We start from the raw sequence: 72,089 nt of genomic DNA on the forward strand, positions 1-72,089 counted from the left end.
GCGCTCCTTGGAAACTCTACAGGGCAGTTATACTCTGCCCTATAGGGTCACTATGAGTTGGAATCGACTCGACGGCACTGAGTTTGGTTTTTGGTTTTATTAAACTTTGTGCCGGAAATCCTACCTACAGCAATAATGCCAGAAAAAGAAATGAAAGGTATCCAAAATGGAAAGGAAGAGGTCAAACTGTCCCTACTAGCAGATGATATGATCCTATACATACAGAACCAGAAAGATTTCACAAGAAAACTGCTGGAACTAATAGAAAGATTCAGCAGAGTAGCGGGATGCAAGATCAACCTAGAAAAATCATTTGGATTCCTATATACCAACAAAGAGAAATTTGAAGCAGAAATCAGGAAAAAAATACCACTTACAATAGCCCCTAAAGAGATGAAATACTTGGGAATGAATCTAACCAGGGACATAAAAGACCGATACAAAGAAAACTACAAAGAACTACTCCAAGAAACCAAAAGAGACAAAAATGGAAAAACATACCATGCTCATGGATAGGAAGACTCAACATTGTGAAAATGTCAACTCTACTCAAAGCATTCTACAGATATAATGCAATCCCAATCCAAAGACCAACAGCATTCTTCAACGAGATGGATAAAGTAATCACTAACTTTGTATGGAAAAGAAAGAGACCTCAAATAATTAAAGCATTGTTGGAAAGGAAGAACAAAGTTGGGGGATCTCACACTACCTGATCTCAGAACATACTATTCATCCACGGTAGTCCAAACAGCCTGGCATATGTACAAAGACAGACATATAGACCAATGGAACAGAATTGACAACTCAGACATAAATCCATCTAGTGATGGTGAGCTGATCGTTGACAAAGTACCAAAGTGTGTTGCACAGGAAAAAAGACAGTCTTTTTTACAAATGGTGCCAGCAAAACTGTACATCCATCTGTAAAAAATAAAACAGGACCCCTACCTCACACCATACACAAAAACGCACTCAAAAAGGATCAAATACCTAAATATAAAACCTAAAACGATAAAGGTCATGGAAGGAAAAATAGGAACAATGCTAGAGCCATCTATTAGGGCCTCTTGCCCATGCATCTGTCCACAAATCAACAAATTTGTCGGGGACAGGCCCTAATACATAGCATAAACTGAATACAGCCCATAACTAATCCAAAAAACAAATAAAAATAACAAATGTTAGAGAGGTTTCAGGGAGGTTGGAACTCTTATGCACTCACTGTAGGTGGGAATGTAAAATGGTACAAAAACTTTGGAAAATGATGTGGCACCTCCTAAAAAAGCTTGAAATAGACATAGCATAAAAAAAACAAAATTAGACATAGCATACTATCCAGCAATCCCACTCCTAGGAATATATCCTAGAGACATAAGAGCTGTCACACGAATAGACATGCACACCCACGTTCGTTGCAGCATTATTCACGACAGCAAAATGATGGAAACAACTTAAGTGCCCATCAACAAATGAATGGACAAATTATGATACATATACACAATGGAATACTACACAATGATACAGAGCAATGATGAATCCGTGAAACATCGCACAACATGGATGAACCTGGAGGACATTATGCTGAGTGAAATAAGTCAATCACAAAAGTGTATGAGACCACTATTATAAAAACTCATGAAAAGGTTTACACACAGAAAAAAGCCATCTTTGATGGTGACCAGGGAGGGGAGGAGTATGTGTGTGGAGAATCACTAAGTAGATAGTAGACAAGTGTTAACTTTAGTGAATGGAAAGATGACACACAATATAGGGGAAAGCAGCACAGCTTGATGTAAGCAAAGTCATAGAAGCTTCCTAGACACATCCAAACACCTTGAGGGACCAAATTACTGGGGAGGAGGGCTGGTGACCATGGTCTTGAAGGACATCTAGTTCCATTGGCGTAATATAGTTCATAAAGAAAATGTTCTACAGTAGAGCATCCTGGACAGAGAAGGAGAAAAATGTAGAGTGAAATTCAAATTCCCAAAAAGAGACCCGGCTTACTGGTCTGACAAAACTGGGGGAACCCCAAGACTATGGTCCCTGGACACCTTGTTCATTCAGAAGTGAAGCCACTCCCGAAGTCTACATTTCAGCCGAAGATCAGACACACACGTGAAGAACGCCTGGGAGGTACATGCTTCTTAGTTCAATCAAGTATACTAGATCAAATGGGGATCACCTGCCCAAAAACAAGTCGAGAAGGCAGGAAGGGACAGGAAAACTGGACGAACGGACGTGAGGAACCCAGGGTGGAAAGGAGAAGAATGCTGACACATTGCAGGGATTGCAAAATTGTCACAAAATAATTGTCTATAAATTTTTGAATGAGAAACTAATTAATGATGTAAACGTTCACCTGATTCCTGATTTGTGATTAGAAGTTCATTAGGAAAATAGAGTACTCAACTTGCCCTAATCTTAGTGGTATTAATAGCTAACTGAGTTGTGTTGATGAGTGATGAAAGGAGACTAATTCCAGTTTCCTGCCCATGCTGAATCAAGCATTACCAACTTCAAATGACTGAATCTGCTTTAACTTTTACGTACTCTATTTTTTTTTGTTCTCCCTTTAGGAAACAGTGATCTTAAGACATTATCAAGTTACACAAAATACTCAGGTAAAAACGGTGTTAGAGAAGAAATCAGTAGTGATTTTCTAATTGTCCTCATTCCTTTAAGTAAAAAGTCAAAAGTATTTTATTGAGACATTACACTTCCAGTTACCAAGAAAACAAAACAGCAATTTTCTATTAATCTTTTTATTTTGAGATAGTTGTAAATTAGCTTGCAGTTCTAAGAAATAATACAGACTTCGGACAGAATGAGAGAAAAGGGTAGAACAAAATTTGATTTCCTAAAAAAGGCAAGACTGAATCATCGAGAGGCGGGGCCATGATGGCGGACTAGGTAGACGCTACCTCGGATCCCTCTTGCAACAAAGACTCGGAAAAACAAGTGAATCGATCACATACATAACAATCTACAAACCCTGAACAACAAACACAGATTTAGAGACGGAGAACGAACAAACACAGGGAGTCAGCGACTTTTTTCAGAGCCTGGAGCCAGCGTCCCAGTCAGTGATGGCTCGGAGACAGCAGTCGATATCAAACCACATAAAGAAGCAGACCATGATAGCTTCTACAACCCCCCAAACAAAAGAATCAAAATCTTTCCCAAATGAAGATACAATCCTGGAATTATCAGATACAGAATACAAAAAACTAATTTACAGAATGCTTCAAGACATCAGAAATGAAATAAGGCAAACTGCAGAAAAAGCCAAGGAACACACTGATAAAACTGTTGAAGAACTCAAAAAGATTATTCAAGAACATAGTGGAAAAATTAATAAGTTGCAAGAATCCATAGAGAGCATGTAGAAATCCAAAAGATTAACAATAAAATTACAGAACTAGACAACACAATAGGAAATCAGAGGAGCAGACTCTAGCGATTAGAATGCAGACTGGGAAATCTGGAGGACGAAGGAATTAACACCAACATAGCTGAAAAAAAATCAGATAAAAGAATTGAAACAAATGAAGAAACCCTAAGAATCACGTGGGACTCTATCAAGAAGGATAACTTGCGGGTGATTGGAGTCCCAGAACAGGGAGGGAGGACAGAAAACACAGAGAAAATAGTTGAAGATCTGCTGACAGAAAACTTCCCTGACATCATGAAAGACGAAAGGATATCTATCCAGGATGCTCAGCAAACCCCATTTAGGATTGATCCAAAAAGAAAAACACCAAGACATATTATCATCAAACTTGCCAAAACCAAAGATAAAGAGAAAATTTTAAAAGCAGCCAGGGAGAAAAGAAAGGTCTCCTTCAAGGGAGAAACAATAGGAATAAATTCAGACTACTCAGCAGAAACCATGCAGGCAAGAAGGCAGTGGGATGACATATACAGAGCACTAAAGGAGAAAAACTGCCAGCCAAGGATCAAATATCCAGCAAAACTCTCTCTGAAATATGAAGGCAAAATTAAGATATTTACAAATAAACACAAGCTTAGAGAATTTGCAAAAACCAAACCAAAGCTACAAGAAATACTAAAGGATATTGTTTGGTCAGAAAACCAATAATATCAGATACCAGCACAACACAAGGTCACAAAACAGAACATCCTGATATCAACTCAAATAGGGAAATCACAAAAACAAATTAAGATGAATTAAAAAAAAATGCTCATAACAGGGAATCATTGAAGTCAAAGTGTAAAAGATCACAATAATCAAAAAGAGGGACTAAATACAGGTGGCATAGAACTGCCATATGGAGAGTGATACAAGGCAATATAGAACAATACAAGTTAGCTTTTTACTTAGAAAAATAGGGGTAAATATTAAGGTAACCACAAAGAGGTATAACAACTCCATAACTCAAGATAAAAGCCAAGAAAAACGTAATGACTCAACAAACATAAAGTCAAACACTACGAAAATGAGGATCTCACAATTTACTAAGGAAAAAGTCTCAGCACAAAAAAGTAACTGGAAAAATGAAATGGTCAACAACACACATAAAAAGGCATCAAAATGACAACACTAAACGCTTATTTATCTACAATTACGCTGAATGTAAATGGACTAAATGCACCAATAAAGAGACAGAGGGTCTCGGACTGGATAAAGAAACTCGATCCGTCTATATGCCGCCTACGAGAGACACACCTTAGACTTAGAGACACAAACAAACTAAAACTCAAAGGATGGAAAAAATATATCAAGCAAAAAATAAGCAAAAAAGAAGAGTAGTAGCAATATTAACTTCTGACAAAATAGACTTTAGACTTAAATCCACCACAAAGGATAAAGAAGGACACTACATAATGATAAAAGGGACAATTGATCAGGAAGACATAACCATATTAAATATTTATGCACCCAATGACAGGGCTGCAAGATACATAAATCAAATTTTAACAGAACTGAAAAGTGAGATAGACACCTCCACAATTATAGTAGGAGACTTCAACACACCACTTTCGGAGAAGGACAGGACATCCAGTAAGAGGCTCAGTAGAGACACGGAAGACCTAATTACAACAATCAACCAACTTGACCTCATTGACTTATACAGAACTCTCCACCCAACTGCTGCAAAGTATACTTTTTTTCTAGCGCACATGGAACATTCTCTAGAATAGACCACGTATTAGGTCATAAAACAAACCTTTGCAGAGTCCAAAACATCGAAATATTACAAAGCATCTTCTCAGACCACAAGGCAATAAAACTAGAAATCAATAACAGAAAAACTAGGGACAAGAAATCAAATACTTGGAAACTGAACAATACCCCCCTGAAAAAAGACTGGGTTATAGAAGACATCAAGGAGGGAAAAAGGAAATTCATAGAATGCAACGAGAATGAAAATACTTCCCATCAAAACTTCTGGGACACAGCAAAAGCAGTGCTCAGAGGCCAATTTATATCGATAAATGCACACATACAAAAAGAAGAAAGAGCCAAAATCAGAGAACTGTCCCTACAACTTGAACAAATAGAAAGTGAGCAACAAAAGAATCCATCAGGCACCAGAAGAAAACAAATAATAAAAATTAGAGCTGAACTAAATGAATTAGAGAACAGAAAAACAATTGAAAGAATTAACAAAGCCAAAAGCTGGTTCTTTGAAAAAATTAACAAAATTGATAAACCATTGGCTAGACTGACTAAAGAAATACAGGAAAGGAAACAAATAACCCGAATAAGAAACGAGAAGGACCACATCACAACAGACCCAACTGAAATTAAAAGAATCATATCAGATTATTACGAAAAATTGTACTCTAACAAATTTGCAAACCTAGAAGCAATGGATGAATTCCTGGAAAAACACTACGTACCTAAACTAACACATTCAGAAGTAGAACAAGTAAATAGACCCATAAGAAAAAATGAGATTGAAACGGTAATCAAAAAACTCCCAACCAAAAAAAGCCCTGGCCTGGACGGCTTCACGGCAGAGTTCTACCAAACTTTCAGAGAAGAGTTAACACCACTACTACTAAAGGTATTTCAAAGCATAGAAAATGATGGAATACTACCCAACTCATTCTATGAAGCCACCATCTCCCTGATACCAAAACCAGGTAAAGACATTACAAAAAAAGAAAATTATAGACCTATATCCCTCATGAACATAGATGCAAAAATCCTCAACAAAATTCAAGCCAATAGAATTCAACAACATATCAAAAAAATAATTCACCACGATCAAGTGGGATTTATGACAGGTATGCAAGGCTGGTTTAATATTAGAAAAACCATTAATGTAATCCACCACATAATTAAAACAAAAGACAAAAACCACACGATCTTATCAATTGATGCAGAAAAGGCATTTGATAAAGTCCAACACTCATTCATGATAAAAACTCTTACCAAAATAGGAATTGAAGGAAAATTCCTCAACATAATGAAGGGCATCTATGCAAAGCCAACAGCCAACATCACTCTAAATGGAGAGAACCTGAAAGCATTTCCCTTGAGAACGGGAACCAGACAAGGATGCCCTTTATCACCGCTCTTATTCAACATCGTGCTAGAAGTCCTAGCCAGGGCAATTAGGCTAGACGAAGAAATAAAAAGTATCCGGATTGGCAAGGAAGAAGTAAAGTTATCACTATTTGCAGATGACATGATTATATACACAGAAAACCCTAAGGAATCCTCCAGAAAACTACTGAAACTAATAGAAGAGTTTGGCAGAGTCTCAGGTTATAAGATAAACATACAAAAATCACTTGGATTCCTCTACAACAACAAAAAGAACATCGAAGAGGAAATAACCAAATCAATACCAGTCACAGTAGCCCCCAAGAAGATAAAATACTTAGGAATAAATCTTACCAAGGATGTAAAAGACCTATACAAAGAAAACTACAAAGCTCTACTACAAGAAATTCAAAAGGACATACTTAAGTGGAAAAACATACCTTGCTCATGGATAGGAAGACTTCACATAGTAAAAATGTCTATTCTACCAAAAGCCATCTATACATACAATGCACTTCTGATCCAAATTCCAATGTCATATTTTAAGGGGACAGAGAAACAAATCACCAACTTCATATGGAAGGGAAAGAAGCCCCGGATAAGCAAAGCATTACTGAAAAAGAAGAAGAAAGTGGGAGGCCTCACTCTACCTGATTTTAGAACCTATTACACAGCCACAGTAGTCAAAACAGCCTGGTATTGGTACAACAACAGGCACATAGACCAGTGGAACAGAATTGAGAACCCAGATATAAATCCATCCACATATGAAAAAAAAAAATGGGCAGCTGATATTTGACAAAGGCCCAGTGTCAGTTAATTGGGGAAAAGATAGTCTTTTTAACAAATGGTGCTGGCATAACTGGATATCCATTTGCAAAAAAATGAAACAGGACCCATACCTCACACCATGCACAAAAACTAACTCCAAGTGGATCAAAGACCTAAACATAAAGACTAAAACGATAAAGATCATGGAAGAAAAAATAGGGACAAAGTTAGGAGCCCTAATACAAAGCATAAACAGAATACAAAAGATTACCAAAAATGACGAAGAGAAACCAGATAACTGGGAGCTCCTAAAAATCAAACACCTATGCTCATCTAAAGACTTCACCAAAAGAGTAAAAAGACCACCTACAGACTGGGAAAGAATTTTCAGCAATGACATCTCCCACCAGTGCCTGATCTCTAAAATCTATATGATTCTGTTAAAACTCAACCACAAAAAGACAAACAACCCAATCAAGAAGTGGGCAAAGGATATGAACACGCACTTCACTAAAGAAGATATTCAGGCAGCTAACAGATACATGAGATAATGCTCTAGATCATTAGCCATTAGAGAAATGCAAATTAAAACTACGATGAGATTCCATCTCACTCCAACAAGGCTGGCATTAATCCAAAAAACACAAAATAATAAATGTTGGAGAGGCTGCGGAGAGATTGGAACTCTCATACACTGCTGGTGGGAATGTCAAATGGTACAACCACTTTGGAAACCTATCTGGTGTTATCTTAAACACTTAGAAATAGAACTACCGTACAACCTAGAAATCCCACTTCTCGGAATATACCCTAGAGAAATAAGAGCCTTCACACAAACAGATATATGCACACCCATGTTTATTGCAGCTCTGTTTACAACGGCAAAAAGTTGGAAGCAACCAAGGTGTCCATCAATGGATGAATGCGTAAATAAATTGTGGTATATTCACACAATGGAATACTACGCATCGATAAAGAACAGTGAAGAATCTGTGAAACATTTCATAACGTGGAGGAACCTGGAAGGCATTATGCTGAGCGAAATTAGTCAGAGGCAAAAGGACAAATATTGTATAAGACCACTATTATAAGATCTTGAGAAATAGTATAAACTGAGAAGAACACATACTTTTGTGGTTACGAGGGGGGGAGGGAGGGAGGAAGGGAGGGAGAGGGTTTTTTACTGGTGAATTAGTAGATAAGAACTGCTTTATGTGAAGGGAAGGACAACACTCAATACATGCAAGGTCAGCTAATTGGACTGGACCAAAAGCAAAGAAATTTCCGGGATAAAATGAATGCTTCAAAGGTCAGTGGAGCAAGGGCGGGGGTTTGGGGACCATGGTTTAAGGGGACTTCTAAGTCCATTGGCAAAATAATTCTATTATGAAAACATTCTGCATCCCACTTTGAAATGTGGCGTCTGGGGTCTTAAATGCTAACAAGCGGCCATCTAAGATGCAGCAATTGGTCTCAACCCACCTGGAGCAAAGGAGAATGAAGAACACCAAGGTCACACGATAACTAATAGCCCAAGAGACAGAAAGGGCCATAGGAACCAGAAACTTACATCATCCTGAGACCAGAAGAGCTAGATGGTGCCCGGCCACAACCGGTGCCTGCCCTGACAGGGAGCACAACAGAGAACCCCTGAGGGAGCAGGAGATCAGTGGGATGCAGACCCCAAATTCTCATAAAAAGACCAGACTTAATGGTATGACTGAGACTAGAGGAATCCCGGCGGTCATGGTCCCCAAACCTTTTGTTGGCACAGGACAGGAACCATTCCCGAAGGCAACTCATCAGACATGAAAGGGACTGGACAGTGGGTAGGAGAGAGATGCTGATGAAGAGTGAGCTAATTATATCAGGCGGACACTTGAGACTGTGTTGGCATCTCCTGTCTGGAGGGGGGATGGGAGGATAGAGAGAGTTGGAAGCTGACAAAAATGTCACGAAAGGAGAGACGGGAAGGGCTGACTCAGGGGGAGAGCAAGTGGGTGTACGGAGTAAGATGTATATAAACTTATATGTGACCGTCTGACTTGATTTGTAAACGTTCACTTGAACCTCAATAAAATTTAATTAAAAAAAAAAATACAATCGTCAAATGACCAGCAATTATGCTCTTGGGCATTTATGCTATGGAAATAAAAACTTATGTTCACATACACACACACAAAAAAGGCAAGACTTACTGGACCAACAGAAACTAGATGAAGCCCCGAGACTATCGTCCTAAGATACCCCATGAACTTGGAACTGAAGCCACTCTCAGAGGTCACCTTTCAGTCAAATAATTCATTGGTTTATAAAATAAACAATATCGCCTGTGAGTTATGTGCTCCCTTAAGCAATCAACTATATGACACCAAACAGTCAACAGTTATCCAAAAGCAAAGATAAGAAGGTAGGGAGAGGCAGAGAAGCTGGATCAATGGAAACAGAACAAACAGAATGAAAATAATGAGAATGCTAACAGGTTGTGAAAAGCAATGTGACAGAGCAATTTGTATAAAAATTGTTAAATGGGAACCAAATTTGCTGCATAAATGTTCACCTAAAACAGAATAAAATATTGAAAGAAAAAAAGAAAGAATACTGTGAGAGCCCAGTTTCCCCAAAGGTAACACCTTACAAAAATAGAGGACAATATCACCACCAGGACATGGACATGAATACAATCAAGAATGTTAAATAGGCGCCTCATATGTATGCAAAAGCTGTGCAATGACTAAGGAACACCAAAGAACTGATGCCTTAGAATTATAGTGTTGGCAAAGAACATTGAATATACTATGGACTGTCAGAAGAACGGACAAGTCTGTCTCAGAAGTACGGTCAGATTTCTCCTGAGCAGCAAGGATGGTGAGGCTTCATCTCCTGTACTTTGGGCATGTTATCAGGAGGGATCATTCCCTGGGGAAGGACATAATGTTTGATAAAGTAGAGGGCCAGCAAAAATGAGGAAGACTCTCAAAACACTAATTTTATAAACTGGTGTTTGTGTACTTTGCAGAATTGTACCGTATCATACATTTTCTTAAAATACAAATACCTATACAGTTAAAAAAAAAAGAAAAAGGAAAAAAGAGTGTTAAATAGGAACGGGAAAGTGGACTTCCTTGCCTTGTTCCTGATCTGGGGGAAAAGGTTCAGTCTTCTACCATTAAATATAATGCTAGCTGTAGGAGTTTTTTTGCAAATATTCTTTAACAAGTTGATGAAGCTACCTCTCTAGCTTGGTTCTACTGTGGTTAGAGAAAACACTCTGTGTGATTTCAATTACTTGGAACTTGTTGAGGTTTGCTTTGTTGTTGCTGTTACGTGCGTCAAGTTGGTTCCAACTCATAGCGACTCTATGCACAACAGAACGAAATACTGCCTGGTCCTGAGCCATCCTTACAATTGTTATCCTTGAGCCCATTGTTGCAGCCACTGTGTCAATCCACCTCGTTGAGGGTCTTCCTTTTTCCGCTGACCCTGTACTCTGCCAAGCATGATGTCCTTCTCCAGGGACTCATCCCTCCTGACAACATGTCCAAAGTATGTAAGACGCAGTCTCGCCATCCTTGCTTCTAAGGGGCATTCTGGTTGTACTTCTTCCAAGACAGATTTGTTCGTTCTTTTGGCAGTCCATGGTATATTCAATATTCTTCGCCAACACCAAAATTGAAAGGCGTCAATTCTTCTTTGGTCTTCCTTATTCATTGTCTGGCTTTCACATGCATATGATGTGATTGAAAAAACCATGGCTTGGGTCAGGCACACCTTAGTCTTCAGGGTGATATCTTTGCTCTTCAACACTCTGACGAGGTCCTTTGCAGCAGATTTACCCAATGCAATGCCTCGTTTGATTTCTTGACTGCAGCTTCCATGGCTGTTGATTGTGGATCCAAGTAAAACGAAATCCTTGACAACTTCAATCTTTTCCCTCTTTATCATGATGTTGCTCGTTGGTCCAGTTGTGAGGATTTTTGTTTTCTTTATGTTGAGGTGTAATCCATACTGAAGGCTGTGGTCTTTGATCTTCATTAGTAAGTGCTTCAAGTCCTCTTCCCTTTCAGCAAGCGAGGTTGTGTCATCTGCATAATGCAGGTTGTTACTGAGTCTTCCTCCAATCCTGATGCCCCGTTCTTCTTCATATAGTCCAGCTTCTCAGATTATTTGTTCAGCATACAGATTGAGTAAGTGTGGTGAATGAATATAACCCCGATGCACAACTTCCCTGACTTTAAACCAATCAGTATCCCCTTGTTCTGTCCGAACAACTGCCTCTTGATCTATGTAAAGGTTCCTCGTGAGCACAATTAAGTGTTCTGGAATTCCCATTCTTTGCAGCGTTATCCATAGTTTGGTATGATCTACACAGTCAAATGCCTTTGCATAGTCAATAAAACACAGGTGAACATCCTTCTGGTATTCTCTGCTTTCAGCCAGGGTCCACCTGACATCAGCAATGGTACCACGTCCTCTTCTGAAACCGGCCTGAATTTCTGGCAGTTCCCTGTCGATATACTGCTGCAGCCGTTTTTGAATGATCTTCAGCAAAATTTTGCTTGTGTGTGGTATTAATGATATTGTTCTATAATTTCCACATTCGGCTGGATCACCTTTCTTGGGAATAGGCATCAATATGCATCTCTTCCAGTCAGAAGAGGATTCCTATGAGTTTACTGAAAATTCAAATGAAAGCACGCAGCCTTTTTGAAAACCTGAAGGAATAGCAAGGAGAAAACCACTGCAAGTTCTTTAATGCCTTCAAGGGCTAGTTTCAATGCTTCAAATGCCGATTTGTTTTATGTAAACTGCATATAACTAGAGGAGAAGGAAGCGTCGATGTCAAAGCTACTGCAAAATTCAAGGACAAGCCAGAGAAGATGGAAGAGTAAGGAGAGCTGTCAAAAATTTTACAGTGAAAGGGTTAGCTCGAGATTTTCCTAAACGAAATCAGGGGATTCAGTTGTTTGAAAACATGGACCCAAATGCTGATGGGTTTGCTAAAGTCAATAGATTCACGAAGCAGGGAGATGTTTCTGCAAAATATATGAAGAAAAACAGAAAAGGACAATACAGAAAGCTCTCAGTAATTTCCTGACTAGAATCGCCATCCCCGTTACCAAGGAGAATCCAGATGATCTAGAACTTTCCACAAGTGGAGTTATTACCGAAACCGATAAAATGCAAACATCATCTGACTCTTCTTCACGGTTCAGCTAAATTTTTTTTTTTTTAACTTTTATTAAGCTTCAAGTGAACGTTACAAATCAAGTCTGACTGTCACATATAAGTTTATATACACCTTACTCCGTACTCCCACTTGCTCTCCCCCTAATGAGTCAGCCCTTCCAGTTTCTCCTTTCGTGACAATTTTGCCAGCTTCCAACTCTCTCTATCCTCCCATCCCCCCTCCAGACAGGAGATGCCAACACAGTCCCAAGTGTCCACCTGATATAAATAGCTCACTCTTCATCAGCATCTCTCTCCTACCCATTGTCCAGTCCCTTTCATGTCTGATGAGTTGTCTTCGGGAATGGTTCCTGTCCTGGGCCAACAGAAGGTTTGGGGACCATGACCGCCGGGATTCCTCTAGTCTCAATCAGACCATTAAGTATGTTCTTTTTATGAGAATTTGGGGTCTGCATCCCACTGATCTCCTGCTCCCTCAGGGGTTCTCTGTTGTGCTCCCTGTCAGGGCAGGCACCGGTTGTGGCCGGGCACCAACTAGTTCTTCTGGTCTCAGGATGATGTAAGTCACTGGTTCATGTGGCCCTTTCTGTCTCTTGGGCTCATAGTTATCGTGTGACCTTGGTGTTCTTCATTCTCCTTTGGTCCAGGTGGGTTGAGACCCATTGATGCATCTTAGATGGCCGCTTGTTAGCATTTAAGACCCCAGACGCCACATTTCAAAGTGGGATGCAGAATGTTTTCAAAATAGAATTATTTTGCCAATTGACTTAGAAGTCCTCTTAAACCATGGTCCCCAAACCCCCTCCCTTGCTCCGCTGACCTTTGAAGCATTCAGTTTATCCGGAAATTTCTTTGCTTTTGGTCCAGCCCAGTTGAGCTGACCTTCCATATATTGAATATTGTCCTTCCCGTCACCTAAAGCGGTTCTTATCTACTAAATAATCAGTAAAAAACCCTCTCCCACCCTTCCTCCCTCCCCACCTCATAACCACAAAAGTATGTGTTCTTCTCAGTTTATGCTATTTCTCAAGATCTTATAATAGTGGTCTTATACAATATTTGTCCTTTTGCCTCTGACTAATTTCACTCAGCATAATGCGTTCCAGGTTCCTCCATGTTATGAAATGTTTCAGAGATTCTTCACTGTTCTTTATCGATGCGTAGTATTCCATTGTGTGAATATACCACAATTTATTTATCCATTCATCCGTTGATGGACACCTTGGTTGCTTCCAGCTTTTTCCTATTGTAAACAGATCAGCTAAATTTTTATGATTTATGTATTTCTGCATATATGTAGTAAAATATATCTATAATTTAAAAAAATTTTTATCATGCTGTAAGTGAAAGTTTACAAACCAAGTCATTCTCTCATACAAACACTTATGTACACCTTGCTATACACTCCTAGTTGCTCTCCCTCTAGTGAGACAGCACACTCCTTCCCTCCACTCTCTATTTTCGTGTCCATTCGGCCAACTTCTTACCCCGTCTGCCCTCTCATCTCCCCTCTGGACAGGAGCTGCCCACATAGTCTCATGTGTCTACTTGATCCAAGAAGCTCACTCTTCACCAGTATCATTTTCTATCCCATAGTCCAGCCCAATCCCTGTCTGAAGAGTTGGCTTTGAGAAGATTCCTGTCTTGGGCTAAGAGAAGGTCTGGGGGCCATGACCTCTGTGGTTCTTCTAGTGTCAGTGAGACCATTAAGTTTGGTCTTTTTATGACAATTTGAGGTCTGCATCCCCACTGCTTTCCTGCTCCCTCAGCGGTTCTCTGTTGTGTTCCCTGTCAGGGCAGTCATTGGTTGTAGCCTGGCACCATCTAGTTCTGGTCTCAGGCTGATGTAGTCTCCGGTTTATGTGGCCCTCTCTGTCTCTTGGGCTCATAATTACCTTGTGCCTTTGGTATTCTTCATTCTCCTTTGGTCCAGGTGGGTTGAGCCCAATTGATGCATCTTAGATGGCCACTTGCTAGCGTTTAAGACCCCAGATGCCACTCTCCAAAGTGGGATGCAGAATGTTTTCCTAATAGATTTCATTATGCCAATTGACTTATATGTCCCCTGAAACCATTGTCCCAAACTCCTGCCCCTTCTACACTGGCCTTCGAAGTGTTCATTTTATTCAGGAAACTTCTTTGCTTTTAGATTAGTCCAGTGGTGCTGACCTCTCCTTTGTCGTGTGTTGTCTTTCCCTTCACCTAAAATAATTCTTGTCTACTATCTAATTAGTGAAAACCCTTCTCCCTCCCTCCTTCCCTCCCCACTCTCGTAACCATCAAAGAATATTTTCTTCTCTGTTTAAACTATTTTCTGAGTTCTTATAATAGTGGTCTCATGCAATATTTGTCCTTTGGGAACTGACTAATTTCACTCAGCATAATGCCTTCCAAATTCCTCCATGTTACGAAATGTTTCACAGATTCATCATTGTTCTTTATCGATGCATAGAATTCCATTGTGTGAATATACCATAGTTTATCTATCCATTCATCTGTGAATGGGCACCTTGGTTGCTTCCATCTTTTTGCTATTTTAATCAGTGCTGCAATGAACATGGGTGTGCATAGATATGCGTGTAAAGGCTCTTATTTCTCTAGGATATATTCCAAGGAGTGGGCTTGCTGGATCCTATGGTAATTCTATTTCTAGCTTCTTAAGGAAGCACCAAATCGATTTCCAAAGTGGTTGTACCATTTTACATTCCCACCAGCAGTGTATAAATGTTCCAGTCTCTCCACAGCCTCTCCAACACTGGTTATTTTGTGTTTTTAGGATTAATGCAGCCTTGTTGGAGTGAGGTGGAATCTCACTGTAGTTTTGATTTGCATTTCTCTAATGGCTAATGATCGTGAGCATTTCCTCATGTTAGCTACCTGAATGTGTTCTTTAGTGAAGTGCCTGTTCATGTCCTTTGCTCATTTTTTAATTGGGTTATTTGTCTTTTTGCAGTTGAGTTTTTGCACTATCATGTAGATTTTAGAGATCAGATGCTGACTGGGCATGACATAGCTAAAAACTTTTTCCCAGTCTGTACGGTAATGTTTTTACTCTTTTGGTGAAGTCCTTAGATGAGCGTCGGTGTTTGTTTTTTAGGAGCTCCCAGTTATCTGGTTTCTCTTCTGCATTGTTAGTAATGTTTTGTGTACTGTTTATGCCCTGTATTAGGGCTCCTAGCATTGTCCCCATCTTTTCTTCCATGATCTTTATCATTTTAGATTTTATATTTAGGTCTTTCATCCATTTTGAGTTAGTTTTTGTACATGGTGTGAGGTATGGGTCTTGTTTCTTTCTTTCTTTTTTTTTTTTCTTTGCAGATGGATATCCAGTTATGCCAGCACCATTTATTAAATAGCCTGTGTTTTCCTCCTTTTAACTGACTTTGGGCTTTTGTCAAATATCAGCTGCTCATATGTGGATGGATTTATGTCTAGATTCTCAATTCTGTTCCATTGGCCTGTGTTTCTGTTGTTGTACCAGTAACAGGCTGTTTTCACTACTGTGGTGGTATAACAGGTTCTAAAATCAGGGAGAATGAGGTCTCCCACTTTGTTCTTCTTCTCCAGTAATGCTTTACAAATCTGGAGCGTTTTTCCCTACCATATGAAGTTGGTGATTTGTTTCTCCATCTCATTAAGAAATGTCGTTGGAATTTGGATCAGAATTGTGTAATATCTATAGATGGCTTTTGGTAGAATAGACAGTTTTACAATGTTAAGTCTTCCTATCCATGAGCAAGGTAGGTTTTTCCATTGATGTAAGTCTCTTTTGGTTTCTTGCAGTAGTGTCTCGTAGTTTTCTTTGTATAGGTCTTTATCTCTCTGGAAAGGTTTATTCCTAAGTATTTTATCTTTTTAGGAGCATACTGTAAATGGTATTGATTTGGTGATTTCCTCTTCAATGTTCTTTTTGTTGGTGTAGAGGAATCCAACTGATCTTTGTATATTTATCTTATATGCAGATACTCTTCTGAACTTTTCTATTGGTTTCACTGGTTTTCTTGAGGATTCTTTAGGGTTTTCTGTGTATAAGATCATGTCATCTGCAAATAGAGATACTTTTACTTCTTCCTTACCAGTCTGGAAGCTCTTTTTATCTAGCCTAATTGCTCTGGCCAGGACTTCCAGCACAATGTTGAATAAGAGCAGTGATAAAGGACATCCTTGTCTGTTTCCTGATCTCAGGGGGAATGCTTTCAGACTCTCTCCATTTAGGATGATTTTGGCTGTCGGCTTTGTATAAATGCCCTTTATTATGTTGAGGAATTTTCCTTCTATCCCCATTTTGCTGAGAGTTTTTATCACGAATGGGTGTTGAACTTTGTCAAATGCCTTTTCTGCATCAATTTATAAGAGCATGCGGTTCTTGTCTTTTGTTTTATCTGTATGATGGATTACATTAATTGTTTTTCTAACGTTGAACCATCCTTGCATACCTGGTATGAATCCCACTTGGTCATGGTGAATCATTTTTTTGACATGTTGTTGAATTGTATTGGCTAGGATTTTGTTGAAGATTTTTGTATCTAAGTTCCTGAGGGATATAAGTCTGTAATTTTCTTTTTTTTTGTGGTGTTTTTACCTGGTTTTGGTATCAGGGGTATGTTGGCTTCATAGAGTGAGTTTAGGAGCATTCTGTCCTCTTCTACACTCTGAAATACCTTTGGTAGTATTGGTGTTAACTCTTCTCTGAAAGTTTTGTGGAACTCTGCATTGAAGCTGTCCGGACCAGGGCTTTTTTTTGTTCAGAGTTTTTTCATTAGCTTTTCAATCTCTTCTTTTGTTATGGGTTTATTTAGTTGTTGTTCCTCTGTCTGTGTTAGTTTAGGTAGGTACTGTTTTTCTAGAAATTCTTCCATTTCTTCTAGGTTTTCAGATTGTTTGAGTCCAATTTTCCATAGTTAGCTGACCTGATTTTTTTCATTTCAGTTGTGTCTGTTGTAATGTCGCCCATCTCATTTCTTATTCAGGTTATTTGCTTCCTCACCTGTTTTTCTTTTGTCAGCTTGGCCAATGGTTCATCAATTTTGTTAATTTTTTCAAAGAACCAGCTTGTGGTCTTGTTAACTCTTTCAATTGTTTTGCTGTTCTCTATTTCACTTAATTCTGCTCTGATTTTTAGTATTCGGTTTCTTCTGGTGCCTGAACGTTTCTTTTGTTGCTCTCTTTCTATTTGTTCAAGTTGTAGGGATAATTCTTAGATTTTGGCCCTTTGTTCTTTTTGTATATAAGCATATATCTATAAATTTATGTGTAATGTTTCTAATCCCCAAAGACAAATAAAGATACTGATAGACAAAAGGCAATAATAAGGAAAATCATAAAACATATGAGGTGTTCATGTGACGTCAGAACTGACTTATGAATGAGTCTTTAAACGGAGCACTGTAGTAAGTCAGGGACTACCTGAATATGTATGTCTACATACAGTGCAACATGGAGAGCCAGAATCACTAGATTGCCTTCTTTTACCAGGTTTGGGAGGTTTTCTGCCTTTGAGAGTTTATAGTCTTACCACTTTTCTATCACTCTCTATTAGTGGAAAATATTTTGTTTTTCGTCTCTGACAGGTTCCTACATTATACAGGTTCTGGCTTTTGCTCTATATAGAATCCAAAATTACAGGGACTAGGAAATGTATAACTCAACAGCAGCACTAGAGTGCAGAGTTTGAGACTGGGATTTATAAATGCTTTTCAAAGGATGGGGTTTGGAGGAGGATCAAATATCTTGTCAAAATTTGAAGTTTTTCTTGGGACTGAAGTCAAAATCATACATGCCACAGAAGAGGGAAAAAGGGAGGCTTTTCTCACTTTAATTGTTCATCTGCAACAGAAAGGCCAGTATCCCTGAGAGAGGAAACACTGCAAGAAGAAGGGAGTGAACAAGTTCTCCCAAATGAAGATTGTTGCTCAAGTATGTCTATTTCCCTGGTTGTATCGGGGCTCTGGTGGCGCAGTGTTTAAGACCTCAGCTGCTAGCCAAAAGTTTGGCAGTATGAACCCACCAGCTGCTCCTTGGAAACCCTATGGGACAGTGCTACTCTGACTTATCAGATGGCTTATGAGTCAGAAGTGACTCAAGGGCAAAGGGTCTAGTTTTTTGCTTTTTTTTTTTGGTTTGCCCTGGTTATCAGGTATAAAATTCACATTTCCCAACCGAATGCTTGGCAGCACCAAGACATTGCAATAATGGTTAATCTTTAATCGAACATTCTCCATCTTCATGAAATAAACTTTTCTCTCATTGAGTTTCCTTTTCCTTTCTTTCTCAGGTTTCTGTTCTTTGTCTTTCTTCAAGTCTGTGCTATGCTTCAATTGCAATGTAAATGTCTCTGATTTTTAAGTTTAAAGTGACATCCCTTCAAAGGGAGGGCGATTCATATTCATTCTGGTCTTCCAACTTCTTCATTTTCTTCTTGGTTATATGCAAATTCTTGGTATCTATAAAGACTGTATATCCCTCTCTTGCATACTTTTGCATACATTACACCATTCCATTCCCGTCCAATTGAACAAAAAGACTTCTTGTCATTTGGAGAATAACAAAATCTGAGCAGTAATTCTGTGCTTCTTGCCCACATAGAAAGTTTGAATGTGGAACTCGATCTTTGCACGAGAGCTCACCTTGGAACAATTAATATTGCATTCTCCTCCTAGATGACTCTAGGGCCCAGTGAGGATAAACCTTACAAAACCTTTGGGGAATGTGAGAATGCAATGTTGATCCTAGTCACAAGACGCAGCCTTGCCCTATGTTGTCTACCCCAACTGACATCCCATGGAATTTTGACTTGGTCCATATATGAGCGTCGAATTGTATCTTCTTGTAAAAACACTCAGCATAAAAGGCTGAAACGTGTGGATGTTGGGAAACCTGTTCAGCCACGAATGTTACACTGTTTTTGGAAACTCAAAGAACGGGTCATTCTGAAAGTAGCTCTGTGTTCTCTTCAGTGTCATTTTGCAATGTTCAGTGACAATGAAAGATCTCACCCAAAATGGGACTGTATGGCTTTCTGGCAACCGATATCCTTTTCTTCCTGCATGAAAGGTGGAGAAGTACCATTTCACAACATGGACAATTCAATTCCAGGATCCTTCAGGTCACTTACAAGCTAGTGTGAATGAGCAAAAAATATGCATACATTTCTAAAAGAGATCTTTCAAGGATAAATGTTGGAAGAACTATCTTAGTAAGATCCATTCCAAACCTAACCTTTGACAAGAGATGCATGATAACACTTTTGTGCTCTTCCAATGACCCTGTGTCCCCTAGATCTTCTATATGTTCATGGGAATCAAAAAGGTTAGCATCACTTGATGTTCCACTGGACATGGAGGAAGTAAGTGATTCTGTGTTTTCTGGGCACTTTAGACTATTTGTTGAGCTTCTGTGTGTCAAGACTGAGAGAGATCCAGAGGAATCTATTAAGCACGTTGGAGATGAGCCACTCTGTGGGAGAAAGATGTGGCAATCTGCTTCTATAAAGATTACAACCTTGGAAGCCCTACCGGGACAGTTCTGCTCTGTCGTATAGGGTCCCTACGAGTTGGAATCAATTCGACAACAATGGGTTTGATTTGCTAGAATAAGAGAACTCTGGGACTTTATCTGGAGACAAGTTGACTGGATTGAAGGAGCTAGATTACTACTAGGTAGTGAGTGCCCAAGGCATGTACTATTTGGTGTTAGAATTTGATGATATCTCAGGGAAGCTAATATAGGTCCAATTGGTTGGGAGGTGGACGCTGCTCTGACTTACACAACTGAGCAGGTTCTGAAGGTAAGACAACCTGGGAAGGTATTGTTTGAATTACGGGTTCCAAGGGACTAGGTCGATATATTGCATCTACAGTATTAATTGTTCTTATAATTCCACCTGTGTGTTTCTCTGCATTACTCTGGTCTTTAGCAACCTGCAACAATACAATGTAGTGCTTGGTTGAATCTACCATGACAGTTGTTGTCTCTGAGAGCTTCAGTTTTCTATCTCTGATCTTCACCTTTGCTGTTCTGAAGCTTGTCATCAAAAAACTTTGAGTATTCTATCAATATTTGCAGAGAAATGTCAGCTCATCTGATACATTTCTTATGAAAGTCTTGGACCTTAGGAAAGAATTCTGAATATAAAACCCCACAGTGTGGTAGGAGGGAGTCAGGGAGGAGAGTAACCCATGGCCCACCCCCCCAGGCAAGAAGCAGGGACCCTCAACCCACCAATTTCGTGACCAATTCAGCTTTTTCATAACTATATGGAATGCCACCTTAATCATACACTAAAATCTTATACCAAAAAAGAAACCAAACCCATTGCTCTCGAGTCAATTCTGACTCGTAGTGACCCTGTAGAACAGAGTAGGGTTTGCAAGGACGAGCTCATGAATTCGAACTACTGACCTTTTGATTAGCAGCCATTGCTCTTAACTACTGCACCACCAGGGCTCCAAAATGTTATAAAGTAGAACATAATTTACCCTAGCTTTAAAAGCGAATAGTATTCCAAATAATACAGTTCGGTCAAAATAATTTTCTATAATCCTCCAATTTGTGAAACTAGGCATGAATACCAAAGAGATGGTTTGTTGTATTCCGTGGCACATGCAGGTGGTGTGACTGCCAAGCTGTGAAAATGAGTGATGTCCAGGAGCTCTGGCTGGGAGTGAGTGGCTGTCGTGTCACTAAGGGGCTGCAGGGCACCAGCTGACACTGTCAGAAGGGGTGTCACCAAAACGACTCTCTATAAAATTATCTCTGTGGTAGAGAATGAAGAAAACCAAAGACAAAAGGGAAAGATTAGTCCAGTGGAGTAATGGACCTCAAGTACGACAGCCTCCACCAGACTGATTCCAGTACAACTACATGGGGCTCGGCTACCTCCACTGATTGCTCTGACAGGGATCAGAACAGAGGGTCTTGGACAGAGCTGGAGAAAAATGGAGAGCAAAATTCTAACTCACAAAAAAGGACCAGACTTACTGACAGAGACTGGAGAAACCCCAGGAGCATGGCTCCCAGACACCGTTATAGCTCAGTAATGAAGCTATTCCTGAGGTTCACCCTTCAGCCAAAGATGAGACAGGCCCACAAAAGAAAACAATTGCCCAAAGGGGCAGGAGGGCACAGGAAAGCTGGTACTGGGAACCCAAGGTCAAAAAGGGAAGGGTGTTGACATGTCATGGGGTTGGCAACCAATGTCACAAAACAAAAAGCACAGAACCACAGCCTGGGTCCTGGGTAGCAATTCCAGTGCTGCCACTAGTTTAATGGTATGGATTGGACTTAAAGAGCTAAATGATATAAAATGCCAATGCCACTTCATCCTACTGATTATTATAAAGAGCTCTGTTTTTCCATGGTAGCCTTGTATTTCTGAGCTCCATATGAACACATAAAAAAGATTAAAAAAAAACCCTCCATTTATGGGAGACCAAAATGATGTTTTTGCAAATAATCTTTCTGATTAAGGCAAATGAAACGTCACCGTATTATTTGTATTTTATTTTGGGATAGAAAAAAAAAAGGAAAGCTAACTGAATTTGTGCTGGATAGTTTTGTTTTGTTTAATCTCATTTCAAATTGTGTTAGGGCCACATTTAAAGAATGATGTTCAGGGCTGATGATTACAAATCATCTGAATGGGTTATTTCCTTCTCTCCTAACCCACCTTCCAACTTCTGCTTATCTCTGGGGTGGCTGTTTATCATGCAAACTTTTCGAAACGGATTCTGACAAGTGTTGAAAAATTTGAGTTTGTAGACTAAAGATAGAATAATGTGAAAATGTAAAAAAAAAAAAAATCCCTGTAGTTAGTTACAATAACAAAAACACTTTTCTAAGCCCACCTTACAGCTATCAATTCAGCTACAGAGCTAAAGCTCTATGCTAATTCACTTGTTGAACCTTCTAATGCATGTCAGTCCGAGCTGGCATTATTGCCCAACTACAATATTGCTTTCAATCATGTGGTTTCATCTGCTCTCACTACAAGCACACACTGTTGTTTTCATTGCTGCCGCTGGTTTTATAGTCACTGGTTTTGTCAAATTTTCTGATGTTTTAGCTGCAATATTGTGGTAATTAGTATTTGTGAACCTCTATCAATAACTTTTTTGAGACATGAAGCAGTAATTAAAAGAAAAGAAGGAGTAATGTATGGGAATTACAATTTACAAGTAACATTAGTACAAAAAACATTACTAAGGATTGTGTTTGGCCTGGCATGGGAGGAGGTTCTGGGGGTGGGGATGGGTGACACCATGAGTGACCACATGGGGTGACACCAAGCCTAGTGATGCCACTGGTGAGTGGCGGGAGAAAAAACTGACTCTTTTAGAGACTATCTAAAGGTGTAAAAGAAAAAAAAAAATCCTCAAATGTATGAACATATTTAATTTACTAAAAAAAAACTTCAGATTTACACACTGAAAAAAACTGGAAAAGAAAATGTGTTCCACAAACAAGCGAATACCTGATGGGATCTCTCTTCAGAAGGACTGTTGCATCATCCTCTTCATCAGTTTCTGCAGAACCTGCCTCAACAAATATTTTTAAGGGATTTTGCCACTCTCCAGAGTATAAAACAATATTTTACTAGCAAATAATATTTACCAGTACTTTATAATTATTGCCAGATTTTTTCTGCCAATGTTAAGAAAACAAGCATGCTTTGCAAATTCTGATTTTTACTGCAAGAATCAAACTACATTTTAAAGGATATATTTGGATCTGCTTTGTGCCTGGTTACTATGTCCTGTTCTTATGTCCATATTCTGACTCCAGCAGTGCATTGAGTTGATCATTGTAGTTTGAATGTTAGGTGGACTAGTCTCCTATTACTATTACTTAAAAAAAAAAAAAAAAAAAAATGGAGCTATTATTTCAGAGTTATTTTGTGTGGTGGAGTAACAGTCAAGAGAAAATCAAATCCTATGTCTATAAATGCCAGTGGAATTAAGATAGTAATTGAAAAAAATGTATAAATCAATTTTGGAAGACCTGCCGTCTTTAAACTTTGATTCATGCCATCTATCGGTATTTTATTTTGACCCATTTTTCATGTTTTATTATGTCCCTTACTAGGTGTCATGGGTTGAATTTTGTCCCCCAAAAGTATGTGTAGCAATTTGGCTAGGCCATTATTCCAAATATTGTGTGATTGTCCACAATTTTGTTATCTGATGTGATTTTCCCGTGTGTTGTAAATCTTACCTTAATGATGTTAATGAGATGGGATAGGCTGCAGTTATTTTAATGAGGCAGGACTCAATCTAAAAGATTGGGTTGTGTCTTGAGCCAATCTCTTCTGAGATATAAAGAATAAAAATGGGCAGAGAGACAAGGGTACCTCATACCACCAAGAAAGCAGCATTGAGGACAGAGCATGTCCTTTGGACAAGGGGTCCCTGTACCTGAGAAACTCCTAGACCAGGGGAAGATTGATGACAAGGACTTTCCTCTAGAATGACAGAGAGAGAAAGCCTCCCCCTGGAACTCATGGCCTGAATTTGGGCTTGTAGCCTGCAAGACTGTGAGAATAAACTTCTCTTTGTTAGAGCCGTCCACCTGGGGTATTTCTGTTACAGCTGCCCTAGATGACTAAGACACTAGGGTTTGACATTTTCTCTTAGTAGGGCATACACATTTATTCTTAAATATATTCCTAAGGCACAATATACAATTTGCTTCAGTCATGGATGGAATCTTTTTGTCCTTTATATTTCATAGATAATCATTATTGTTACCTAAAAAATATTTAGGAGTCCAGGGTAGCACAAAGAGCTAAGCACTCAGCTACTAACTTAAAGGTTGGCAATTCAAATCCACCCAGAGACTCCACAGAAGAAAGTCCTGCTGATCCGCTTCTGAAAGGGCATAGCCGTTGAAAACCTTATGGAGCCCTGTTCTACTCTGCAACGTATGGGATCACCATGAGTCAGAATCAACTCAAAGGCAACCAGTAAGAAATACTTAAATTTCCGTTACCAAAATATTGTCATGTTGAATGAAAATTTCTCAGACATAAGACTCACTTGAAAACCGAGGGGATTATCCAATAGGCAAGGTAAACACATTGCTTACCTTGCTTACCAGACTTCTGTAGTGAACAGTTTCCATTTTTTCACCACATCAAATATTCTGCTTCTAGGTGTGGCTTGCATCTGTCTCTCCCAATCCCACAGCACCTTCCTACAGAATCAAAGACTCTTTTCAAATTTATGCTCCTTGACGGGGGTGGATGAACCAGTGAGCGAGGTAAGTGTGAGCATACTTGTGTTTACACAGTAATCTGTAGTGAAAATTTTCATGAGTAATCAAAGATGTGATGAAACCCATGAGAAAATGCTCACCACAGATGATTTGGTAAGCCCAATAAGCCCTGGATGTTCCTTGTCTATTGGGTAATCTGCCCTTGTTTAAGAGAAATGAAGGTCTTCATAAGATTTATCCCTTTGGTTATTTTCAAAATGAACAGCTAGCATTGTATCTGTGATTGCTAAGGTTGTGTGCTAACAGCTTGGCCATGATTCTCAGTGGTTTGGATGTTATGTTGTAGCCTGGCGGTTATACAATGATGTGATCACCTTCGTGATGGGATACGCTGTGATTAGCCAATCACTGAAAGGGCATTTCCTTGCGGGTGTGGCTTGCATCTAAAATAAGCAGACTTTCTGGTAAGCCTTGTGGGCTTTTGCTCACTCTGGATCCTGTAGCTGGCTCCTGTTTCTCTGACCTCTGGTTTTGAGACTTGAGCTAGCAGCTTCCTTGCTATCTTGCCTGCCAACCTTGGGTTTTGAAGGTCTTTACAGCCTGTGAAGCAAAGCCCTGCTGTCTGACTTGCTGATCTTGGGTTCATCAGCCCCTACGGCTCCGTGAATCAGGAGAAGCCTCCAGGCTGGCCTCTGTTCCAGCCTCTATAATCCTGTGAGTCCTTAACATAAATCTTTCTTTAACATAACTTTCTCCATATATATTTTTATACTCTTTACTGGTTTTGCTTCTCTAGAGAACCCAGCCTAAGACACTAACCTACTCAGAACACACCTCTTTTATTCTAGTGAGGGGTTGGGAGCCAGGTCAAAATAGTCTCCTATTCCCTGATACTGTTTATCTGAATTTGATCATCATGGTTCATTTTCAAGAAATGGATTTTTATAAAACCAAAGGCCAAATCTAGGATTTGAATCCTATTTTATCTTATTTATGTTCTTAGTAAGATTCACAAATCCAATGTAAATTCTATCGCTGTCCTTGGATTACAAAAGAGATACGGAGTGAGACAGAGAGAGAGATGTCAGGGTGTGGTTTCTTGTGTTAGAAGACAGAGGTTTGAGAACATCATAACTAATACCTTTGTATATCCCCATGGTATAAAAGAACTCTGGCTTTTATACCGTGTGCATTTAGTGTGTTCTCTGTTTTCGTGTCCAACACTGAGGAATCTCCAATTTCCAAGAAAGGTTAGTACAAAATATTCCTTGTCTTATGGGAATCCTTTCTTTATTGATAAAATTTTGTATGTATTCAACAATTATTTCCTGTATTTCTGATCTAGCTCATGTCCACATGATCTATCATATATTTTTTCAGTCAAGCAGCCTCTTGGCTGAGAGGGTGAGCAGACTGCAGAAAATAACAAAAGTCATGACAAGAGACAGAGTCCACTCATTTCTGCAAAGTTGATATGGGCTAAGGATGGTGAAAAGACTTTGCATCAAAATAAATGATACTCAAGACATTTTCACATAAATTTGGAATTGGCAAGGAGTGGGTTATCTACATTTTCACAATACAAATTTTTGAAAAAAATCTTTTCCCAGGACATCATCAGATAAGGATATATTTGGTAGTGACGATGATGCACAAGGCTTTGTTGGATGAATGAAAGACTCCAGACATTTAGCTTTCCTTGAAGCCTGTGGAATGTCACCATTGTTTATCCAAACCCCATGATTTTGCCCAGGCCCTGCTCTTTCCTCCACAGACATTCCACAAGGAACATTACCTAAGCATGTACTCCATTTTGTTTCTTTTGTGGGGATTTACTCTTAGAATCTCAGTTGTAGGAGTCCTGGGAGACCTGATGAATACAAAAGATTTCCCATTCATGAAGACCCTAAATTAGAAGCACATTATACCCTTCTACAGCTAACAACTGCCCTATTTTATTAAGATTTCTCTTGCTTAATGATGAAGTGACAGCTAAGGCCTAAAGAATTTTGGCAACAATCACCAAAATGTATACAACAGTATATTTCACACAAAGATAAAATTGTGCCCTTGTGTTTTAGGTTGGATCACAACTATCAGCAATGTCTTAAGTAAATCTTGATTGGGTTGATGAGCGTCAGCTTCAGCGTTTAAATGAAAGGTTAATTGTCGTTGACGAAAGTGATGAGGTTATTGGTGCAGATACCAAGAGGAATTGCCACCTGAATGAAAACATTGAGAAAGGTAGTATGGAAATGTTTTCTTTGTCTGTTTCATCAGATTTTTATCCTTTTTATCCCAAACTCACAGAGATGTAGAGGGGGGAAACTTCAGGCATTTCTCATGAGGGGAGACCTTCAATCATCTTATGCTCTTGTTGCTTGCCTTCTTTAGGAGAAGGTTCAAGAAGGGTCCATCTTAAATCTTTTTATTTTGAGCATTAATTTGTCATCAGGTTTTCATTACCTGGAGACCATGAATTACCAGTCTGGGAATCCAGCGTGTATTCCCCTTTCCTCTGCACAGGAGCCATATTATAGGTTTTCTGCTGTAGCGATTCTCTGTGAGATAGAGAGCCAGGTCAGAAGGACAAGTGAATTACTATATCCGCTCCATATTTGTTGGCTCATATGAATCGGCATTTATTTTTTCAGGACTGTTGCACCGAGCCTTCAGTGTTGTCTTGTTCAACACAGAGAATAAAGTCTTGATACAGCAGAGATCAGACTGCAAAGTTACTTTTCCCGGTGAGTCCATTCAATTGTACCTATGGCTTAAGATGTCCATGTCATTTGACCTGGAAGTATCTGGGACGTAAATTATCTGAATTGCCCTTGTCTGGCTCTCACTTTAGTCGACAGTTAGTTCATCCCTGAGGGAACAGTATAGACAGATCCTTAGAAGAAGAAAACCAAACCAGTTGCTGTCAATTCAACGCAGATGTATGTGACCCCATGTGTGTCAGAGTGGAACTATGCTGAATAGGGTTTACAATCCTTATTTTTCAGAAGAAGATCACCTGCTCTTTCCTCTGAGGCACCTGTGGGTGAACTTGAACCACTAAACTTTTGATTATCAGTCAAGCACAGAGTAGGTACCATCTAAGGATTTGGAGGATTAGAATCAATAACATTTAGCAATTAATTAAGGACATATACAAAAATGATTATCCTACAAGCCAAATCTCTCTGTTTTATATTCTTCTGCACTTCCCAAAATCAAGAGAGAGTGAGTAGGTAGAAATAGTCCCTTTTAAGGGTGGGGGGGGAAGCATTTATACCAGCTCTAATCATTTTAAACTTTTTTGCATGAAGTGCTGTAATTTTTTCAAACCACGCCTTGCATGACACATTAAAAGTGGATGGGACCCAGGATAGAAGACAGTGGCAATGAAGACCTCTCCTTTGTTCCTCCTTATCTGAGGTTCTGTGGCTCAAAGAAGCTTTCAGTGTCTGAGGAGGGAGATGGGAGGGAGAGTCAGTGAACAGAGTGGTTCCCCCATCATAAATAGCATTGCTGTTACTTAGGTAATTAGTATGTTTCATTAGGAAAACTTTCTCAAAGATATTATACCTGAAATGGCTTCTATAAAGCTATATTCATTAAACAAGATCATCCTTCTTTCTGAATGTGACTCCTGTCTCCTCAGCTCCACCTTAAAACCTACACAAAGACACACACACACCTCACACCCACTCTCTCCTCTGCCTCTTTAAGATATATTAGATACTTGGAGCTCTGGTGGTTCAGTGGTTAAGAGCTAGGCTGCTAACTGAAAGGTCAGTACTCCAATCCACCAGCCTCTCCTTGGAAAGCCTACTGGGTGGTTCTACTCTGTCCTATAGGGTTGCTATGAGTTGGAATCAAGTGGACGGCAAGAGGTTTGGTTTTTTTTTTGTTGGGGGGAGGGTGTTTGCGGTATACGTATGTATGAATCCTGATCCCTGTCCCAAGACATACCTGGAGAATGTAACAAGATATGCACATGAGAAATTAACTTCCAGTCGATGGATCTACATTAAGTATCAGCGGAGCAGTAAGGGTAATCCATTCTTAAGAACAATTCCATGAGGTAAGTATCATCATACTCATCTTGTCAGGTAAAACCAGGTGTATGTGTGTCAGAGTAGAACTATGCTCCATACGGTTTTCAATGGCTCATTCTTCAAAAGTCGATTGCTGTACCTTTCCTCTGGGGCTCATTGAGAAAGGCTGGAACCTTCAAAGTTTTGGTTACCGGCTGACTTCGTTAACCATTTGCAACACCCTGAAACTTCTAAGGAGACTTGGTGACACAAAGATTAAAGCAATCAATTCCTAATCCAAATTTGGCTGTTCGAAACCGCAAGTGGCTCTGTTGGAGAAAAATGTGGCACTTGGCTTCCATAGAAAGTTACAGTCTTGGAGACTTATAGGGTCACTATGAGTCAGATGGCAGTGGCTTTTTTTTTTTTTTTTCCGGGTAGGGGGTGGGAGAGACTTCTATCTTGTCAAGTTCCTTGCCCAAACCCCCACACCCAATAAAAGCCACAGAGCCAGGATCTGCACAGAACACTCACAGTAAACCCTTGCTCTTTCTCCTCAACCAGTCTATGTTACAGATAATTTTGTTTTACCTGAAGGTCTGTGTTTGCATTTTTAGTATATTCGGTCTTCAATAATTAAAGTAAGGGAAATGCTTTCCATGTGCATTCTCTTCAGGGTATTTCACTGAGTCTTGCTGTAGTCATCCTTTGTACAACCCACTGGAACTGGAAGAACAAGATGCCATTGGAATCAGGCGAGCAGCTCAGAGACGCCTGCAGGCTGAGCTGGGGATTCCCCCCGAGCAGGTACCCAATATCTGTCCAGTATCCACTGTGCTAATGGTGAATCCAGTGGGTGACATTCAGCAAAAGCTGAACATGAGCTCAGTGACTGGATTTGTGTCATTGGCCTCATAAAGGTGGTGTTACAAATAGGAGATTTGGACATTGTACATTTTTTGTTAATTTCGGGTAGAAGATTATTTAGAAATCTGGCTTTCTATCAAACACTGAAGAAAGAGAAGGTTGAAATTTGAGACTAATAGGATGTTTGAAATTTTTTACCTTCGGCCATTAAAGAAACTAATTTAGAAGGAATGGATATTTTCTTGGCAAAGATGGTTAGTTTATATTGGGCGAGGGCACAGTTCTTTAAAGTATGACACAGACAGATTAACTGAAATAAAACAAATTCAAAACCGGATTATTATTTAGTCTTGAATCTACATGTTTAGCTAGATAAAGTTAAGGTTTAGATAATTAGCCCTTTTGAGTGAAAACATATGTATTTATTTTCTCTACTTTGCCTATACTTTCTATATTTTCAACACTGGCATTGTTAATTAACACTGTGTCAATTTTTGTCATAGATTTCTCTAGAAGACATTTTAGTTATGACAAAGTATCACCACAAGGCAAGATCAGATAGAATCTGGGGAGAACATGAAATTTGCTACCTTCTGCTTATAAGAAAGAATCTCCCTGTGAATCCAGATGCCAGTGAAACAAGACATTTCTGCTACATGACCAAGGAGGAGTTACAGGAGCTGCTGGAAAGGGGAGCCAGGGGAAAAGTGAAAGTTGCCCCGTGGCTGAGAGTCATCGCAGAGAAATTTCTGTATAAGTGGTGGGCTCATTTGGATGAAGTAACCCAGTGTGTTGAGCTTAATAAAATAGAGTGTGAAGAGCATGGGTGTCGAGAATTTGCCAGAAATACTGCCCCCAAACAGAAAATGCTGTGTTTTCACTGCAGGCAAACATGACACACAATTGCCTTGTAATTATATGCTTTCACAAGAAAAGGAAAATCTTTCGGTTGCTACTAATCTAGAAATCACGTACTTTTAATCTTTTAATCTACTTTGTTATATTATCCTATTGTTTTCTTTTGTCCCATTTCTATATTTTTCATGTTTGGTTGAGAAGGGGAATTTGAATGTTTCCCCCTCCACACTTTCCATTTTATATGCACTTGGCAGGTTAGCAGTAGCTGATCCTGAAAGGCCTGGTAGAAGGTCCTTGAGAGGACTGGAATCTGTTATATTAGACTGTTAGGTGAACTGTGATCCTACTTTTTCGACGGTGCTATCCAAACTCCCAGGAAGTCAGAATGGGGTATCTCTGCATGATTATTAGTGTTTTTTAAAGCATCACTTATTTCACAATACAAAACAAAGTTTATTTTCAAGAAACACACATTCAGTCTTGTGTCTTAAGGCCTGGCTATATGCATTTTAGTTCATCTCTAAAATGGGTTCATGTCAACACATGTTATAGTCTAACTACAAACCGCACAGGAAATGTATATGGTCTCAACCAGATGTCTCTTCATTCATCCACTTTTGTTCCTGAAGTTGGCTTATATCTCTGTAATCTGCTTGTAAACGAAGGCAGTTTTGCTTTTAAAAATTACTCTGTATTTTAGCACAAAGTGAGTATACATTTTTAAATTAGACCTGAGTATGTAATATTTTTATGTAATATTGAGAAAGAAATTATGTTTTAAAACCAGACCTGATAATATAGTGAAATTGCCTCATGCCTTAGATAATAAACCCCTGAAGATTTCCATTCTTCAAACTAAGGTGTTATTTTGTTGTTTCTTGATGAAAGAAAAGTGAGCTTTTGATTCTTATTTCTAGTAAACATAGATAAATCTTATGAAAATATTATTTCACAAACTAATGAAATTTAAATTTATAATATCTTTTTACTTAATAAATGCTAGTGTTAAATTGCTACTGTTCATTTTTAGGAGGTAACAAATCATCTTTATATAAATATTAAATGCCTCAATAGAAAGATCACTGTATATTTAAGGTGTTTTCTTTAGTAGAAAAAAATTCTTCAGTTTTAAATGAATTTTATCTTTAGGATTTATAACATTGATTTCATTAAATCCGTAGCTTATTCTCTTCAAAATAACTCTATTCTCTTATGAGAAAATGTTAAAATAAAATAGATACATGCGCTTGCTTCTCAAGATTTTGAAAGACATATTAAACCAACCAAAACCAAACCCATTGCGGTCATGTTGATTCCAACTCATAGCAACACTATAGGACAGGGTAGAAGTGCCCCATCAGGTTTCCAAGGAGGAGCTGGTGGATTTGAACTGCTGACTTTTTGGTTAGCAGCTGAGCTTTTAGCCACTGTGCCACCAGGGCTCCAACGGGTATATTACCTACCAGCAAATGTGAGCATTGGGGGAAAAATTCTTTATAAAACACAAGCAATCAAAGCCAACACAAGAATAAGTAGAAAATATGAATAATCCTATAGCTCTTAAAGAAATTGAATCTGTATTTTCTAATTTTGCTTGCAAAAGAAACTGTACTCGTATAGTCCCCAAAGAGATCAAATGATATTCCTGCTATAATTCTAACTTGCTTGTATCCTACTATAAAGATAAATAAATATAGCCGTAGATTAAAACTTATCTGTATCTCTTGAACCTGATTGTGCCTGATGGACCAACAATCACAGAAGTGATACTGCACCTGCCATCATCATTTCACTCAGCATCATATTGGAAGTCCTCCCATTAAGAAAAGATAAAGGAGTAAAATTTTATAAAGATTGTAAAGAAGAAATACAACTATAATTATTTTCTGATACTATGCAAAAATTTTATAAAATACAGATTCTTATTAGCAATAATAAGTGAATTTAGTAAGGTTGCTAATACAAATTTAATACACAAAAATCACGTGTATTTGACAACTTGGTCGTAATGGACCAATTCCCCAAAAAGCACGTTACAGTACATATGAAACAGATCACTTAGATAAGCACTATAGAGAAATTGAATTTGTTATTAAACACTCCCCCAAAATAAACATAGAGGTAGGGCCAAGATGGCAGAATAGCCAGACGTTTCCAGTGATTCCTCTTACAACAAAGACCAGAAAAAACAAGTGAAACGATTATATTTATGACAAACGAGAAGCCCTGAACATCAAAGGCAAAGTTAGAGAATGGCTGAGCAGCAGGGGGAGGAAGAGATGGTTCAGAAGCAGAGAGGAGTTCAAGGACCTGAATCGTTGGGATGAATCAGGCCTCATTCCCAGGGGTGGCTACAGTGGGCTCGTGGTAGCGTTTGACCTCAGTTTCCTCAGGGAGAAGCAGCCAGCTGCACAGCCTACTCACACCTCCGGAACCACAGAAAAATGGCGCTCTCGGCAAAAGCTAAGTACTTGTGTATCTTTTACCATGCCCCCTGCCCCAAGCCAGATTCAGAGGCTGTTGATTTCGCTGGGCCTAAGACAGGCCCTGATGAGCACCAAGAGCCATTCTCCCAGCCTTGGAGAAGACATAAATTCGCAATTGTGGGAAAAAATAATTTGCCAGCTCCACTAACCTGGGGAGCTCAGGACAGAAGCAGCTCCTGTCCAGGCAAAAACAGTAAATGGTAGTTGAATACTTTTCCCTGTGCACGGACCTATGTGGGCCTATTTTGGGAGAATAGGCCCTTGTTGGCAGACTGGAACGGTTTCAGCTGCATGGTAGAGAGGTGGAGGTTTGATAATTTACACAGCTTTGCCTATTAAACAGCGTCCTCACCTACCCATATCGGGGGCCTAAGGACTGGTAGCTCTGCTTGGGTCACTCAGCCACCCACAACAGGGGTCCAACAATTACTGGTACCTCCCGGTCCTTACAACCAAAAGCATTGGGTGCCTATGGTCCATCTGCCGAATCCACCCACCTGTACACTCTAGGGAACAGGGATACGTTTTCCTCAGAGACACTTGGGAGATGATTATCAGCCTCCTGCCTTGTTCAGAGCGGGGCACCCTGCTGGAACCAGATACTGGTACCTACACAAATCACTCCTGCCCCTCTAAGACTGTAGAACAGACCCTGTACAACACACTTGATGACCAGCTACCTGGACACCTGTGCTGAATCCTTACAAGAAAACTGAATGGATTCCTGGACTGATATACCTGATAAGAGCTCTAGCCATCTGGCGACAGGACATCAGAGCTTCAAAGGTGAAAATAATCAAGCTAGCTCACTCAAGCAACCCATCTGGGCATATCAAAACAAAACAAAGCAAGAAGCTAGGATACGGTAAGCAAACATAAACTAAACTAATATAATAACTTACATATGGCTTGGAGACAACAGTCAATATCAAATCATATAAAGAAACAGATCCGATTGCTTCAATAAGCTTTCAAAACAAAGAATCAAGGGATCGTCTAGATGGAAGTGCATCCCTGGAATTGCCAGGTGCAGGATACAAAAGATTAATATACAGAACCCTTCAAGACATCAGGAAGGATATCAGGCAATACATAGAACAATCCAAGGTACACACAGATAAAGCAATTGAAGAAATTAGAAAAGTTCCTCAGGAACATAATGAAAAATTTAATAAGCTGCAAGAATCCATAGAGAGACCCAAGGAAAAAAAAAACTAAACCCAGTGCTGTCAAGTAAATTCCAACTCACAGCAACCCTATAGCACAGAGTAGAACTGCCCCATAGAGTTTCCAAGGAGCGCCTGGTGGATTCGAACTGCTGACCCTTTGGTTAGCAGCCATAGCACTTAAGCACTATTCCCCCAGGCAGACAACAATCAGAAATACAGAATTACACAACTCAAGAAAAATTGAACAAGTGGAAGGCAGAATTGGTGAGAGTGAAGATAAAGCACTTGGCACAAATATATTTGAAGAAAAATCAGATAAAAAATTAAAAAAAATGAGGAAACTATAAGAATCATGTGAGTCTCTATCAAGAGAATTAACCTACGAGTGACTGGAGTACCAGAACGGGGGGAATAGCTGAAAATACAGAGGCAATTGTTGAAGATTTCTTGGCAGAAAACTCCCCAGATATCGTGAAAGATGAGAAGATATGTATCTAAGATGCTCATCGAACTCCATGTAAGGTAGATTTTAAAAGGAAGTCACCAAGACATGTTATAATCAAACTTGCCAAAACCAAAGACAAAGAGAGAATTTTAAAAGCAGCTAGTGATAAATAAAAAGTCACCTACAAAGGAGAGCCACTAAGAATAAGCTCGGAATACTCGGCAGAAACCATGCAGGCAAGAAGGGAATGAGTTAACTTATATAAAGCATTGAAGGAAAACAATGCCAGCCAAGAATCATCTATCCAGCAAAACTGACTCTCAAATATGAAGGTGAAATTAAGACATTTCCAGATAAACAGAAGCTTAGGGAATTCATAAAAACCAAACCAAAACTACAAGAAATACTAAAGGGAGTTCTTTGGTTAGAAATCCAATAATATCAGGTATCAACCCAAGACTAGAACACTGTGCAGAGCAATCAGATGTCAACCCAGACAGAGAAATCACAAAAATAAATCCAGATTAAAAAAAGCTCAAAACAGGGGAACAGCGGTGTCATTATGTAGAAGAATTCAACATTAAACCAATAAAGAGGAACTAAGAAATGTACTCATAGATCCTTCATACGGAGAGGAAGACAAGGCTATATAAAGAAACAAAAGTTAGGTTTAAACTTAGAAAAACAGGGGTAAATATTAAGGTAACCACAAAGAAGACTAACTAGCCTACACATCAAAGTAAAATACAAGAAAAAAAAGCAGAGACTCAGCAGAAACAAAGTCAACAAACACAAATAAGAGGAAAGGACAATATATAAACTACTAAGGACAAAAAATTAACTGGGGAAAAGAAACGGTCAACAACACACAAAAAAAGACATGAAAATGACAGCACAAAATTCATATTTATCCATAATTATGCTGAATGTAAATGGACTAAATGCACCAATAAAGAGACAGAGAGTGGCAGAATAGAAAAAAAAAAAAAAAAGACCATGATCCATCTGTATGTTGCCTGCAAGAGACACACCTTAGACTTAGAGACACAAACAAACTAAAACTCAAAGGATGCAAAAAATTATATCAAGCAAACAACAATCAAAAATGAGCAGGAGTGGCAATATTAATTTCTGACAAAATAGACCTTAACGTTAAATCCATCAGAAAGGATAAGAAAGGACACTATATAATGATTAAAGGGACAATACACTAAGAAGATATAACCATATTGAATATTTATGCACCCAATGACAGGGCTGCAAGACACATAAAACGATTTCTAACAGCATTGAAAAGTGAGAGAGACAGCTCCACAATAATAGGGGGAGACTTCAACACACCACTTTTGGTGAAGGACAGGACATCCAGAAAGAAGCTCAATAGAGACACGGAAGATCCAAATGCCACAATCGACCAACTTGACCTCAGAGACATATTCAGAACAGTAACCGAACAGCAGCCAAGTCTACTTTCTTTTCTAGTGCACATGGAACATTCTCAAGAACAGACCACATATTAGGTCATATAGCAAGCCTTAGCAGAACCCAAAACGCTGAAATATTACAAAGCATCTTCTCTGACATTAAGGCCATAAAAGTAGAAATCAATAACAGAAAAAGCAGGGAAAAGAAGTCAAACACTTGGAAACTGAACAATACCCTGCTCAAAAAAGACTGGGTTATAGAAGACATTAAGGATGGATAAAGAAATTCATAGATTCCAGTGACAATGAAAACACTTCCTATCAGAACCTTTGGGACACAGTGAAAGCAGTGCTCAGAGGTCAATTTATATCAATAAATGCACACATACAAAAAGAAGAAAGGGGCAAAATCAAAGAATCATCCCTACAACTTGAACAAATAGAAAGAGAGCAACAAAAGAAACCCACAGGCACCGGAAGAAAACAAATAATAAAAATTAGAGCAGAACTAAATGAAATAGAAAACAGAAAAACAATTGAACGGATGAACAAGACCAAAAGCTGGTTCTTGGAAAAAATCAACAAAATTGATAAACCATTGGGCAAACTGACAAAAGAAAACCAGGAGAGGAAGCAACATGGATAAGAAATGAGATGGGTGATATTATCACAGGCCCCATTGAAATTAAAAGAATCATACCAGAATTCTACAAAAAATTGCACTCTAACAAATTTGAAGACCTAGAAAAAATGGATAAATTTCTAGAGACACACTCCCTACCTAAACTAACACAAACAGAGGTAGAACAACTAAATAGGCCCATAACGAAAGAAGAGATTGAAAAGGTGATCGAAAAGCTCCCCTCCCCCCCAAAAAAAGCCCTGGACCAGACAGCTTCACTGCAAAGTTCTACCAAACTTTTAGAGAGAAGAATTAACACCACTACTACTAAAGGTATTTCAGAGCATAGAAAAGGACAGAATACTCCCTAACTCGTTCTATGAAGCCAGTATATCCCTGATACAAAAACCAGGTAAAGGCAGAACACACACACAAAAAAGAAAATTACAGACCTATATCCCTCCCGAGCTTACATGCAAAAATCCTCAACAAAATTCTAGTCAATAGAATTCAACAACATATCAAAAAAATAATTCACCATGACCAAGTGGGATTCAGACCAGGTATGTTTTTTTTCTTTATGTAGAAATGGTTCAACATTAGAAAAACAATTAATGTAATCTAAGAATCACATGGTTTTATCAATTGATGCAGAAAAGGCTTTGACAAAGTTCAACACCCATTCATGATAAAAATTCTCAGCCAAATAGGAATAGAAGGAAAATTCCTCAACATAATAAAGGGCTTTTATAGAAAGCCAACAGCCAACATCATCCTAAATGGAGAGAGTCAGAAAGCATTCACCTTGAGATCAGGAACCAGACAAAGAAGCCCTTTATCACCACTCTTATTCAACATTGTGCTGGAGGTCCTAGCAAGAGCATTTAGGTTAGATAAAGAAATAAAGGGCAACCAGATTGGTGAGGAAGAAGTAACAGTATCTCTATTTGCAGATAACATGATCTTATACACAGAAAACCCTAAAGAATCCTCAAGAAAACTACTGAAACTAATAGAAGAGTTCCGCAACATATCAGGATACAAGATACAGATACAAACATCAGTTGGAGTCCTCTACGGCAACAAAGAGAACATCGAGGAAGAAACCACCAAATCAATACCATTTACAGTACCTCCAAGAAGATAAAATACTTAGGAATAAATCTTACTAGAGATGTAAAAGACCTACACAAAGAAAACTACAAGACACTACTGCAAGAAACCAAAAAAGGCCTACATACGTGGAAAAACATACCTTGCTCATGGATAGGAAGACTTAACATTGTAAAAATGTCTATCCTACCGAAGGAAATCTATAGATACAATGAAATTCTGATCCAAATTCCAATGATTTTTTTAATGAGATGGAGAAACAAATCACCAGCTTCATCTGAACCTCAAAAGAGGCCCCGGATAAGGAAAGCGTTACTGAAAAAGAAGAACAAAGTGGAAGGCCTCACTCTACTTGATTTTAGAATCTATCATACTGCCACAGTAGTCAAAACAGCCTGGTACCAGTACAACAACAGATACACAGACCAGTGGAACAGAATTGAGAAGCCACATATAAATCCATCCACATATGAGCAGTGGATATTTGATAAAGGTCCAAAGGCAGTTAAATGGGGGAAATGACAGTCTTTTTAACAAATGGTGCTGGCGTAACTAGATACCCATCTGCAAAAAAATGAAACAAGACCCATAGCTCACACCATGCACAAAAACGAACTCAAAATGGATCAAAGACCTAAAAATAAAATCTAAAACCATGAAGATTATGGAAAAAAAATAGGGACAATGTTAGGAGCCCTAACAGAGGGCATAAACATTTTACAAAACATTACCAACAATGCAGAAGAGCAACTAGATAACTGGGAGCTCCTAAAAATCAAACACCTATGCTCATCCAAAGACTTCACCTAAACAGTAAAAAGATTACCTGCAGACTGGGAAAAAGTTTTTAGCTCTGACATTTCCAATCAGCTCCTGATCTCTAAAATCTACATGATACTGCTAAAACTCAAATACAAAAAAAAAAAAAAAAATTAAAAAATGGGCAAAAGTTATGAACAGGCGCTTCACTAAAGAAGACATTCAGGTAGCTAGCAGATACATGAGGAAATGCTCTCGATCATTAGCCATTAAAGAAATGCAAATGAAAACTACAATGAGATTCCATCAACAAGGCTGGTATTAACCCCCAAAACACAAAATAATCAATGTTGGAGAGGTTGTGGAGAGTCTGGAACACTTCTGCTCTGCTGGTGGCAATGTAAAATGGTACAACCACTTTGGAAATCGATTTGGCACTTCCTTAAAAAGTTAGAAATAGGACTACCATACAATCCAGCAATCCTGCTCCTTGGTATATATTGTAGAGGAATGAGAGGCTTTACATTAACAGATATATGCACACCCATGTTCATTGCAGCACTGTTTACAATAGCAAAAAGATGGAAGCATCAATTTGCCTCTCAACAGATGAGTGGATAAATAAATTATGGTATATTCACACAATGGAATACTACACATCGACAAAGAACAATGATGAAACCGTGGATCATTTAATAACATGGAGGAATCTGGAAGGCATTATGCTGAGTGAAATTAGTCAGCTGCAAAAGGAATAATATTGTGCAAGACCACTATTATAAGAACTTGAGAAATAGTTTAAACAGAGAAGAAAATATTCTTTGATGGTTACGAGAGGGGGGATGGAGGGAGGGGTGGAGAGGGGTTTTCACTAATTAAATAGTAGATAGGAACTATTTTAGGTGAAGGGAAAGACAACACAATACACGAGAGGTCAATACAACTGGACTAAACCAAAGCAAAGAAGTTTTCTGAATAAACTGAATGCTTTGAAGGCCAGTGTAGCAGGGGCGGGGGTTTGGGGACTATGGTTTCAGGGGACATCGAAGTCAACTGGCATAATAAAATCTATGAAGAATACATTCTGCATCCCACTTTGGAGAGTGGCATCTGGGGTCTTAAACACTAGCAAGCAGCCATCTAAGAAGCATCAATTGGTCTCAACCCACCTGGATCAAAGGAGAATGAAGAACACCAAAGACACAAGGTAATTATGAGCCCAAGAGACAGAAACGGCCACATAAACCAGAGTCTACATCAGTCTGAGACCAGAGGAACTAGATGGTGCCTGGCTACAACCAATGACTGCCCTAACAGGGAACACAACAGAGAACAGCTGAGGGAACAGGAGAGCACTGGGATGCAGACCCCCAATTCTCATAAAAAGACCAGGCTTAATGGTCTGACTGAGACTAGAAGGACCCCGGGGGTCTGGGGACCATGACCAAGACAGGAACCATTCCCAAAGCCAACTCTTCAGACAGGGATTTGACTGGACCACGGGATAGAAAAATGATACTGGCAAAGAATTAGCGTCTTGGATCAAGTGGACACATGAGAATATGTTGGCATCTCCTGTCTGGAAGGTAGATGAGAGGGCAGAGGGGGTCAGAAGCTGGACGAATGGACACAAAAAGAGAGTGTGGAGGGAAGGAGTGTGCTGTCTCATTAGGGGGAGACCAATTAGGAGTATATAGCAAGGCATGTATAAATTTTTGTATGAGAGACTGACTTGATTTGTAAACTTTCACTTAAAGCACAACAAAAATTAAAAAAAAAATATTGAATGTACCATGAACTTCCAGAGGAAAAAATAAGTCTTAGAAAAAATACAACCAAAATGCTCCGTAGAAGCAAGACTGTCTTGCTTACTTTGGACACATCATCAGGAAAGACCAACTGATAGGAAAGGACATCATAGTTGGTAAAGTAGAGGGTCAACAAAAATGAGAGAAATCTTCAATGAGATGGATTGACACACTAGCCACAATAATGGGCTCAAACATACCAATGATCATGAAGCTGGTACAGGACCAGGTAATGTTTCATTCTGTTATACCTAAGGCCACCACGAGTTACAGCTGATGCGGCAACTACTAACAACAATAACAAATGGGAGGCAGAGGAGCCATTCTAAGCCCCAATTTCCATCTATGGTACAGAACTCATGAAACATGGCCTTCATCCTCACATAGTGCTAAATGGAACCACTACTCTTTAGTGTAATTCAGAGGGTTCCTGAGATCTTTCCAGGATTTCTAGCAGAGTGATTAGCTTCTAATCTCCTATTTTTGTTATTAGTGTCTTCCTTTTACCCCATGCCATTTTTATTTGCCTCAGTTAAATCTTCTTGACCAACATTACTATATCCACAGCTTCATATTGAAGATCAAAATTCTAGTCCATGTTGCTGCCTTCGCAAGGCTTATTTCCGTTACCTGTGACTGTCTAATAGTGAAAGAATCATAGAAACAATAGGGGACCTTAACTCCGTGTGAACCTCCACAAATTCCAACCAGGAGTTTGTCTTCTGTTACCTTCATATGCTTTTGAGCAGGAAAGTCTATGGCCTTCTGTGATCAGGCATTGCTGTGTGTCATGCTATTTCTAAACACATGACTCTATGTTTCTCTAATATCCTTTCCTTGCTGTTCGTTATAAAAATGAAGTTCCTACACCACCTTAAAGACTCAATTTTTTTTTGTTTTATTTTGTTCCATTTTCCAGAATTGATGGAATAGTCAGCTTTTAAGTCTCTTTCTTATTTGCTGTTTTAGATATTGATGGCTTCCTCCTGGTTAATTATGTCATTCTTGCCTCAATTCAATTTTCCTGGCACCCAAGAAGTAGGTTTGAATCACAGTTCCACAATTTACTAGCTGTGTGGTTCTCAGAAATTTATTTAAACTCCAGAAGTTCTGGTTCCCTATGAGCACAAATGAAGCTCATAATAGTACGAATATCGAAAAATTACTGTCAGGGTTAAATGTAAAATACATAGCATGGTGTCTGAAACAATGTAAGTTTTTTAAAGTGTTAGTAATTTTTCTTGTTTGTTAATTGGAGGTAGTTGTAACAATGAAGGTTACATAACTAAAGAGGGAACTTAGGGTTCACTTCAATTTTGGCTTCGATATGCAATGAAAACAGTATTCTCTCCTCTAGTATGGAAAAGGATTCCAGGATTTTTAGTTACTTGTCTCCCACCACTACAACAAGGGGAAAAAATTTAATCATTTGAGAATCATGCAGGTAGTTGCTGCTCTATGTTGAGTATCTGCTAACTCCACAGTATTGTAAGCACAGACTCTACTGTACTAACTCCGTGTGCCCGAGAATATCAACAGGTGACAAAGGGTGGTGTAACTCTGTTTTTTAGGAAATTTGTGTATTTCTGTCATCCAAAGAATTGAATGTCTTTCCTGTGGAAAATCTCCGGTTCTCCAAGTAATGTCTTCAGGACATACTCTCCCTTCTGCCCAAAGTGCTTAGTGAACATACACAGCAACCTGCTGTGTCCTAACATAGCACAAATGACAATAAATTTCTCAACTATCCTTTCCTGGCTTAAAAAAAAATGAAATCGTAAACCAAGAGGCCTGTTTTCTCTAATTCTCTAAACATCAAATACAATGGGAGAATTCTTAAAAAAAAAATACAGGCCCTGATGTCTCAATGGAGAATTCTAACCAATATTTAAAATAAGAACATAAATTCTACAGTCTTTTCTAGAAATTAGAAGAGAAGGGAACCCTTCCTAATAAATTTGATGAAGCCAGGATTACCTTGGATACCAAAATCAGAAAAAAAAAGTACCCCAAAAAAGGACTACAGACCTACATCCTTCATGAATAAAGATACTTAGCAAAATATTAGCAAACAGAATTCAGATGTGTATATAGATACATACACCATGACCAAATGGGGTTTTCCAGGAATGCAAGGCTGGCTCAATAATCGAAAACCAATTAATGTAATCTACCCTATTAGCAGAAGAAGAAACACGTGAGCATAGAAATTGATGTAGAAAAAAACATTTGACCAAATTAAAAACCCATTCATTTTAAAACCTCTCAGAAAACTAAGAATAGAGGATAACTTTCTCAACTTAGTAAGAACATCTACAGAAAACCTACTTAATGGTAAAAGACTCAAGGCTTTCTCCTAAAATTGACAACAAGGCAGGATGTTCACTATCACCAATGCTATTCAACATAGTACTGGAAGTCCTAGCCAGTACAACAGGCAAGAAGAGCAACAGCCATGCAGATCAGAAAGAAAGAAAACTGATTTCTCTCTAGGCACGATGTACAACTTCCATTCTGGGGTTACTGTATTCCACTAATTTTCAAATTTGCCGTCTTCCTCTTTCTTGGCTTACTACGTGTCTTAGTTATCTAGAGCTGCTGTAAGAGAAATACCGCAAGTGGATTGCTTTAACAAACAGAAGTTTATTCTCTCACGGTCTAGCTGGCTAGAAGTCCAAATTCAGGACATCGGCTCCAGAGGAAGACTTTCTCTGTTGGCTGTGGAGGAAGGTTCTTCTCATCAATGTTCCCCTGGACTAGGCATATCCCCACATAAGAACACCAGATCCAAAGGAGGCAATCTACTCCTGGCACTGCTTTCTTGGTGGTATGAGGTATCCAACTCTCTGCTTGCTTCCCTTTCCTTTTAACCCTTGTAAGATAAAAGGTGGTACAAGCCACAACCCACGGAAACTCCCTTTACATTGATTTAGGGATGTGACCTTAGCAAGGGTATTACATCCCACCCTGATCCTCTTTAACCACAGGCAGAGATTATGATTGAGAACACACAGGTAAATAATAAAACGGAGGACAACCATACAATACAGGGAATCATGGCCTAACCAAGCTGACACATATTTTGGGGGCACACAATTCAATGATGACACTACCATATTCTGCTAGACTGCATCGTCAAGAAGCCACTTGAAAAAAATTTTAAAAAGAAGCATATTTTAAATCCTATGTCTGACAGTGGAAACCCAGGTGGCATAGTGGTTAAGAGCTATGTCTGCTCACCAAAAGGTCAGCAGTTGGAGTTTACCAGGTGCTCCTTGGAACCCTATGGGGCAGTTCTACTCTGTCCTATATAGGGTCACTATGAGTTGGAATCGACTGGATGACAATGGGTTTTAACTGGTTTTTCATGTCTGACAAGATCTTGTTTGAGTGTCTTAGTTTCCTAGTGCTGCGGTAACAGAAATACTACAGTGGGTGGTTTTAAAGAACAGAAAGTTATTTTCTCATTGTTCAGGACGATGTAGCTCTAGGATGTAGCTCTTGGAGGAGGTCCTCCCTCGTCTGTCTCAGTGTCTAGTAGCTGCCGACATCCTTGCAGTTCCTGGGCTTGTAGTAGATTCTTCTGCCTGCATCGTCATCAGGTGGAGTCCGTCTTCCTGCTACCTGCTTGCATTTGTGTCTACTTGGCTCTTTTATAACACAAAAGTGATTCGGTTTAGGAAACACCTCACATTGACATAGCCTCATGCGCATAATGTATAGTGGTTAAGATTCCAACACTAATTTGGGCGGGGAGACACGTTTCAATCCATAACAATTGAATATTTGGCAGGGAATCCAATTCCAAGGAGAATAGAATTCTTATTTAAAATTCAGATAGCATTGCTCCACTGTGGTTGTTAAGAGCAGTCAGATTTTTACTGCATGTAGAAGAGTTATTATTTCTCTCTGAAAATTTTTAGGATCTCCTTTTTTTCTTGACATTCTGACATTTTCCTGTTTTTTATTTTGTTTTGCTTTACCTTCTGATATTCTGAAATTTTGTGATGCTATACCTAGGTACAGATAATTTTATTTCATTTTGTTGGGCACTCTCTGGGCTCTTTCAGGACTTGTATTTTTCTTGAGCTATGCAAAAGTCTATTATTTCTTTGATAAATTGCTTCCCATGATTTTCTAAAACATGACTATGAATTAGTTGAATGATGGACCTTTCCTATATATTTTTTTCTTATTTTGACTATGTTAACTTGACAAATTTTCCTGACTTTATTATCCTAATTTCCTAACACAAAATAGGACTTGGAATGACAATGGAGAGATGAGTGAGTGAGCTAATAGTCTCAGCTTTCAAAATGGAAAGTCAGGAAAAAAGGTGACGAGACAACCCAACTTTATTCCAGTGAAGAAATAAAATGTGATACATACATACAATATTACATTATTCAGTCATATAAAGGAATGAACTTCTGATACATGCTCAACATGGACAAACGTTGAAAACACTATGCTAAGTGAAATAAGCCAGACACAAAAGGACAAAGGTTGTATGACTTCACTTATATGAACTATCTGTTGTTCTGAGGTGCCGTCACCTCTGACTCATAGTGACCCCATGCACAACAGAACGAAACACTGCAGGGCCCTGCACCATCCTCATGATCGTTGTTATGCTTGAGCCTATTGTTGAAACCACTGTCAATCCATCTCGTTGAAGGTCTTCCTCTTTTCACTGACTCTCTACGTTACCAAGTGTCATAGACTGAATTATGTCCCCCCCCCAAAATGGATGTATCAATTTGGCTGGGCCATGATTTCCCATATTTTATGGTTGTCCTCTATTTTGTGATTGTAATTTTATGTTAGAGAGGATTAGGGTGGGATTGTAACACCCTTACCAGGTCACATCCCTGATCCAGTGTGAAGGGAGTTTCCCTGGGGTGTGGTTTGCACCACTTTTTCTCTCTCAAGAGATGAAACGGAAGCTAGCGGAGAGGTGGACCTCATATCACCAAGAAAGCAGTGCCAGGAGCAGAGTGTGTCCTTCCTTTGGACCTGAGGTTCCTGCCCTGAGATGCTCCCAGACCAAGGGAAGATTGATGAGAAGAACCTTCCTCCAGAGCCCACACAGAGAGAAAGACTTCCCCTTGAGCCAGCACCCTGAATTCGGACTTCTAATCCACTGGACTGTGACAGAATGAACTTCTCTTTGTTAAATCCATCCACTTGTGGTATTTCTGTTATAGCAGCACTAGATGACTAAGACACCAAGCATGATGTCCTTTTCCAGGGACTGGTCGCTCCTCTTAACATGACCAAAGGACGTGAGACAAAGTCTCGCCATCTTCATTGCTAAGGAGCATTCTGGCTCTACTCCCAACACAGATTAGTTGTTTTGGCAGTCCATGGTGTATTTAATGTTCTCCAAGAAAATAATTCAAAGGCACCACTTCTTCTTAGGTCTTCCTAATTCATTGCCCAGCTTTTCCATGCATATTAGGTAACTGAAAACACCACGCCTTGGGTCAGGAGCACCTTAGTCTTCAAGGTGACATCTTTGCTTTTTAACGCTTTAAGGAGGTCTTTTGCAGCAGATTTGCCCAATGCAATGCATTGTTTGATTTCTCTCTTTTTTCATATTTTAAATTATGCTTTAGGTGAGACTTTACAGCTCAAGTTAATTTCTCATGCAAAAATGTATACACATATTGTTTTGTGACATTAGTTGCAATCCCCACAACATGAGAGTACATTCCCTGTTTCCACCCTGTGCTCCCTGTGTCCATTCAACCAGTTCCTGTCCCTTCCTGCCTTCTCATCCTGTTTCGGACAGGAGACGCCCACTTAGTCTTGTGCATCTGATTGAACTAAGAAACACATTCCTCACATGTATTATTTTTTACTTTATACTCCTTTCTAATCTTTGTCTGAAGAGTGGGCTTCCGGAATTGTTTCAGTTCTGGGTACCAGGGTGTCCAGGGGCCATAGATTCAGAGGTTCCTTCAGTCTCTGTCAGACCATTCAGTCTGGTCTTTTTATATAAATCTGAGTTCTGCTTCACACTTCTCTCCCACTCTGTGCTGGACTCTCTGTCATGTTCCCTGTCAGGGCAGTCATTGGTGGTAGCAGGGCGCCATCTAGTTCTTCTGATCTCAGGGTGGTGGAATCTATGGTTTATGTGGACCTTTAGTCTCTTGGGCTAATGTTTTCCTTATGTCTTTTGCTTTCTTCATTCTCATTTGCTCTAGGTGGGATGGAACCAATTGATGCATCTTAGATGGCCACTTGCAAGCTTTTTAAACCCCAGACACCACTCACCAAAGTGGGATGCAGAACATTTTTGTAATAAACTTTGTTATGCCAATTGACCTAAATGTCCCCTAAAACTATGGTCCGCAGGCCCCAGCCCCACCTACTTTGTCCTGCAAACTGTTTGGATGTGTCCAGGAAACTTCTTAGCTTTTGCTTTGGTCCGGTTATGCTGACTTCCCCTGTATTGTGTGTTGTCCTTCCCTTAACAGATGTTGATGCTTGTCTAATATCCAGTTAGTGAATTCCCTTCACCTTCACACCCTCGTAACCATTGAAGAATGCTTTTTTCTGTGTTTAAACCTTTTCTTGAATTCTTATAGTAGTAGTCTCATACATTATTTCTCCTTTTGTGACTGACTAATTTCACTCAGCATAATGCCCTCCAGATTCATCTATGTTGTGAGATGTTTCCCGAATTCATCATTGTTCTTTATGATTGCGTAGTATTCCATTGTGTGTATGGGCCATAATTTGGTTATCCCTTCATCTATTGATGGACATCTAGGTTGTTTCACTTTTTCTGCTATTGTGAACAATACTGCAATGAACGTTGACGTGCATATTTCTATTCATGTGATGGCTCTTATTTGTCTAGGATATATTCCTAGGAGTGGGTTTGCTGGATCTTTATGGTGCTGCTATTTGTAGCTTTTTAAGGAAGAGCCAAATCATTTTCCAGGGTGGTTGTACCATTTTACATTGCCACCAGCAGTGCGTAAGTGTTCCAATCTCTACAACCTCTCCAACATTTATTATTTTGTTTTTTAATTAGTGCCAGCCTTGTTGGGGTGGGATGGTATCTCACTGATTTTTTTTTTTTAATTTTTATTGTGCTTTAAGTGAAAGTGTACAAATCAAGTCAGTCTCCCATAGAAAATTTTATATACACCTCGTTATATACTCCTAGTTCCTGTTCCCCTGATGCGACAGCACAGTCCTTCCCTCCAGTCTCTATTTTCATGTCCATTCGGCCACCTTCTGACCTCTTCTGCCCTCTCCTCTCCCCTCCAGACAGGAGCTTCCCACATAGTCTCATGTGTCTACTTGATCTAAGAAGCTCACTCTTCACCAGTATCATTTTCTATCCCATAGTTCAGTCCAATCCCTGTCTGAAGAGTTGGCTTTGGGAATGGTTGCTGCCTTGGGCTAACAGAAGGTCTGGGGACAAAGACCTCCAGGGTCTCATTGTAGTTTTGATTTGCATTTTCTAATGGTTAATGATTGTGAGCATTTCCTCATGTGTCTGTTAGCCGCCTGAATGTCTTCCTTGGTGAAGTGTCCTGGATCGTATGGTATTTCCATTTGTAGTTTTTTAAGAAAGAACCAAATCTTTTTTCCAGAGTAGTTGTACCAATCTGCATTCCCACCAGCAGTGCATAAGTATTCCAAACTCTCCACAACCTCTTCAACATTTATTATTTTGTGTTTTTTGGATTTTTTTTTTTTTTTTTGGTGACAATGAGATGGTATCTCATTGTAGTTTGGGCTTGCATTTCTCTAATGGTTAATGATTCTGAGCATTTCCTCATGTGTCTGTTAGCTGCCTATATGTCTCCTTTGGTACAGAATCTATTCATATCTTCTGCCCATTTTTTAATTGAGTTGTCTTTTTGTTGTTGCAGTGTTGCAGCATCTCGTAAATTTTCGAGATTAGATCCTTATTGAATATGTCTAGCTAAAATTTTTTCCACAGTCTATAGGTTCTCTTTTTAATCTTTTCGGGATGTCTTCTGGTGAGCGTAAGTGTTTGATTTTCAGGAGCTCCCAGGTACCTAATTTCTCTTCTGGTTTTTGTACATTGTTAGTTATGGCTCGTATACTATATATGCCATGTATCAGGGCACATAGCATTGTCTATATTTTTTCTTCCATGATCTTTACCATTTAAGATTCCATATTTAGGTCTTTGATCCATTGTGAGTTAGATTTTGTGCATGGTGTGAGGTATGGGTCTTGTTTCATTATTTTTGCAGATGGATATCCAGTTATGGCAGCACCGTTTGTTAAAGAGACTGTCTGTTCCCCATTTTTGGACTTTGGGCCTTTGTCAAATATCGGCTCCTCAGAGATGGATGGATTTATGTCTGGGTTCTCAATTCGGTCTTACTGGACTACGTATCTGTTGTTGTATCACTACCAGGCCATTTTGACTACTGTGGTTGTATAATAGGTTCTAAAATTAGGTTGTGTGGGCCTCCCACTTTGTTCTTCTTTTTCAGTAATGCTTTACTTATCCAGGGCCTTTTCCCTTTCCATATGAATTTGTGATTTGTTTCTCCATCTTGTTAAAAAATGCTGTTGGGAGACAAGGCCAAGATGGCGGAATAGACAGACGCTTCTGGTGAGCCCTCTTACAACAAAGACCCAAAACACAAGTGAAATGAGGATACTTATGACAAGCTAGGTGCCCTGCAATGGGATGGTTAGAAAATGAACTGAGTGGTAGGGGGAAGGAGAGACAGTTCAGAAGCGGAGAGGAGTTACTGGACCTGAATCACCGGGAGCCCTCAGGCACCATTCCTGGGAGCAGCTGCTGCGGGCTGGTAGTAGTGTTCGGCCACAGTTTTCTCAGGGAGAAGCAGCCAGACACACAGCCTACTCCCACCTCCAGAACCAGAGAAGAACAGCGATCTCGGCAGAGGCTAACTACTTGCATAAATATTACTGTGTCCCCCACCTCCACTCACAAGCCGGCTTCAGCAGCTGATTTCCCTGGGCCTGAGATAGGCTCTGTTGAGTGCTTAGAGCCATCCACCCAGCTTTGAATAAGGAATGAACTTACAATTGGGGGAAAAGATAGTTTGCCAGCTCTACTAAGCTGGGGAGCTCAGGACAGAAGCGGCTCATGTACGGGCATAAACAGTCAGTGGACTTTGATTATCTTTCCCCTCTGCATGAACCTGTGTGGGCCTACTTCAGGAGAATAGGTCCTTTTTGGCAGACTACAACTGTTGCAGCTATGCGGTACAGAGGTGGGTGTTTGATGTTTGACATTGCTTTGCCTATTAAATAGAGTCCTCAACTAACCACACCAGGGGCCTAAGGACTGGTGACTCACTCAGGTCACCCAGCCACCCACAACAGGGGTCCAGAAAAACTGGTACCTCCCAGCCCTTACAACCAAAAACATTGGGGTGCCCATGGTCCGTCCACAGTACCCACCCACCAGTATGCTCTAGGGAACAGGGACACGCTTTCTTCAGAGACACTTAGGGGATGATTCTCAGCCCCATGCCTTGTTTGGTGTGTGACACCCTGGTGCAACCAGATGCCGGTACCTACACCAATCACCCTGCCCCTCTAAGACTGTAGGGTAGAGCCTGTACCACACACTTGATGATCAGCTACCTGAACACCTGAGCTGAATCCTTACAAGAAAAGTGAATGGAGTCCTAGACTAATATACCTGATAACACCTCTACCCATCTGGGGACAGGATGTCAGAGCTCCAAAGGTGAAAAAATCAAGATAGCTCAGTCAAGCAACCCATTTGGGCATATCAAAACAAGACAAAGCAAGAAGCTATGATACAGTAAGCAAACATAAAGTAAACTAATACAATAACAGAGATGGCTCAGGGACAACAGTCAATATCAAGTCACATAAAGAAATAGCATGATCAACTCAACAAGTCCTCAGAACAAAGAATCAAGGTATCTTCTAGATGAAAGTGCCTTCCAGCAAAACTGACTCTCAAATATGAAGGTGAAATTAGGATATTTCCAGATAAACAGAAGCTTCGGGAATTCATAAAAATCAAACCAAAGCTATAAGAAATACTAAAGGGAGTTCTTTCATTAGAAAATCAATAATATCAGGTATTACCCAAAACTAGAACACTGGGCAGAGCAATCAGATGTCAACCCAGGCAGAGAAATCACAAAAATAAATCAAGATTTAAAAAAGCTCAAAACAGGGAAACAGCAATGTTATTATTTAAGAAGGTAACATTAAAACAATAAAGAGGGACTAAGAAATGTAGTCATAGATCTTTCGTATGGAGAGGGAGGCAAGGCAATATAAAGAAATAAAAGTTAGCTTTAAATTTAGAAAAATAGGGCTAAATAATGAGGTAACCACAAAGGAGACAAACTATCCTACACGTCAAAATAAAATACAAGACAATATAGAGACTCAGCAGAAACAAAATCAACAACAAATATGAGGAAAGGACAATATATAAAGATAATCTACTCAGCACATAAAATTAAGTGGGAAAAAGAAACTGTCCACAGCACACACACAAAAGGACATCAAAACGATAGAACTGAATTCATGCCTAGCCATAATTACGCTGAATGTAAATGGACTAAAGGCACCAATAAAGAGACAGAGAGTGGCAGAATGGAATAAGAACCAGGATCCGTCTCTATGCTGCCTACAAGAGACACACCTTAGACTTAGAGACACAAAGAAACTAAAACTCAAAAGATGTAAAAAAAATGTATCAAGCAAACAGCAGTCAAAAAACAGCAGGAGTGACAATATTAATTTCTGACAAAATAGATTTTAAACATAAATCCATCATAAAGGATAAGGAAGGACATTATATAATGATTAAAGGGACAATATATCAAGAGGATATAACCATATTAAATATTTATACACTGTACATTGTAAAAATGTCTATTCTACCGAAAGCGATCTATACATTTAATGCAATTCTAATCCAAAATCCAATGACATTTTTTAATAAGATGGGGAAACAAATCACCAACTTCATATGGAAGGGAAAGAGGCCCTGGATAAGTAAAGTATTGGTGAAAAAGAAGAACAAAGTGGGAGGCCTCATTCTCCCTGATTTTAGAACCTATTATACCACCACAGTAGTCAAAACAGCCTGGTACTGGTACAACAACAGAGACATAGACCAATGAAACAGAATTGAGAATCCAGACATAAATCCATCCACATATGAGCAGTTGATATTTGACAAAGGCCCCAAAGCAGTTAAATGGGGGAAAGTCTTTTTAACAAATGGTGCTGGCATAACTGGATATCGATCTGCAAAAAAATGAAACAAGACCCATAGCTCACACCATGCACAAAAACTAACTCCGAATGAATCAAAGACCTAAATATAAAATCTACAATGATAAAGATCATGGAGGAAAAAATAGGGACAGCATTAGGATCCCTAATACATGGCATAAACAGTATACAAAACGTTACTAACAGTGCACAAACACCAGAAGAGAAACTAGATAACTAGGAGATCCTAAAAATAAACACCTATGCTCATCCAAAGACTTCACCAAAAGAGTAAAAAGATTATCTACAGACTGGGAAAAAGTTTTTAGTTATGACATTTCCAGTCAGCGCCTGATCTCTAGAGTCTACATGATACGGCAAAAACTCAACCACAAAAAGACAACTCAATTAAGAAATATGAACAAGCACTTCACTAAAGAACACATTCATGTAGCTAACAGATACATGAGGAAATGCTCAGGATATTAGCCATTAGAGAATTGCAAATCAAAACTACAATGAGATTCCATCTCACTCCAACAAGGCTGGCATTCATCCAAAAAACACAAAATAATCAATGTTGGAGAGAGTGTGTAGAGACTGGGACACTTCTACACTGCTGATGGGAATGTTAATGGTACAGCCACTTTGGAAATTGATTTGGTACTTCCTTAAAAAGCTAGAAGTAGAACTAGCATACAATCCAGCAATCCCACTCCTTGGAATATATCCTAGAGACATAAGAGCCTTTACACGCATATATATGCACACCCATGTTCATTGCAGCACTGTTTAAAATAGCAAAAAGATGGAAGCAACCAAGGTGCCCACTGACGGGTGAATGGATAAATAAATTATGGTATATTCACACAATGGAATACTATGCATCGATAAAGAACAATGATGAAACTGTGGATCATTTCATAAGATGGAAGAATCTGGAAGGCATTATGCTGAGTGAAATCAGTCAGTTGCAAAAGGACAAATATTGTATAAGACCACTATTATAAGAACTCGAGAAATAGTTTAAACAGAGAAGAAAATATCCTTTGATGGTTAGGAGAGGGGGGAGGTAGGGAGAGGGGTATTCACTAATTAGATAGTAGATAAGAACTACTTTAGGTGACGGGAAAGACAACACAACACAGGAGAGGCCAGCACAACTGGACTAAACCATTCCTGAATAAACTGAATGCTTTGAAGGCCAGCATAGCAGGGGCGGGGGTTTGGGGACCATGGTTTCAGGAGAAATCTAAGTCAATTGGCATAATAAAATGTATTAAGAAAACATTCTGCATCCCACTTTGGAGAGTGGCATCTGGGGTCTTAAACGCTAGGAAGCAGCCATCTAAGATGCATCAATTGGCCTCAACCCTCCTGTACCAAAGGAGATTGAAGAACACCAAGGACACAAAGTAATTATGAGCCCAAGAGACAGAAACGGCCACATAAAGCAGAGACTACATCAGCCTGAGACCAGAGGAACTAGATGGTGCCTGGCTACAACCAATGACTGCCCTAACAGGGAACACAACAGAGAACCCCTGGGGGAGCAGGAGAGCAGCGGGATGCAGACCCTGAATTCTCATAAAAAGACCAGACTTAATGGTCTGACTGAGACTAGAAGGAACCCAGTGCTCATGGCCCCCAGACCTTCTGTTGGCCCAGGACAGGAACCATTCCCAAATCCAGCTCTTCAGACAGGGATAGGACTGGACAATGGAATAGAGAGGGAGGCTGGTGAGGAGTGAGCTTCTTGGATCAGGTGGACACTTGAGACTATGTCGGCATCACCTGTCTGGAGGGGAGATGAGGGGGTAGAGGGGGTTAGAAGCTGGTGGAATGGACAGGAAAAGAGAGTGGAGGGAGGGAGCTGGCTGTGTCATTAGGGGAAGAGCAATTGGGAGTTTTTTTTTTTTTAGCAAGGTGTATATAAGTCTTTGTGTGAGAGACTGACTTGATTTGTAAACTTTCACTTAAAGCACACTAAAAATTGAAAAGAAAAAAAAGTGCTGTTGGAATCTGGATCAGGATTGTATTGTATCTGTACATCAATTTGGGTAGAATAAATATTTCCACAATGTTGAGTCTTCCTATCCATCAGTACGGTGTTTTTCCACTTACGTAGGTCTCTTGTGGTTTCTTGCAGTAGTGTTTTGTAGTTTTCTTTGTATAGGTCTTTTACGTTCCTGGTTAGATTTCTTTCTAAGTACTTTATCTTTTTCAGGGCTGTCATGGATTGAATTGTGTCCCCCCCAAAATATGTGTCTACTTGGTTAGGCCATGATTCCCAGTATTGTGTGGTTGTCCTCCATATTGTGATTGTAAATTTATGTTAAAAGGATTAGGGTGACATTGTAACCCCACCGTTACTCAGGTCACCTCCCTGATCCAATGTAAAGGAATTTTCCCTGCGGTGTGGCCTCTTGAGCAATAAAAGGAAAGGGAAGCAAGCAGAGAGTTGGGGACCTCATACCACCAAGAAAGCAGCACCAGGAGCAGAGTGCGTCCTTTGGACACGGGGTTCCTGTGCTGAGAATCTCCTCAACCGGGGGAAGATTGAGGATAAGGACCTTCCTCCAGAGCCGACAGAGAGAGAAAGCCTGCCCCTGGAGCTGACACCCTAAATTTGGACTTGTAACCTAAAAAAAAAAACCTACTAGACTGTGAGAAATGAATTTCTCTTTGTTAAAGCCATCCACTTGTGGTATTTCTGTTACGGCAGCACTAGAGGACTAAGACAGGGGCTATTTTCGATAGTATTGATTTGGTGATTTCCTTTTCTAAGTTCTCTTTGTTGGTGTAGAGGAATCCAATGGATTTTTTATGTTTATCTCATATCCTGATAGTTGGCTGAAATCTTCTATTAGTTCCAGGCGTTTTCTTGTGGATACTTGGGGGTTTTCTGGGTATAAGATCATATCATCTGTGAATAGGGGTACTTTTACTTCTTCCTTACTGATTTTGATGCGCTTATTTCTTTTTCTTGCCCTATTGCTCTGGCTAGGATCTCCAGCACAATGTTGAATAAGAGTGGTGATAAAGGGCATCTTTGTCTGGTTCCCATTCTCAAGGGGAATGCTTTCACATTCTCTGTGTTTAGAATGATGTTGGCTGTTGGCTTTGTTTACATGCCCTTTATTATGTCAAGTAGTTTCCCTTCTATCCCTATTTTGCTGAGAGTTTTTATCAGGAATGGGTGTTGGACTTTGTCAAATGCCTTTTCTGGATCAATCAATAAGACCTTGCTGTTATGTTTTGTTTAGTTTATGCAATGGATTACATTGATTGGTTTTCTAATGCTGAGAACCATCCGTGCATACCTGGTATATATCCCACTTTGTTATGATGAATTATTTTTTTTATATGCTGTTGAATTGTATTGGTTAGAATTTTGTTGAGGATTTTTGCGTTTATGTTCATGAGGGATATGGGTCTATAATTTTCTTTTTTTGTGGTGTCTTTACCTGGCTTGGGTATCAGGGTTATGCAGGCTTTATAGAATGAGTTCAGGAGTACTCCTTCCTTTTGTATGCTCTGAAATACGTTTACTAGTACTGGTGTTAACTCTTCTCAGAAAATTTGGTAGAATTCTCCACTGAAGCTGTCTGGGCCAGGGCTTTTTTGTTGTTGTTGTTGTTGGGAGGTTTTTTTTTTTTTGTTACCTCTTCCATCTCTATTTGTTATGGGTTTATTTAGTTTTTCTACCTTGGTTTTTGTTAGTTTATTTAGGATGTGTTTTTCTAGAAATTTGTCCATTTCCTCTAGGTTTTCAAATTTATTGGAGTACAATTTTTCATAGTATTCTGCTGTGATCCTTTTTATTTCAGCTGTTTCTATTGTAATATCACCCATCTCACTTCTTATTCTTTGTCTTAGGTTGGGTTCTCTAGAGAAGCAAAACCAGTAATGCGTATAAATACACAGAGAGAGATTTATATTAAGGAAACAGCTCACACAATTGTAGAGGTTGGATCGTCCCAAGTCTCTGGATCAGGATAGAATCCTTTCCCAATTCATGGAGCCGCAGAAGCTGGTGAAACCAAGATGAACAGGTTGGAGAGCGGGGATCCCACTCACAGGTTGTGACAGTCAAGGGATCCCCAAGATTGGTAGGCAAGACTGCAAGATTTCTCCTGAGTCAGCTGCAGGGGCTGGTGAACCCAAGATAGGCAGGTCGCAGAGCAGGGTTCTTGCTCATAGACCGTGAAGATAGGCGAATCCCAAGGTGGAGAGGTAAGCTGCTAGTACAAGTTCCAAGACCCAGAGGTCAGACAAGAAACAGCTGCTGGATCCAGAACAAGCCAACAACCTTTGCAAGGCAAGCAGGAAATGGAAGTAGGAGGCAGAAGTGGAAAGATGAAGGCTGAAGGGGAGGTGAGCCCCCACAGGCCTCATCCCCCTCCTCCAGTCCCACTCAGCAGATTCCATCATGGGGGTGATCCCATATCAAATTTCAACAGGAAAGTGATCACATTATACAACTGCCAAAACACTGAGAATCATGGCCCAGCCAAGTTGACACACAGTCTTAACCATCACACTCTTGTTATTTGCTTCCTCTCCTATTTTTCTTTTGTCGGTTTGGCCAATGGTTTCTTGATTTTGTTGATCTTTTCAAAGAACCAACCTTTGGTCTTGCTGACTCTTTCAATTGTTTTTCTATTCTCTATTTCATTTATTTCTGTGCTAATTTTTATCATTTTCCTTCTTCTGGTGCCCAAGGGCTCCTTTTGCTGCTCTCTTTTGATTTCTTCGAGTTGTAGGGTTAATGTTCTGATTTTGCCCCTGTCTCTTTTTGGGATGTGTGCATTTATTGCTATAAATTGACTTCTAAGCACTGCTTTTGCTGTGTCCCAAAGGTTCTGGTAAGATGAGTTTTCGTTCTCATTTGATTCTATGAATGTCTTTATTCCATCCTTGATTTCTTCTATAACCCAGTAGTTTTTGAGTAAGGTTTTTTTTTTTTTTTTTTTTTTCAGTTTCCATGTATTTGATTTTTTTTTTCTTTCCCTTGCTGTTTCTGTTATTGATTTCTACTTTTACGACTTTATGGTCAAAAAAGATACCTTGTAATATTTCCACGTTTTGGATTCTATTAAGGCTTGCTTTGTGGCCTAAACCGTGGCCTATTCTGAAGAATGTTCCGTGTGGGTTAGAAAAGAAAGTGTACTTGGATGCTGTTGTGTGGAGTGTTCTGTATATGTCTATGAGGTCAAGTTGGTTGACGATGGCATTTAGATATTCAGTGACTTTAGTGAATGTCTTTCTAGATGTTCTGTCCTTCACCAAAAGTGGTAGTTGAAATCTCCTACTATTATTGTGGAGCTGTTTATTCCTCTTTTCAGTGCTGCTTGCTAGTTTGTTTTATGGCTTTTGGAGTCCTGCCATTGTATGCATATATATTTATTATGGTTATGTTCTTCTAGCATAAAACCTATTGACCCTTTAATCATTACATTGTGTCCTTCCTTATCCTTTGTGGTAGATTTTGCTTTAAAGTCTGTTTTGTCAGAGATTAGTGTTGCCACGTCTGCTCTTTTTTGGTTGTTGTTTGCTCGATATATGTTTTTCCACCCTTTGAGTTTTAGTTTGTGTCTTATAGTCTAAGATGTGTCTCTCATGGGCAGCATAGAGACGGATTGTGTTTTTAAATCCATTCTGCCACTCTCTGTCTCTTTACTGGTGCATTTAGTCTATTTCCATTCCGTGTGATTTTTGATATGTATGAGTTACTGGGCAGTTCTACTCTGTCCTGTGGGGTCGCTAGGAGTGGGTTTTAGGTTTGATGAGTTCACTGCTGTCATTTTGATGTTCTGTTTTGTTTTGTTTTGGTGGTGTTAACGGTTTCTTTGTTCCACTTAATTTTCCGTGCTGAGTTGTTTTTCTTCATGTATTTTCTTTTCACCTTTTTCATAATTGTTTAGTTTGGGTTTGCTGAGTCTTTATGTTTTTCTTCTTCTTTTTTTTTTTTAATGGGTAGATTTGCTAGCCTCCTTTGTGTTCACCTTAAAATTTACCCTTATATTTCTAAGTTTAAATTGATCTTTGATTTCTTCACATCGCCTTAACTTCCTCTCCTTATGGAAGTTCTATGACTATTTATTCCCTCTTTTGTTTGTTGTTGTTGTCATCAATTACATATGACGTCCTTGGTTCCCTATTTTCAGTCTTTTGGCTTTGACTTGTTTTTGCAACTTCCCTATCTGGCTTGATATCTAATTGCTCTGCCCTGCATTCTAGTCTTGGATTGTTGTGTAATATTGTTGGTTCACTAACTGGAGGACTCCCTTGAATAGTTCTTGTAATTTTGGTCTGGTTTTTACAAATTCTCTTAAGTTCTATTTATCTGGAAATGCCTTGATCTAGCCATCATATTTTAGAGACTGTTTTGATGGATATATAATTCTTCGCTGGCAATTTTTTCCTTCAAGAGTTTTTCTTATGTCATCCCATTGTCAAAACCTACCTGCGTGGTTTCTGCTGAGTAGTCAGAGCTTAGTCTTATTGATTTTCCTTTGTTGGTGACTTTTCGTTTATCCCAGGCCACTCTCAAGATTCTATCTTTGCCACTGATTTTGGCAGTTTTGATTATATGTCTTGGTGACTTTCTTTTGGAATCTACCTTGTGTGGGGTTCATTGAGCTTCTCCGGTAGATATCTTCTCGTTTTTCATGATAACAGGGGAGTTTTCTGCCAGCAAATCTTCAACAATTCTCTTGGTATTTTCTTTTATTTCCCACTCCTCCTCCTGTTCTGGTACTCCAATCACTCATAGGTTTTTCATCTTGTTAGTGTCCCACATAGTTCTTAGCGTTTCTTCTTTTTTTTATGTTCTTTTTTCCTGATTTTTCCTCAGATAAATTGGTGTCAGAGGATTTATCTTCAATCTCACTAATTCTGACTTCCATTGTCTCAACTCTGCCTCTAGGACTTTCTATCGAGTTGCCTACTTCTGAAATTTTGTTGTCAATCTTTTGGATTTCTAGTTGCTGTTTCTCTGTTGTTTCTAGAAGGCTGTTAAATTTGTCATTCTGTTCTTGTATTGTTTTTCTGAATTCCTCTATCACTTTGTGTATTCCTGGCTTGGTCTGAATTTTGCCTGATCTCCTTCCTGATCTCTTGAAGAGCACTGTATGTTCTTTTGGAATTCTATCTCCGATAATTCCATGACCTTATCTTCCTCCAGAAGGTTTCCTGGCTCTTTATTTTGGTCACTTGCCGGAGCCGTCTTGACCCGCTCCTGATTTAATATTGACTGCTGTCTCCAAGACATCAGTGAGTCATTATATGTATCTATTGTATGTTGTTTGCTGTGCCCTAGCTTTTTGTTTTGTTTTGTTATACCCAAGTAGGCCTCACATGAGATCTACTTTGGTTATTGGCATCTTTGAAGCTCACTAGTCCTGTATCCAGGTGTTTAGAGCAGCTACTAGGTATGTGAGCCCAGGAGTCTGTTCAAGTTCTTGTATGGATATGGCACAGATGTCCAGGTCATTGGTCACAGAGTGTAGTACAGACTCTAAACTACAGTCCTAACTGTGCAGGGCTGCCTGGGGGTGTTTGGAGCAGGCACAGGTATCTGGCTCCCATAGGGGGTTATGTGCTGAGCAAGACAGGGGCTGACAACTGCCCCCAAGGTGCGTGGGTGGATGGTGTATCCCTGTCCTCTAGAGCATGTAGGGGGGTTTTCTTGGGAACTTGGTCCTGTTGGCTGGAGGGATTGGGAGACACCACTTAATCTCAGAGCCCTGTCAGTGGGTGGCTAGATGGAATGGGTGATACCGCCAGCACTCAGGCACCTGCTATGTGTGGGTGAGGTCCCTGCTTAAGGGACAGGGCAGTGTCAAATGTCACCAATCTGCAACTCCCCCTTGGCTGCTGTGGTTCAAAATAGGCTTCAGGTGTATGTCCTGTTGTTCTTTGCTAATGAGGGCATGCAGTGTTGAATCAGCCCATGTAGGCCTAGGCAGGTATGAAGGATGCTGTGAGTCTGTGAACCCCTTAGGCCAGTGCCTAGGCAAAAGGGCAGGGCCTCCTTATCTGTCCTGAGTTCCCAGCATAGGGGAGTGGTGTTCTTTTTGAATGGTTTGGTTGTAGATAGCCCTGAGTTCTGGCTTAGAGGGTGTGGCAGTTGTCGAATACTGCCAACTTGTTTCAGAGCAGAGTGGGGTGGGAGGGGGTGAGGGGAAAGAGGCACTTCTCTGCTGTGAAGCTCCTGTAGTGGCGGGGTTAATTTGACCCCACTTGGTAGGTTAGGGAAACCCTGCTAGTGTAGTAGTTAAGGGCTACGGCTGCTAACCAAAAGATCAGCAGTTTGAATCCACCAGGCTCTCCTTGGAAATTCTATGGGGCAGTTCTACTCTGTATTATAGGGTCACTATGAGTTGGAATCAACTCAACAGCAACGGGTTTGGTTTGGCTTTTTATTTTCGTAGGTTAGATGATTGCACTTAACTTTTGCAGGTCCAGTGGAGTTTCTGCCCAGCTCAGGAAACTTGTGCAGACTCTCCGCCACCAGGCCTCTCTCAATGTGGTGAGGCATGTCCCAAATGCTACTGCTCACCTCAGCCAGCATGTGCTGGCCAATCCAGCCAGCAGGGTGCTGACAACCTCACAACTGACACTTCTTCACTGCTTTTGAATTGTCTCTCCTGACCCAGCTGCTCAGTTTGACTCTTCAGCTCTGTCTTTGATGATCTGGGCTCCTAGGTTGTTATATATAATCTATTTGCTTGTTTTTTCAGGACTTTGTTGTAAGAGGGATGACAAGAAGTATCTGACTATCCTGCCATCTAAGCCCTGTCTTCTGTTGTTTGATTTCCTGACTGCTAATTCCGTGGGTGTTGATTGTGGATCCAAGTAAAATGAAATCCTTGACAACTTCCATCTTTTCTCCACTTATCATGATGTTGTTTATTTGTCCAGTTTTGGGGATTTCTGTTTTCTTTATGTTGAGGTATAATCCATACTGAAGGCTGTGAGCTTCGATCTTCATCAGTAAGTGCTTCAAGTCCTCTTCACTTTCAGCAAGCAAGGCTGTGTCACCTGCATATCACAGGTTATTGATGAGTCTTCCTCCAATCCTGATGCCTTGTTCTTCTTCATATGATCCAGCTTCTCGGATTATTTGTTCAGCATACAGAATGAATCAGTATGGTGAAAGGCTACAACCCTGATGCACACTTTTCCTGTCTTTAAACCACGCAGTATCTCTTTGTTCTTTCCAAATGACCACTTCTTGGTCTATGTACACGTTCCTCATAAACACAATTAAGTGTTCTGGAATTCACATTCTTCACAATATTATCCCAAATTTGTTATGATCCACATAGTTGAATGTCTTTGCTTAGTCAATAAAACACAGGTGAGCCATCTTTCTGGTATTCTCTGCTTTCAGCCAGGATCCATCTGACATCAGTAACAATATCGCTCATTCCACCTCCTCTTCTGAATCTGGCTTGAATTTCTGGCAGTTCCTTGTCTATGTGCTGCTTCAACTGCTTATCAATGATCTTCAGCAAAATTTTACTTGCATGTGACATTAATAATATTGTTCGATAATTGACCCATTCTGTTGGATCACCTTTCTTTGAAATGGACACAAATGTGGATAATTTACCCGTTGTCTTTGTTATCGAGTGCTGCTATAACAGAAATACCACAAGCGGATCGTTTTCACAAAGAGAAATTTTTTCTCTCACAGTTGAGGAAGCTGGAAGCCTGAATTAAGGACATTAGCCCCAGGGGAAGGCTGTCTTTCTCTGTCAGCTCTGGAGAAATGTCCTTGTCATCACTCTTCCCCTGAACTAGGAGCTTCTCAGTGTAGAGACCCCTGGTGCAAAGGACACAGTATTCTCCTAGCTCTTGTTTCTTGATGGTATGAGGTCCCTCACTTTCTGCTCACTTTCCTTTCCTTTTCTCTCTCGTAAGGTAGAAGTTGATGTGGGCTACATCCCAGGGAAACTCTCTTTACACTGGATCAGGGATATGACCTGAGTAAGGATGTTACATCCCACCCTAAACCTCTTAGACATAATCTAATCTTGCCTCATTAACCACAGGCAGAGATTAGGATTTACAACACATAGGAAAATTACATAAATCACAAAGTGGAGGACAAAAACACAATCCTGGGAATCATGACCTAACCGAGTTGATGCATATTTTGGGGGGGACACAATTCAATCCATGACACTCATTCCTTTGTATCACCTTTCTTTGGAAGAGTCATAAATATGGATCTCTTCCAGTCGGTTGGCCAGGTAGGTGTCTTCCAAATTTCTTGAAGTAGATGAGTGAGAACTTCCAGTGCTGCATCCGTTTGTTGAAACATCTCAATTGGTACTCATATGCCAATGTCTTCAATGCATCTTGGATTACATCCTTCAGCACCATCAGTTCTTGATTACATGCTACCTCTTGAAATGGTTGAACATCAACCAATTCTTTTTGGTACAGTGACTCTGTGTATTCCTTCCACTTTCTTTCCATGCTCCCTGCATCATTCAGTATTTTACCATAGAAACCTTCACTATTGCAACTCAAGGCTTCAATTTTTTTCTGCAGTTCTTGCAGTTTGAGAAATGCCAAGCATGTTCTTCCCTTTTGGTTTTCTAACTCCAGATGTTTGCACATGTGGTCATAATACTTTGTCTTCTCCAGCAGCCCTTTGAAGTCTTCTGTTCAACTCTTTTACTTCATCATTTCTTCTGTTCGCTTTAGCTACTCAACATTCAGGAGCAAGTTTCAGAGTCTCTTCTGACGTCCATTTTGGCTTTTTTTTCTTTCTGACTTTTAAATGGCCTCTTGCTTTCTTCATGTATGATGTCCCATTCCACAACTCGTCTGATCTGGTTCAATGCATTAAATCTATTCTTGAGATGGTTTCTAAATTCACGGGGGATATACTCAAGGTTGAGGTTGTACTTTGGCTCTCGTGGACTTGTTCTAATTTTCTGCAGTTTCAACTTGAACTTGCATATGAGCAGTTAATGGTCTGTTCCTCAGTTGATCCCTGGTCTTGTTTTGACTGATGATATTGAGCCTTTCTATTGTCTCTTTTCACCGATGTAGTCAATTTGATTCCTGTGTATTCCATTTGGTGAGTTCCGCATGTATGATCACCGTGAATCTTGGTGAAATAAGATATTTGCAGTGAAGAAGTGGTCGACTTCTGGTATTGTTTTTGTCACAAGGCCATGTGTTCCAACTACTGATTCTTCTTTGTTTCCAACTTTTGTATTCCAAACACCAGTAATTATCAGCTCATCTTGATTGCATGTCTGATCAATTTCAGACTGCAGAAGTGAGTAAAAATCTTCAATTTCTTCATCTTTGGCCTTAGTGCTTGGTGTGTAAATTTGAATAATAGCTGTATTAACTGGTCTTCCTTGTAGGCCTATGGATATTGTCCTATCACTGAGAGCTTTGTACTTCAGGATAGTTCTTGAAATGTTCTTTTTAATGATGAATGCGACACCATTCATCTTCAATTTTTTATTCCTGGCATAGTAGACCATGTGATTGTCTGATTCAAAATGGCCAAGACCAGTCCATTTTAGCTCAGTAATGTCTAGGATATTGATGCTTATGCATTCTATTTCATTTTTGATGACTCCCAATTTTCCTAGATTCATACTTCATACATTCCACATTCCAATTATTAATGAATATTTACAGCTGTTTCCTCTCATTTTGAGTGATGCCACATCAGCAAAGGAAGGTTCCAAAAGCTTGATTCCATCCACATCATTAAGATTGACTCTATTTTGAGGAGGCAGCTCTTCCCCAGTTATCTTCTGAGTGCCTGCCAACCTGAGGGGTTCACCTTCTGGCACCATATCAGACAATGTCCACTGCTATTCACAAGGTTTTCACTGGCTAATTTTTTCAGAAGTATGCCACCAGGTCCTTCTTCTAGTCTGTCTTAGTCTGGAAGCTCAGCTGAAACCTGTGCACCATGGGTGACCCTGCTGGTATTGGAATATCAGTGGTATAGCTTCCAGCATGATAGCAACATGCAAGCCCCCAGAGTACGACAAACTGACTTTCCCATGGTGGTAGGAACTACCTAGAACAGAAAAATGTGAGAGACAAAATGAGTTTAGAGATTATTAAGAGCTGTGGGGGTTAGGAGGTGAGGGAGAAATGAGGAGTTATTGGGTAATGAGTACAGTTTCTGCTTGAGATGATGAAAAACTTTTGGAAGTAGATAGTGATGATGTTTGCAGAGCATTGTGAATGTAACTGATGCCAGCAAATTAATCGTACATTTATAAATGGTTGAAATGGCAAAAAAAATTATATATGTAGTTTCATGTATGCAAACCCTGGTGGCGTAGTGGTTAAGTGCTTCAGCTGCTAACCAAAAGGTTGGCAGTTCGAATCCACCAGGCACTCCTTGGAAACTCTATGGGGCAGTTCTACTCTGTCCTATAGAGTTGCTATGAGTTGGAATCGAATCGACGGCAGTGGGTTTTAGTTACATACATATGTATACATATATTTTGTTGTATACTTATATATGCTTTGTTGCTGTTGTTAGGTGCCAGTGAGTCAGCTCTGATGCATCATGACCCTATGCACCACAGAATGAAGCACTTCCTGGTCCTGGTCCATGCTCACAATCATTGTTATGCTTGAGCCCATTGTTGAAGCCACTGGGTCAAGCCATCTTGTTGAGGGTCTTCCTCTTTTTTGCTGGCCCTCCACTTTACCAAGCATGATGTCCTTCTCCAGGGACTGATCCTTCCTGACAACATGTCCAAAGTATATAAGATGCAGTCTCACCATCCTTGCTTCTAAGGAGCATTCTAGCTGTACTTCTTCAAAGGCAATATTTGTATATAATCATTGCAATTTAAAAAAAGAAAAAGAAGGATACGTATCTCTGAGACTTGGTCTGTAAATGGGAAAAGATGGGGCAGGGCAATTTTGCAGTTCATCGAAAACTTGTATACTATTTTATCTATTTCTAAATATATGTATTGCATTGCTCATTTTTTCATTACAGAATGACATTAGTTTATATATATATATATGTAGCTGGAATTTTTTTACTACAAGGATTATAATGAAAAAATAAACAAAAGCATGTATCATTGTACATTTGTCTGTATTATAATCTCAAATTTGGTAACGCCGTCACTTCTAGCCAAACAATATCACCTGAGATATGAATTTAACTAAGCCTCCCAGGTTTCTATGTCAGCTGTTCATGTCTCTAGAATCAGGTTCCATTTCCAGCAATCCAAGAGTAAACTTCACAAGATCCAGAAACACCTTTAAATCCCAGTTAAATCAGAATAGCTACCATGACAATTTCAAACAGGTGCTGTCAATCAACATGGCGTGTAGTCAGAAAGATGAATTTGCAAAGGCAAAGGCTTTGGCATATTGCTAAACACCCAAGAGATAGAAATGCAGTGGTGCAATTATTCAAGTACATCTCATGCCCCTAGTCATCTGTAGGAGTCTTGTGGCAATCTAAAGGGCCTTGTAAGTCAGGGACTACCTATAAATGATGATGCTTTAAGCTGCAAGTAACACAATACCCAATAAAACTGCCATAAGCAGCACAAATTCATTTCACATATAAATTGACTGGGAGAGAGGGCAGTTCCAGGATTGGTTCAGCAGTCCAACAGTAACAATGCTGCCAGTATGGATTCTGCACAAATCAGGCTCATCCTATCATGATTATGAAGTAAGGACCACATCTCATATGTTGCATGTGGACATGACAACATCCACCTGAAGAAAGAGGTATTACTCCTGTAATTTTCCTTTTGAGATGCCTTCAGGTTATAAGGAAACCTTGGTGGCATAGTGGTTAAGTGCTACAGCTGCCAACCAAACGGCCAGCAGCTCGAATCTGCCAGGCACTCCTTGGAAATTCTATGGGGCAGTTCTACTCTGTCCTATAGGGTCGCTATGAGTCGGAATCGACTTGACGACACCGAGTTTGGTTTAGGGTCTTTCGGGTTATAAAACCCAAACCAAATCCATTGGCATCAAATCAATTTGGATTCACAGTGACCCTTGAGGACAGAGTAGAACTGCCCCATATGGTTTCCAAGGAGCAGCTGGTGGATTCGAACTGCCAACTTTTGGTTAGCAACCATAATTCTTAACAACTGGGCCACAAGGTTATATTGGCTGGAATTTGATCACTTGAAAATACTCTGACTGCAAGGAAGGTTAGGAAAGTATTTGGCATTTTCACAAGTAGGGAAGATGAAAGGTGGCAGGAACAATTGTCATGAAATAGGTTTGTGCCACAGAGATGTTCACAAACCTAAGAGACAAAGACAAAGGATGATTTATTCACAAGAAATAGACTTTAGTGTTCCATAATTGGGGCTTTTGAAACTGTTGTATTTTACTTATGGTGAATGGGTCTGGTTGCATTCCCATAATTTCTTTGGTTTTGCTTTAACACATGGTTTCTGGCATTTTATGTGATCAGTTTTGTTCTAAATAAACATGTTAAACTCTTCTTATTCCTTCTCCCTAGCTCCATTTGCACAGTTTATTTTTTTATTTTCAGTAGTACAGTCAGAAAAAATAAACTCCTTTCTTCAATGCAAAGAATGCTATAAACTCTCAGCCAATGAAAATTTGGATAACAAATGGTGGAAGCTTTCAGCCAGTAAGTGCTCTGCCACAAACTTACTGAGTTGAAAATGTCTTGAGTCATATGTTATTCATGCTACTGTGTGCTTTAATTCTGCTATTATTTTTGTTTCAGCAAATAATTTTGCTTAATAATGGTATGTGAAAATATTGCTGGGCCTACCACAAAGAAAAATAGAAAAAGTAGTAGAAGTGGTACAAGCTCAATGTTAAGATACAAATTTTCTAGGTACTTATACAAATATTAAGGAGCCCTGGTGGCACAGTGGTTAAAGTTATCGAAGGATAAGCAAAAGGTTGGTGGTTCAAAACCACCAGAGGCTCCGTGGGAGAAAGATGTGGCAATGTGCTTCTGTAGAGATCTACAGCCTTGGAAAAACTATGGGGTTGCTCTGAGTTGGAATCGACTCAATGGCAGTGGTTTATTATAAAAATTTTGTAGGCAGTTATGAGACCTGGTAAAGCCCTGGAGGCATAGTAGTTAAGAGCTCAGCTGCTAACGGAAAGGTCAGCAGTTTAAATCCACCAGCCACTCCTTGGGAACCCTATGCGCAGTTCTGCTCTGTCCTATAGGGTCACCGTGAGTTGGAATCGAATTGACAGCAACAGGTTTTTTTTTTTAATCTTTTTTAAATGAGACCTTCAGGAGCTCTGGGAAATCCTGGTGGCATAGAGGTTAAGTGCTTCAGCTGCTAACCAAAGGTCAGCAGTTGGAATCCACCAGGCACTCCTTGGAAACTCTGTGGGGCAGTTCTGCTCTGCCCTATAGGGTTGCTATGAGTCGGAATTGACTCAACAACAATGGGTTTGTTTTTTTGGGTTTCAAGTGGTTGAAGTGCTGGGCTGCTAACTGAAAGGTCATTGCTTCATACCTACCACCACTGCACAGGAAGAAAGATGTGGTTTTCCGTTTCTGTAAAGATTTACAGACTTGGAAACCCTATGGGGCAGTTCTGCTCTGTCCTATAGGGTAGCTATGAACTGACACCAACTCAACAGCAATGGGTTTGGTTTTGGTTTTAGGAGACCTTCAAGAAGCAATTTGAGAATAAAAATTAGCAATTAGGAATCCAACACACAATAAATATGGTATTATCATATTATAAATAGTAGAGAACATGGGAAGTCATTTTCAAAAAACTATAGAAAAATACTTAAAACCCAAAACCTAAACCCACTGCCATCGAGTGGTTAGCAGCCGTAGCACTTAACCACTACGCCACCAGGTTTTCCAGAAAAATACTTAGTTGCTAACAAATAAGTGGCCAAAGATCAATAACAGACCATACAGTACCAAAAGACATTTTAAAAATCCCTTTGTTCCCCCTAATAATTGAAGGCTATAATCAAAAATTGTTAGAATGACAAGTGTTAGAGAGTTATGTGGAGAAAGCGAATCTTCATGCATAGCTGGTAGGAATGTAAAATGGGTTAGCTGTGTTTGGCAGTTCCTCAATAAATTAAGCGGAGTCACTAGAAAACTCAGCAATTCTCCTCTTAGGTGTCTACCCAAGAGAATTGAGATCGTATGTTCTCACAAAATGTGGTGTAACAATGTTTATAACGGCATTATTCATAATAACCAAAAAGTGGAAACAGCCCCAAACGTCCATTTACTGATGAATGGATAAACAAAATGTATACAATGGAGTATTAGTTGGTCATAAACTGGGATGAAGCACTGACATGTGCAACTACATGGATGAACCCTTAAAAGATGCCAACTGGAAGAAGCCGGGTACAAAATGTAGCCACTGTGTTGCCTTGCCAGGACTGCTGTAAGAAATACCACAAATTGGGTGTTCTCTCACAGTTGTGGAACCCACAAGTCCAAAATCAGGGTGTCAGCCGATTAGTTCCTTCTGTAAGCTCTGAGGGAGAAGCCTTTCGAGGCCTCTTCATTGGCTCCCAGAAATCCTTGGTGTTCCTTGGCTTGGGGCTACATGACTCTGTTCTTAGCCTCCATCTTCACATGGCCCTCCCCTCAGTGTTCTGTGTCTCAAAACTCCCTATCTTTTCTCTTATACAGACACCAGTCATTGGATATAGGGCAGACTCTCATCCAAGATGACCTCATCCAGAGATCCTTAGCTCGATTAGGACTGCAAAGGCCCTATTTCCAAATAAGCTCACCTTCACAGATATCAGAGATTAGAACTTGGACATACCTTCTTGGTGGACACAATTCAACCCACTACAGCCACATATTGTATGACTCCATTTTTATAAAATGTTCCAAATAGGCAAATCCATAGAGACAGGGTTGGGAGGCAGAAAGATTGGGTAGTGCCATCTAATGGGTACAAGTGAGTAATGACATGTTCTGGAATAAGATAGTGGTGACAGTTGCATAACTTTGTGAATATAGCTAAAACACTAAATTGTATTACTTTAAGTGTGTGAAATTTATGAGATGTGAATTATACGTCAATAAAAAACTTGCTGCTGTTGAGTCGATTCTGACTCATAACAACCCTATAGGATAGAGTAGAACTGTTCCACAGGGTTTTCAAGGAGCGCCTGGTGGATCTGAACTGCCAACCAACCTTTTGATTAGCAGCCAAAGCTCTTAACCACTATGCCACCAGGGTTTCCACTTCAATAAAGCTGAGGGAAGCCATGTGTGGTGGTTTTCTAGCCTGGTGATGCGGCACAGCCCGTCAAGAAGGGGCAGAAATGGCACTCGTGGCTAGGTGGGCAGGAGAAAGGAAAGGAAGGGAGAGAGAGATATGAAACTGGAAAAAAATAGAGAAAAAGAGAAAGGCACACACAGCCAGGTCATCGAGAAAAAGGAGAGAGAGACAAGAAACCAAGAGAAACAGGAAAAAAAAAAGAAAGAAAGAAAAGCCAGATGGCTGGGAGGAAGGAAAAGAAAGAAGGTAGAGACAGACAAGAAACCAGGAAAAACAAACAAACAAACAAACAAAAAACCCAGTGGAGCCCACTGGAAGCAGCTCCCCAGCTGAGCAGCGCTATACAGCCCATCCAGAAGGTGCAGAGATAGCACACGGTGCCAGTTGTTCGAGAGAAAGATGAAGCATGAAGGTAGAGAAAGACAAGAAACCAAGAAAAAAAAAAAATGCCCCTAGGGAGTCCATTGGCATGGCAGCTCGGACCAAGGAAGGGGTTCTCCAGCCAAGTGTGGAGGCACAGCCTGTCAAGAAGGAACAGAGATAGCACACGGCACCAGGTGTTCCGGAGAAAAGAAAGGAAGATAGAAAGAAGAAACAGAGAAAAAAAAAAAAGCCCTGAGGGATCCCACTGGCTGGGAGATGCAGAGTGGGAAAGTGGTTCCCCAGCCAAGCTGCACTGCTCAGGCCGTCAAGGAGAAGAGGCGGCACATGGTACCAGGTGTTCAGGAAAAAGGAAAAGAAGGAGATGAGAGAGGGAAGAAACCAAAAGAAGCCCAAAAAGCAACAGCAGCAACAAAAAAAATGGAACTGAAGGAGCTGGCCGGCGGGGGCAGGGCGAATTCGAGCATCAAGGAACCAGCATCTCCCTGGACGAGGGACCTCAGCCCACCAGAAAGAGGCAGAGGCTGCACAGAGGGAAGAAGTTGGGGGGGGGGCAGTGTGTATCCCTGGCTACCGGGTGCTCTGCCTCCTGCTGGGAGCTCAGTGAAGTTGCCTTCCCATACTCCCTGTCCACCATTCTTGGTGGCTGAGGGGTCTGAGATGAAAAATCCCTGCCCTGTTCGCTGATAGGGGAGCACCACTCTGTAGCTCTCCTTGCTCTCTGCTCTCTGTCAGTTCCTTATTCCATTCGGTTCTTTGTTGGTTCTTTATCCCTTCATTTGACACTTAGGGCTCCAGGGCTGATGTTTGTATCTGTTTGCCTTAGTTTTTCCAGCCTTTGCTGTGGTGGGACAGCGTGGTACTCTGTCTATAGCAGCACGTTGTGTTTTGTGAGTTTTATGGTAACCCAGCCATGCCCATTCATTTACACATTGTCTATGGCTGCTGTTCTGCTATACGGGCAAAGCGGACTGCTTGAAAGAGAGACAGTATGGCTGGCAAAGCCTAAAATATTCACTGTAGGCCCTTTTACACAAAAAGGTTGCTGACCCTGGTTTAATCCATTAGAGATAGAAGCACCAAAAAACCAGTTGCCATTGAGTGAACGCCAACCCTTTGTGACCCCATGGGTCTCAGAGTAGAACTGTGCTCCACAGCGTTTTCAATGGCTGATTTTTTCAGAAGTAGATCACCAGGCCTTTCTTCTGAGTCACCCATGAGTGGATTCGAACCTGCAACCTCTCAGTTAACAGCCAAGCACGTTGTCTGTTTGCCCCAACCAGGGAATCAAGAGAGGTGAGCAGTCTCCCTGAAATGGAATTCATCAGTGTTGGGGATTTGGAGCAGGAGAGGTGAAGAAGTGAATGCCAAGGCCAGACAGTCTTCACATGTTTTCAACAACTCCTCACCCCATCAGGAGGACTTTTCCTTGTCCTAATATGAAACAAGAAGGGATCATAAAGAACCAGAGAACCTGTTAGATATGACAACATAATGGATTGCAGCCATTGCCTTAATTTCTGCAGCTAGGGGGACAGGCAATGATCCCAAAGCAATGTGGCAGGGGAGAGAGAGCAAAAGTAGTACTTTGGGTTTTTCCCTTTGAGCTAGTTATTTTGTATGGTTATGGGAGGGGTACGTAAAATTACAGCAGGTATTTGGTGGTTCTGGGGTGTTGACTCTGTTTAGGGTTAGTTCTGGTTGGAATGTTGATTAAGGTTCTGCCGCAGCAGCTTTGGGGAGAAGATCGTGATTAGGATTACAGGAAACGAATCACTGTGACCCTGCATGACAGATCAGGAGATTAGCTTCATAAATTAAGGGAGGGGCTGATTAAATTAGTGGACAAAGGCTAACAGGTTCCCTTTGATAAGCAATGTTTTTCCACCTACAATTTCGAAAGATGAGTATGACTCCAAGATCCTCAGTGATACTACCAGTGGGCAAACAGACCCCAGATAGTAAGACTCCTTGTGGGAAAACCATTACACTGTCTTTCCTTTGCAAAGATGCTCCCAACAGCCCTCACAATCCTCTTTCTACCTATTTGCTAAATCCAGCGACTGTCATCAGCTTGCATCTGTGGACCACTCAGACCAGGACAAGTGTGCCCAAACTTATCACGCTGTCTATGCCTATGACACAAGGGTTATGATTCATGAAGAGGGGTCAAGGATTAAAGATGGCAGTATTCTTTGAAATGGTTTTTAGCGAGTGATTATGAAACATCTTTTTCCATCCTCACTTTTCAGCCTTGATTAGTAAGAGCGATAGCAAAAGCATAGGCAGGAGATTGGCAAATTTTGTTGTTGTTAGAAATGCAACAGGAATTAAGCAAGAAAACATGTTTGAAATTGAAAGGAATCAGCCAGCAAGGAATCGTGATTGCATTAATCACTAACTAAATAGATTAACGGGGCATTAAATACAATTTAGGAGCCCTGGTGGCATAGTGGTTAAGAGCTCGGCTGCTAACCAAGAAAGGTCAGCAGTTCAAAGCCACCAGCTGCTCCTTGGAAACCCAATGGGGCAGTTCTACTCTGTCCTATAGGGTCGCTATAAGTCAGAACCGACTTGATGGCACCTAACAACAACAACAACAACAACAAAACCCAACTTTGCTTCAGTTTTGGCTTAGGCCCTAAGACAACCGAGGCTAATTCCTCCACAGTCTCATGGTAAGAAACTAGGTCACTCAGACTTACAAAATAGCGTCAAAATACTGGTTTTGCAAAGCTTAACCCATCTGCCATACCCAAGTTATTAAGGTAAAAGCTAAAATTCAGCCAGGAGGCTGGAGATGCAGAACAGGGTCTCTGAAAGAGTTGTCAACATGCTCTGCATCCAGCTTCACCATGAGGGAGGGACGAGTGAGGGGTTGTGCCCTTCACCTCAGACATAATGGGGTGGGTTGTAAGCCCACT

The 72,089-nt window shown here is 39.9% G+C and overlaps 2 pseudogenes; one reads left to right on the forward strand and one right to left on the reverse strand.

The window, feature by feature from the left end:
* Positions 1–19,216: 19,216 nt before the first annotated feature.
* LOC126074832 (oxysterol-binding protein-related protein 9-like) lies at positions 19,217–26,506 on the reverse strand (annotated as a pseudogene).
* A 290-nt stretch (positions 26,507–26,796) lies between these two features.
* On the forward strand, positions 26,797–30,482 carry LOC126074833 (isopentenyl-diphosphate delta-isomerase 2-like; annotated as a pseudogene).
* The last annotated feature ends 41,607 nt before the right edge of the window (positions 30,483–72,089 follow it).

Source organism: Elephas maximus, chromosome 4 (assembly GCF_024166365.1).
Source record: "Elephas maximus indicus isolate mEleMax1 chromosome 4, mEleMax1 primary haplotype, whole genome shotgun sequence".
NCBI classification, from domain to species: Eukaryota; Metazoa; Chordata; class Mammalia; order Proboscidea; family Elephantidae; genus Elephas; species Elephas maximus.